Source organism: Hemicordylus capensis, chromosome 3, assembly GCF_027244095.1.
Source record: "Hemicordylus capensis ecotype Gifberg chromosome 3, rHemCap1.1.pri, whole genome shotgun sequence".
Taxonomy (NCBI): domain Eukaryota; kingdom Metazoa; phylum Chordata; class Lepidosauria; order Squamata; family Cordylidae; genus Hemicordylus; species Hemicordylus capensis.
In genome coordinates, this window is record NC_069659.1 from 62,882,317 (window position 1) to 62,954,405 (window position 72,089).

The window sequence follows — 72,089 nt, forward strand, 5'->3', positions numbered from 1 at the left end:
TTGCTGGGAGCCCCAGGGGAACAGAGATGGATGTCTAGAGCACCCATCTCCTGGGGACCCTCCCCCATGCATCGCAGGGTGCATTGTGAGATCTACGGTGGCCAGGATGTGTCATTCTGGCCTCCAGAGCAACATGCAGCAGCATGCAACCCAGATTGTCTTGGAGTGTCTTGGAGTGTGGTTGCATTCCCAGCATCAAAACAGTGCTTGTCTTGTGGGGTGGTGGGGATTATTTTAGCTAGTCTTCACACACACACACACACACACACACACACACACACACACACACACACACACACCTCTGCCTGGTGCCCCACCTGCTTGGTCATGTGAACAACCTCAGTGCTTGACTAAATGGACCTTGGTCTAATTTAGCAGGACTCTTCCTGTATTCTTAATTCTTCGTATCACACTGATGCTGATCGAGTACAATGTAGAGCACAGCCTACCTAGCAACAACGAAAATGGAAAGCGAGACACATGCTCATCCTTTGGATGTGAATATAAGTGGGATGTAAGCACCCCACCCACTTGGGCAGGCATTGTGGGATCTACTGGATTATTATTATAAATTCAATACATTCATTCAGTCAATCAATCACTCAATCAATCAATCAATCAAATGTAAGTAGAATGTAATGAAATTTGATTGGACATCTTCCAAGGTAGTGCTGGAAATTATCTTAGAATCGGGCTGTAGCTCAGAGTTAGAGTACATGCTTTGTATGCAGGTCGTCTCAGATTTAGCCGCTGGATTTCAAGGGAGGGCTGTGAAAGACCCCCTTCCTGAAAACCTGGAGGGCTGCTGCCAGAAAGTTTTGTTTTTGTTTTTTTAATGGGAATAAACCAGTCCTTGCAGTAGCAAGCATGAATTGTCCCCTTTGCTAATCGGGGTTCACCTTGGTTTGCATTTGAATGGGCGACTACACATAAGCACTGCCTGCTGTAAGATATTCCCCTTAGTAGATGGGGCCATAGTTCAGTTGTAAGAAGGTCCCAGGTTCAGTTCTTGACATCCCCATGTAGGGCTGGGAAAGGTTCAACCAAGGAAAAAAGGTTCCTGCCTGAAACCTTGGGAAACTGCTGCCAGTCAGTGCAGACAATACTGAGCTGCAAAGACCAATGATCTGACTCCGTAAAAGGCAGCTTCCTCTTTTCCTAAGACAATATTGAACTACATTAGTGGTCTGACTCAACAGACCACTTTGTCCCATTGCTAAACAGAGATAGCTTCCTCTTTGAAACTTGCATATATAGTTATCTTCATTATGTGTTGGGGGGAATAATCATCAGTGGGAAGAAAACCTGTACATGAAGTAATTTGTGCCAAATCAATGGTTTGTTGAATTAGTATGTGAATCACTCCTACAATCCAAAGATTGTAGGTCTCCAAGAATCCAATGATTCAAATCCAGTCAGCATGGATTTGTGAGGAATAAATCTTGCCAGACTAATTGCATCTCTCTTTTTTAATTAGGTTACTACCTTAGTGGATTGTGGGAATGCTGTGGATGAAAGTTACCTTGATTTCTGCAAAGCAGTTGATGAAGTTCTCTATAATATCTTTAGCAAATTGGTCTAAGGGCTAGATGATTATGTTGTTATCAGGAATCATATCATAACTGGTTGGAAAACTGTATTCAGTGAGCACTCATCAATAATTTCTCATCAAACTGTTGAGAGGTCCTGAGCAGGGTACCACAGGACTCTGTAGTGGGCTCAGCCAGTACTCTTCAACTTTTTTTTCAGTGATTTGCAGATGACACAAAACTGGGAAGGACAGCTAATACCGCAGAAGAGAAGGGAAATGTATATATAAAATGGCCTGGATAGAGGAAACCTGGAATAACTAAATGATATTATACAAATATGAATACAACAAATATTTATATACTGCTTGTCAACAAGAGTTCCCAAAGCAGTTTACATAGATATAAATAAATAAATAAAATGGTTGCCTGTCCCCAAAGGGCTCACAATCTAAAAAAGAAATATAAGAGACAGCAGCAACAGACACTGGGGGGATGCTTTGCTGGGGATCGATAAGGCCCGTTGCTCTCCCCCTGCTCAGTGAAGAGAATCACCACTTTGAAAAGGTGCCTCTTTGCTCAGTTTGCAGGAGAGACAATTCAGAAGACAATATTCAACAGAAAGAAATGCAAAACTCTGCACATAGGCGAAAAAGAGAGCGAAAAAAGAGTCCTCCTAGGACTGCTTCAGATTGATGTTGCAAAGCAATTAATTGATGCTACACGTTGGCTTGACTATAAGGGCTGACATGCCAGGGTGGTTTCCAGATAGCGAGCCTTACAATGCAAAAAGTGATGTAAACTGCAACGTTTTTGTGTGCTGAATTCAAACCGCAGTTGAAATCCGTTGTAAGCTACAATGGGGAAACAGAGCTATTTTTCTGTGATGCATAGGCAACGTTCTAGGTCTACAACGCAGCAACAAAATCCAAAAGAAGGCATCGGAAACGGGAACAGCATCTTGCTTACAGTGCAGGGACAGCACAGGTAGTGTGGAAGCACGCCTAAGGGATACGTTGTGACACTGTGGTAGCCTGCAATCTGGAAAGCACCCAGGCAAAAGAATGCAAGCGGCTAGAGCACCACCAGCACCCTTGTGCCTCTGTAAGCATCACCAGTAGGGCTGTGCGGCAAAGTTACAAAGCTCTTATGGGAGTAGCACAACTGAGTTCACAAAGCTTTAGGACAGAGTGCTGCTACTCTGCAGCGTCACCCAATCAGCAGGGCTTATGTGAACACAGGTGTGCAGAGTACATCAGTCAAGGATATGTAAATGTAATATATTTACAGATGTATAAATGCAAACAAATTGTGTTTTCGCCTTCTGGAGACCATAGTGGATGATAAAATGATCCTTATGGTACATGAACATTTGGGCTGAGATGTAATATCAAATTGGTGCACCAGAAGCTGTGCTGATCCTACATTAGTTGTCTCAGGAACTGGGATGCTGAAGACTTCTTTATCTTTACTCCCTCACCTGCAGACTGGTTGAGAGTGCTTCCATGTGGTACCAGCTTCATGAAGTAATCCATATTGTCTGTACTGACTGGATTTTTATATCAGCCTGTACTGCATAGTTTTTTTCTCCACCAGATATTCCCACCAGACACAACTCAGTAGGGCAGTTCACATGACCATAAACTGCGTAGAAGATGAGCTCTACCCGGTTTTGGGAGCTGTGTGCACTCCTGTTTTGCAATTGTGTATAAGATAGAAACAAGATAGGAGCTAGGGAGCTTGATTGCTTGTCAGTGGGAGAAGAGCTGGTCTTGTGGTAAAGGCAAAGGAAAGGTTCTGCCGTCAAGTCAGTGTTGACTCCTGGAGACCACAGAGCCATGTGGTTTTCTTGGGTAGAATACAGGAGGGGTTTACCATTGCCAGCTCCTGCGCAGTATGAGATGATGAGGTCATTCACATAATCAAAAACAGTGTTCTACCTGGGTTTGGGAGCTGTGTGTTCTCCCAGTTTTGAGGTGTGTGGAAGCAAGGTGGAAGGAAAACCTGGGTAGAAGTGATTGTGTGGAAGCAAGGTAGGAGGAAAACCTGGATAGCTTTTCCTCCTACCTTGCTTCCACACAATCGCTTCTACCCAGGTTTTCCTTCTACCTTGCTTCCACACAACCAAAAATTGGGAGAACACACAGCTCCCAAGCCCAGGTAGAATGCAGTTTTTGATTGTGTGAATGACCTCAAAACCTTTCAGCATCCTCCCATATTGCTGCTGCCCATTATAGGTGTTTCCCATAGTCTGGGAAACATACCAGCGGGGATTCGAATCAGCAACCCCTTGCTGCCTAGACAAGTTACTTTCCCACTGCACTATTAGGCAAACATGAATTGTCTCCTTTGCTAAGCAGGGTCTGCCCTGGTTTGCATTTGAATGGGAGACTACATGTGTGAGCATAGCAAGATATTCCCCTTAGGGGATGAGGCTGCTCTGGGAAGAGCACCTGCATGTTCCAAGTTTCCTCCCTGGCATCTCAAAGACAGGGATGAGAGAGACTCCTGTCTCCATCCTTGAAGCCACTGCCAGTCTGTGTAGACAATACTGAGCTATATGGACCAATGGTCTGACAAGGCAGTTTTCTTTGTCCCTAAGCCCCACCTGGGGCTTGACAGATGATATCTGCTAGTGCAAAATGTGGCAGCTAGGGTTTTATCTGGAGCTGCCCATTGAGAACACATCACACCTATTTTGAAAGAGCTGCACTGGCTACCAGTTTGTTTCTGGGTCCAATTCAAGGTGCTGGTTTTGACCTTTAAAGCCCTTAAGGGTTTGGTCCCAGGATACCTGAGGGGACACCTGCTCTCAAGGGTTGCTGCCCTCTTGACGACATCATCTGAGGGGGCTCTGCTCTGGGTGCAGACAGTGAGGGAGGCTCAGTTGTTGTGCACGCGGGACAAGGCCTTCTCTGTTGCTGCCCCCAGACTCTGGAATATTCTCCCAGTGGCTATTCGCTCCTCGGTCTCCATCACAGTTTTTAGAAAGTGTGTTAAATCTTGGCTTTTTACCCAGGCTTTTATATGTCTCAACTGCTGCTTCTTTTATTTTGTACAGTTTTTATGCTTGTATTTTAAATCGTTTTAGTCAGATATGTTTTAAATTTTAGCTTAATATTTTTAATTGTGTCATTTTTATAGTCTTGTTTTTAATTTTAGTGTAAACTGCCTTGGGATTGTTTTAATGAAAGATGGTATATAAATTTAACAATAAAATAAAATAAAATAAAATAAAATATCCTACCCAGTTTGTGGTCACGTTAATTGCCCTACTGTGTTGGATAGCCCATTTGGAGATATTTTAAGCAGCTCCCATGTTGCAACCATATTGTGTGAAACAGCCCCCAACTTCCAGTGGCACAGTCAGTGAAATGTAGGAAGGCAGTAGCCCATTTTAGGAGAGTGTTCAGTGGAGTAGAAATACCAAGCATAGAAGATCATGAAGCTTCATTCACACAGGGGAAGAACAGGAACAATCATAATTAACCTCCTTTTACGCAGAGCTTTTGAATGTAGGACACGGTAGGACAAAAGTTTCAAATGAGCAGCCTGATCCACAACCCAGTTATTTCAAAGAACTTGGATTTAAACCAAATTAGTTCCAGTTAGTTGCATGGGAATTAGCTTAAATCCGAGTTCTTCAGCCTACCTGGATAGCAGGTTAGGCTGTATGTGAGCAGGAATAATTTGTCTTCAGCTATGTTTGGATGGGAGCCACTATACAGGAATTTAGATGTATAATTTCAAAGGCCAAATTGTCACTTGAGTGCCTCATTTCCACGGAAAGATAATATGAGACAGGGGACTAACAATAAGGGCTACAAAATGTAATTGAGACTAGAGGCAAAACTTAATTACCTAGCTTGGAATTGGACCAAGGCATCAGTGATTAATACTCCATTCATACAGAAACCACTGTTGAGATTTTCAGTACCTACATCACACCAACAGAACCATAGGCAAAGTGCTGTGATATTAGTTTAATACTTCCTCACAGGGGAATTAAAATACCAGTTGCTAAACAACTACTACAACCCCCTCTCAGAGCCCACTAGCTTTCTATATGAGTCTCGTAGCAAACTGAAATTTTGCTTTCCTAGTGAGATTACTAATGGCGATATGGTGGCTGGCATCTTTGTATGATAACTGTGTGCTATGCTAGCCAGTAATATTGTCCAATCAGTTCTAGTTCAACTCAATTTATTGCTGAGATAATGAACATCCCAGTTTATATTATTCAGATATCTATTGTGCCTTTTTCTAAATTTTCAACATGTGTTGATGCTTAAAGGATTATCGGGTGCATAAGCAAAGAAAGAAGCATAGCTGATATTACTCTCCAAAGAAGCATAGCTGATATTACTTTCTAAAGTTATATTTAAAAAATGTCTCCTCACCTGTAATAGCTAAAATAAGTAGTCTCTTCATGTTTGCAGTTCAAAGTTGAATGTTTATTTTGAGAAAGATTTGAATTCACACATATATAATATTTTTAAAGATTGAAAGTTGCTGCTGATATTTGATTTCACTGCTGTTTCCGTAGGCTGAGAACCTATCAAGAGTTCAAGGCAATCAAGCCTTTTCAAGACTGGTATAGCAAACAGGGTTAGTGCTGAGATAATTACAAAGAAGATAGAAAGATGAAAAATAGTAGGCCGAAAAGACAATGTACTCTGCTTACTAGGAAAGCCTGAAAACTGGACAATTTTATTTCTCTTACCTCAAATATGGAACTTGGTCTACATGGTAAGAGCAGATAAAACAGTGGTATGAGACCAATTTATGGCACCTATAAGATGGAATTTTGAGATAGGGATTTCCCCTCTCTACACCAGAGTTGCCAGAACCTAAGGGGTATACTCGTGGGTCAAATGGGCCGTAAGCCAGAATTTGGCTTTTTAAAAGCCAAATCTGGCCACCTAGCTACATACTTATAAGCAGCCTCAGAGTGCAAGAGGGAAATTTGCAGTGACAGCCAGAAAAATACATATAGAAATGCATGACTTACTTCTTTATACTCTTTTACTAACTCTCAGAATTGCATGTGGATAGACGATTTTCAGTCTCCCCAAGCACTGTAACTATGCTTGTAGAATGCAGCTGAGCATATTAGCATAAGTATTGTCCTGATGGATCAAAAATGGACCAAAGGTCCATGCTGAGTCAAAAGACTTGTCACCAAGTTGAGATAGACAACATGGCTGAGCTTGACTGACTGCAGTTTCCTCTTCTGATGGTGAAGGTTGCACTGGTCCTTGTTTGCTCAGTAAGTCAAGGGCCTATGAGAGCAGGGCTCCCTGAATTCCTCTCAGGAGACCAGTCTGTGAGAACCAGCAAAAAAGAATTATAAAATATCTTGTCAGTTGAGTAGAAACTTGACAGTCATGAAGCACAGGGATCTTGTATGTAGATTTTTCAGATAGAAATATGTTTTTATATGGATTCTATAATTATTTATTTGATTGATTGATGATTGCTGTCTTTTGATTGCACAACCTCCAGAAACATTATGTTGTATTATCTACGGGTTTCTAAGGTACTTAGAAGGTGAGCAAATTTTGATCAGAGAGACAACCTTATACTGTCTGAATCCAAGACTAGGTTTCTTCCGAGTTTTTTTTGATATTAGAAATTGGGAGGTCAGTTTAAATTCAGAGTCCTGTTCCTTTTGAGTAAAATGCAAGCATAACCTGTATTTAATCTGTACTTTGTAAGGAGGTCATCTTAAATGCAGAGTCATCTTCAATTTGGGTAAATACAGCACTTCTTTTTTATTCTATACTACGGCTGTTGGCAAAGTTTTCAATCTCCCCAAATTTGTTGACTTTGGGGAGGGAAGGCTGTGTTCAGCAGAAGTTAGAAACTGCTTTCACTTTCATGGGGATACCCATACTTGTTTTTTCTTTGAAGTTCAAGGGGGCGTGGTGGGCTTCCCTAGGTGGCTGGGGTTCATGACAATGTATATCTCTTTCTTTAATGCAACATGTTACAATGCAATGCCATTCCTTGATGCAGTCTAGGAAGCAACAGTCCTAGTCAGGAAGCAGGCAGTAATTTTAACAGGCTGCACCTGCTGCTGCCTGCAGAGATAGAAAGCTGTGTGTGGTCCTCCCCCACAAATTTAAATAGCAGCCATAGGGGCTCCCAGCCTGGAGGTCATCCTCCTTCCATCAGCTGGGCCCCCGTCTGATGGAAGGAGGATGGGTGGAGCTGAGTGAGTGAGGGTGCATGTGCGTATTCACATGCACACCACCATGAGTGTACATGCTCCTGATGGGCCACGTGCACACCCATCAGCTGGGAGCCCAGCCAATGGAAGGAGGATGGGTAGAAATGGGTGAGTGAGGGTGCATGTGCGCACTCCCATGCACACCACCATGAGTGGAGAGGTCGCCCTATGTGAACATGCCCCCCCTCCCCTCACTACGCTGCTGGGACATTAGCCCTTTGTCACCGTGCCATTGGCCCACCATACTTCACCCCTTGAACAGACTCTTGAGCCCTGAAGGTGCTCTTCATTGCAATGGCACATTCAGGGCCCAAAGATCTGCTTAGAGGATGCTTTTTGGCAGGAAAACAGCACAGGGGCAAAGACTGAAGCCCTGAGCTGCAGTCCGGAGGCAGAGTGTCATTTCTTCATGGCTACTGTTTTAAGTGGGAAAACACAATGCAGGAGGCGACTTGTTTATAAATCTTGTTTAGTCTGGTCCTTGGAGCAACATTTTGCAAATGAGTCTTATTGATACAAAGCAACAATCCCAGAAACTCCTTTGCTCTCTTATCAAGAAATGCTCCCTATATTCACCAAACACAAGGATCGGGGCGTGGGACAATCGCAAAGTTCCATTTTGAAAAGCAGTAAGCACAGTCCATGCAATTGCTGGGACAAACAGACCAAGAAGACACAACTCAGGAACAATGAACAATACATTTGACAGTGTGTGCCAACTAAGACCAGCCAAATAATTGTAGTGCCACTTTGTATTTCCTAACTTTTTTCTTACCCAACACAAACTGTTCAGATTTTTAAAATAGCTCTCCTATAGGCAAATATTCCACTTTCCCTGGGCTGTCCCTCAGAAAGATCCCTAGCAGCTTTAGCAGCAGAATGTTCAAAAATGAAACTAGCAAGCTATCAAACAAAGCGGACTCCACTAAGCATGAGCCGTCTGGGGTTCTCCGCCCACTCTTCTAAACTTCAAGGGCTAAGCACCACAATCACAAATGCACCATCTTATATATATTTGTTAGGTTTCTTGCATATCCTGCATAATCTGAACTGAAGAATTTGATTAAAGCATAGTTAATTGCTCACTGAAGGAAACACTCTAAATGTTTATGTGCAGAATTGGTAACATTCCCCACCCCCTTCCCATAGCACATTTTAGTGCAGATGTAGTTATGCATTTTTTAGTCCGTGCACAATTATAATACAGCACCAATGTGCTGAGTAATAGCAAGTTGTCATCTACCTTGTGCTTGCTGCAGTTCAGGAAACCCTGTGGCAAATTATTGCAAGATGAAAAAGAGAGAATGAGAGATACATTCTCTATTGTCTTTGACATTATAAAACAATTTCAGGAAAGCATTTAGGACAGAGAGCTACATCACTTACCATACAGAAGGAAAAGAATAATAAACAATCATCTCAAAATGGAATTGTAAGAATAATGAGAGAACTGGATAACACAATCCACCGCCCTGGCACCAGATAAATGCAGATGTGATATGTCATATGTTACAGAGCCATTTCGCTATGAAATGACTGATTACTTGCATGATTCATCCGAAGCCAATCCCCAATCTGATGGTAGGGTGGAAAGCATAAAACCTTACTCCTTTGGAGCAAACAGTTCAACAGTTATTGAGGATAAACAAATGGCTTTGCTACAGAGTATTGTTCTGGCTGTTGTATATTTGCTTTTTAAGTATAATGGCATAAAAAACAACAACATTTCAACTGAAATGTTACATCCCTCCCATTTCATTTTTACAGCATTACCCTTTTGTGCACTAAAGAATCAGATGTTAGGGCCAATGTACAATCATCTGGGTGCATGGGAAAGATGGACCACATTAAGAAGAGTCTATGGTGCAGTGGTAGTGAACATGCTTTTCATACAGAAGGCCCCAGGTTCAATTCCTAGCATCTCCAGTGAACAGTACAAAAAGCAATGAGAAAGACCTTTGACTGGGACCCTTTGAGCTAATTTTGGGGGCGGGGGGGAAGAGAATGTTTCTTTAAGGGAAACAGAGCCATCAAGCCCCTATTCCATCTTGGAAGGCATGCTGGGAAGTGTAGCCCTTCCCAGTGCTTTCCTCCTTGAGCTCTTACGAGAGGGTGATTTCTCTCTTAAAGGGCCCTCCGAGAAGAGCACAAGTACTATGTGGAGGTCAGCACAGTGGGAAAGGGCTCTAAAATTGAAGGTGTTTTTTGTGTGTTTTTTTTTTTTTACCAGAGAGGCCCCACACTTGAAAAATAGTGAAGATCACTGATATATATGTTCATGGATCACACGCTCCTACCACCATGTATGGCTTCCACAACATGTTGAGAAGCACTGTTTTTCCAGAGCTTTACAAAATGTTTCAGAAACTGAATTTTGCACAGGGTGGTTGCGCAGAAGTAGCTTGCTCTTGATTGTGGGCTTTTCAAGTGCTTCTCCTATGACCACCGTGTTTCCAAAGGTGTGATTCTGTCATTACTTTAAAGAAATAATAGTACAGTACCATGTAGTTAAATATAATGGTAGTGCTGCACTATTTCAGCAAGATCTTTATCCCACAAGCAGTACAAACCCAGGGATCTTAAAACCAAGAGCAACCATTTTTAAGCATGCTCACACAGGAGCATCTCACCACACCAATTTAGTTCTGTAGCTTTAGCCAGAAGTATGGGAAACCGTAATCTGTAAAAAGAGAGTACATGTTTTGCAGAGCTTTGTACAATATATCTCAGGGTGAACTGGGCCACCTATACCTATCCTGCAATTTCCCATTGGCTCAGCAGGGATCAATGCAGAGATCATCACATTTGCAGCATACGTGGGAGAAACTGGTTGCATGGTATCCAAGTCCAGAAAAAAAACCCTTGTGCCATGATTTTCACTGCTAGCATTGCTTTTAAAAAGGTTCCTGGGCCATGCTGGAAATAAGTCATTCTTGTTTCATTTACTGTATTTTTTCCTCCTATTGTCACTTTTAATTGCAAATGATGGTTTCAGATAGGAGACAATGGTTCATATATATGTTTTTAATCTTATAATAGATGCATATCATCTTTGCTTCTGACTGCAAGGCTGCCTTCCTTCCTTTCAATAGGAGCAACTGTTGCCTCAAAGCAAGTGGCTTTTGTGAAGAATGACATGTACTTGACAGATTTTCCTCATCCATTTTTATCGAGAGCTTTAAGAAGACCTTTTATCCTTCTATAGTCCCTCAAAATGCCTTCAAGCTTAGCTCAGATGCCTGTTCATTGATGCGCTTGCCATTCTATGCTTGAAACATATTTTTTTTTTTACTGGGGGAGTCAACAGAAGCTGTTGAAGTAAAGAGTCTATCTCGCTCTCCCATAGGCCTTATCCAGACAATCTATCAAAAGAGGCTTCAGCTGCACACATAAAGAAGAGGGGAGTCTTGCTGTAGGGGGTAGGAGTATAGACTTATGAATTTGGAGGGGGTTATGTTTGCAATTTTTAAAACAATTATAGGCAGTAGGTTTCCGTGCTACAGATGGGAAATGCCAAGTTTTTATGCAACGCAGGGTAAATGAAGTGTTCCCAAAATGGCAGTCACTGAGGTTTTCTGTCACTATGTAATAATAATGCCTAGCATTTCTGTAGCACTTTCAAGTGTTCAAAGCACTGTACATCGGGATAGGAGAGCTGTGTGTGCTCCTGGTCAGTGTTTGTGTGTTTGCAAAGATCAAAGTAGGAGGAAGGGAGAGAGTGTGATTGTGTGGGAGCTGACAGCTAGGTAAGATGGGCATGCCCAATCCACATTCTGCCTCCAGCATTTTATCATGGGTGGATGAAAAGCCATCCTACCCAGCTGCCGGCTCCCACGCGATCATCTCCCTTCCTCCTACTTTGATCTTTGTAAACACACAAACACTGTATTTACAAAGATCAAACACACAGCTCTCCTACCCTGGTTGGGCACTCCTCCAACCCTGGTTAGCATCATGAGAACAGCCCTACGTACTGGGCAGTCGAGTAAATTCAACACATCTGGAATTTAATAAAGCAAGTCTTTCAGTACACACAACAAACCAGTCAGTTTTTCTTTTCTCCTGCTTGGTTGCTTGCTGACTGGCTCCAACCCCCAATCTAGAACTAGAATGTAAGCAAGCTAAAGCATTATTTATAACCTGGAAGCTATTCACAAGTTCAGGCAACACCAGGCTAAGGAAGCCCAGCACGGTTTTGCCTGTGTATATACCGCCAGTATCGTGCCCAATCCCGGCCGCACCTTAGCAGCAAACTCGCCGCCAGAGCCACCCTCTTAAATTGGGTTAGGAGAGTGAGCGCTCTCCTAATCCTGCTTTATTGATCATCTGCCAGCCATAGCTGACATTGGGGGGGGGTGGGTTTCGCATAATGCACCACATACCCACGCAGTGCATTGTGGGAGTTCCAGGGGGTAGGGTGACATGTCCAAGCATCTCAGCCCTCCAAGCTACCAGCAGAAACCAGCAATTGTCTGGCCGCCCAGCAACAAGAAGAGGATAGTCTGCAGGGGAAGTTTCAAGGCTTGCTTCCCTCGCCCCTTTGAGCCCTTCTCATGGATCATGAGAAAGGGCTCCTGGTTTCGGTCCATGAATTGATATCTAACCATGGATTTCTAACCACTGGGGATTTATCATTCTGTTTCTGCACTTCACATATTCAAAGGCCATGAGATCTCCTGGGAAGATTATTCTGGCTCAAGGTCACTATAAGATGATAGGTTGCGGCACCAAATATTGTAGAACAAACCCTGCAGCAGGGGAAGTAAGGTTGCAAGCTGATGAGGGGAAAGCCTCTCTCTCTTCCCCCTCCCTCCCCACCTTCCAAAGCAACTTGATTTGCAGAAGTCAGCAGGTGAAGCTTTTCACAGCATGGTGATAAACATTACCAACTGAAGTGATGCAGCAGGGAAATGCTTGACTAATAAGCAGAAGGTTGCAGGTTCAGATCCCCACTGGTATGTTTCCCAGACTACAGGTCATGGCACCAAGCCCGCTCTCCCTGCAGACGAGCAGTGGGGGAGCCCTGGGTGGCTGGATTGGCTGGCCACATGACTGCCGGCTTCGTGATGGAGCCAGTGGGGGCTGGGGAGTTCGGGGGCCGCGCAGCCCCTGGAAGCTCCAATATGCCTTGAGTGAGCACGCAGGGCATACTGGGGAGACCCCCGGAGCCGGGAGGCTGCTTTTCAGCCTCCCGCTGGGGGTCTACCTCTGAGTAGCCATGGCACAGAGCCATGCCATGGCTACTCACAATAAAAAAAATGGGTTTGTGGAGCGCTCGCTCCGCAAACCCTGTTTAAGGGGCAGGCTACTTGAGCAGGTTACCTGCTCAAGAACCACCAGGCTCTCAGCCGAGCCCAGTAGTTCACACGGTTGTAGGAAATCGGGTTAGCAGAGGCTAGCCTGATCTTCTACAACTGTGTGAATAACCTCAATCTTTTACATGAATCAATACTAAAATAACAGAGGCCCTGGAAGTTGTGAAAACAGCAGAAAAAGTAGGGACTTGCATTTGCATTTTATGCAGCAGTGGCCAGTAGAGGAAAGGCTGAGGTGCAAAGAATAAGCTTCACGTGTTCTTTTCTTGCCCCATCCCCTGCTCTCAAACTTTGCCCCACTGCATCGCTAACCCCAGGAAAGTGGGCTGATCATCTGTCAGGAACCCTGGGGTTAATTCTGCAGTGCAGTAAGGTGAGAGAGAGGCACCTGAGAGAGACAGGGTAAGAACAGTGGGAATGAGCCACACTGGTGGCTCATTCTCCACACACACCTAGCTCCGCCTCCACTGGCCACCACTGTTCTTATGCTACTTTTTCATGAGATACAGTCACTTGTAGGTGACAATAGTCACATTTTTGCAGCAGGAATATATCTGTTAAATTTCAGTTAAAACAGGCAACTAATGTCATCTGGAGCTCTGGGAGCCTTCCGCTCCTGGCTGCTCAGACCTGTGGAGCCCAACATATGTGCCCAGTATTTTACCATGGTAGAATGAACCATGGGTTCATTGTACCTCAACAGGTGAGCATCTGTGCAATTGCTGCTAGGTAGATGGCTTCACCCCAGCCTGCTGTCATTTTGGGCAGTGAGGGAGGGGGAAGGAGTGGCCACGCCTAGCACAGTGGCTACTCTGCTGAGAGCAGCTGCTGCACTCCTGGTGTTCCAACTACCCCCAACCCATAAGCCACTGGGTAGTCAGTTTATATTTTAGGAATTTTTGAGGTGTTTAGACTCTTTGGTGTGTAATGAATCCTCATAGGGATTCATTATGAGGAAAGGTTATTAGACACCAAAGAGCCTAAACACTTGAAAAAAATCCTAGAACATAAACTGAGTAGTACCCCACTGCCTTGCGGGTGGGAGTGGGGTGTAGTTGGCACATGGCAGTTCACAGTTGGCACTGTCTAAAAGACAGTCAAAATGAATAGAAGAAATGAAGGTGTGTAATGAATCCTCATAGGGATTCATTGAGGGGAAGTTATTATACACCAAAGAATCCAAACACTTGAAAAATAGTGACCACACATTTTGCTCCATAACTCCACTTCTTCAAGGGCTAGATCTTAGCTTTCTTTTTTAAATGAAAGCAGGGAGTCTGTGGGAATTAATACGTGGAATGCAAATCTTGAATCGATCTGAATCGAATGAGATGCGATTTGATTTGGACCCAAATCTAGCTAATGGACCACAGGGGTTATTTGTTCTGTCTCCAAATCACCCGAATCAGCTAGATTCGGGTACTAATCCATTTGTTCTCAAATCAATTTGTACATCCCTAAGATCTGTTCAGCATCTTAGGTTATTGTCTGTCTTTGTGTTGGAGATGGTTGCACTACAATTGTAGATTGTACCAATTGTCCGTACCAATTCTAAACTGGTCTTGTAGTCAGTAAAACTACTGTATCCTGTGTTTTTAATGTGTAACTCTGATCACAGACAACCACATGTTTATATGCTGAACAACCGGGCTCTGTCATCATTTCAAAAAGTTATGATTTCTTTACCTATTAAAGAAATTGCTTATTCATAACCAGGAATAGAACTGTTTCACTCCAAAAGCAATTTTAGTCAGCATCACATTGAACTGTAATTAAAGATTTATGATCCTATTAAAGGGTAATGTTGTAGTTAATCCTTAATAATGAAACACCTCATAAAAGTTCATTGTTACATCCAAAGCTGAGTGCAATTGACAAGTTCTGCAAAAATATTTATTGTATATTCCAAGTGTCAGCAAAGATTGTACAGTTGCAGTTCCCCTTTGAATAATATTCAATGGAATTGCAGATTTAATTGAGCAAACTTGAGATATCATATATATTATACATGATGCAGATAAATTTCTATCAAGATGTCTATAGGGCAGATTCATTTATTGCTAAAGTGAAGAATAGTATTGTATTCAAATCTAACAGCCCTATACGTTCAGTGTAAAGGTCGAAAATCTAGTGCATTATTTCTTTGGCTGCCTTCCAACGTCACATGATACCTGAGTTGACCCCGTGTGACATTTGAATTATTGGTATCATGGTTCCAGGACACAACTGACGTTCCAGTTGCTCCCCCCAAACTCTGGATGAACCCTCAGTTTGAAGTAAGAGGCATTGAAACCTCTATACCCTCCCAAACTGAGGGTACAGAGGCTTCATTGTATCATCTGGCTGGGCAACTTGCTCCTCCTACCACTTTAATTCAGTTGGCTGGCATGGCTTTCCATCATGGGATGGAGGGCGTCCATGCAGCCAGATCCACCCCCTTTGCAGTCTCCCAGACTGTGGATAGTTATCATCTGGGAGCATGCTGGGGGTCTCAGAGGGAAACTGTGAGTCTGTTGAATCTGCAGTTACAAGATATGTAAGAAGGCGCCCTTTGTGTTGCTACCTCACCCTATCTACAAAGGCCCAGGAACTGGAGCAATAGTAATTGTGTTTTTGGAGGGCAGTGTCTGTAATTACGAGAGCAACATGGTAGAAACTGCAGCTAAGTAACACAATGAGGGTATATCCTAGCATTCAGACAAATGGAGTCTGTTTTTTTGTTTACTGACACACCCATGCTTGTTCTGGTGTCAGGAGCCTTAATTCATTTAGTTTTCATGGTACCTGACATCCATATATGGATGTCACGTGTTTGCACATGTGTGTATAGATCTATCTATCTATCTATCTATCTATCTATCTATCTATCTATCTACTTAATCCCCGTAGACGTGCCTCTGTGGGGATGCATCCTGGCAACCCAGCAGATTGGCTGGGCAGTGGAGGCGCTGGATTGGTTGGGCGGTGGGAGCCATTGGGATTGGCTGAGCGAACAGCAGAAGGACATTGAGTTGAGCTGCAGCTGTGGGGGGAAATGGCGGTGGCAGCGAGGAGGTGGCGGTGGCCGCCCCAGCTGTGGTGAGGTGGTGGCGGCCACCGCGGTCTGCTGTGAGGAGGCGGCAGCCGCAGCCCTAGCTCAGCCATCACAGCTACAGCCTGGGCTGGGAGGAGGCGGGAGGCAGCGGGACAGACTGGCCCTGGTGGCACCTGCAGGGGTGAGTGGAGAATGGGTGGTGGGGTGCAGCCCCCTCACCTGTTGCAGCCTTGGGCGGGAAGGAATTGGGTGGCGGGGCTTCCCTGTTCATCGTCGGAGAGGAGGAACCATGGAGGTGGGGCCCTTTTTGGCCTCCTGCAGCCCGGTGAGGCTTTGTGTGGGGGGAGGGGGGAGAAATGGAAGGGAGGGAGGGCAAGAGAGCCCGGGCCTGGAGGGAGGGGGGGAGAGAGGAGAGACCGGGGCAGGAGGGAGAGGGAGTGGAAAACAGCCGGCCCCAAAGTGCACAGATGTTCTGTGCGGGTCGGCTAGTCTATCTTTATCACAGTCACAAACCAGGAAAAAACCACTACAGTGGTCCCTCGACTTACAAACTACTCGACATAAGTATTTTTCGAGTTACAAACGGCAGTTTTAGATCCGGTTTTAGATGCGGTTTTTTTGACTTACAAATTTTTAGATGGGGTTTCCTCGACTTACAAATTTTTAGATGGGGTTTCGTCGACTTACAAATTTTACATGCGGTTTCCTTGACTTGCCTGCCTGTTTACTGCCTGTTTATTCTTGAAAAGAAATGTTCCTGTGCAGTTTGCAAGCCTTACTGGGGGTCTGGGTCTTTTTTCTAGGCTCCGGAATGCATTAATCCGTTCCCAATGCATTCCTATGGGAAACCGCTTTTCGACTTACGAATTTTTCGACTTACAAATGTGCATTCGGAACGGATTAATTTCGTAAGTAGAGGGACCACTGTATACCTATATATCTCTATCTCTATCTTTTGATAATCTGTTATCTATATATAAACTATATAAATATATAGAGAAAATATATAGACAAATTATATATATATGTGTGTGTATATAAATATAAATATAAATATAAATATAAATATAAATATAAATATAAATATAAATATATATATATATATATATATATATAGAGAGAGAGAGAGAGAGAGAGAGAGAATATAAAATATTTTAGCCGACCACTTACAATTAGCTGTGGTACAATTACAAGTGGTAGCTATTGCTACCACTTACAAGACATATATACATATATACATAGTGTGTGTGTGTGTTTGTGTGTGTGTGTATTATACACTATGTATTTATTTATTATTAACAGTACTAATATCAAACATCGGAACTTTTCAAGGCCTGAATTAATATATTGTAAACATTGGCAGACATCCTGACTAATGAAGCACTGATGCAATGGGAGAAGAGCTCCAGATTAACACTGTGTGTATATATGTGTTTGTGGTGGGGGGGATTTTAATTACTTCCCCCAGAAGCCCTCTTTATCACCTGATAAAATGTAGCTGAGTGCTACACAGCCATCAAAGACATATTTTCAGGCGGCATAAAGTGCTTCCAAATTTGCCTCCAGCACTGAGCCATCTGTGGAACTGAGTTAGTTGAACTTTTCCGGTACTTCTTCCATTGTACCAGCACTTTTTTAGTTAAGATGTCCGCCAATTTTTTTTAGAATGATGACAATTCTTTCAAATACAGGTGAAACTCGGAAAATTAGAATATCGTGCCGAAGTCCATTAATTTCAGTAATGCAAATTAAAAGGTGAAACTGATATATGAGACAGACGCATTACATGCAAAGCAAGATAAGTCAAGCCTTAATTTGTTATAATTGTGATGATCATGGCGTACAGCTCATGAAAACCCCAAATCCACAATCTCAGAAAATTAGAATATTACATGGAACCAAGAAGACAAGGATTGAAGAATAGAACAATATCGGACCTCTGAAAAGTATAAGGATGCATATGTATTCAGTACTTGGTTTGGGCCCCTTTTGCAGCAATTACTGCCTCAATGCAGTGTGGCATGGATGCTATCAGCCTGTGGCACTGATGAGGTATTATGGAAGACCAGGATGCTTCATTAGCGGCCTTCAGCACTTCTGCATTGTTTGGTCTCATGTCTCTCATCCTTCTCTTGGCAATGCCCCATAGATTCTCTATGGGGGTCAGGTCAGGCGAGTTTGCTGGCCAATCAAGCACAGTACACTGTATACTTTTCAGAGGTCCGATATTGTTCTATTCTTCAATCCTTGTCTTCTTGGTTCCATGTAATATTCTAATTTTCTGAGATTGTGGATTTGGGGTTTTCATGAGCTGTACGCCATGATCATCACAATTATAACAAATTAAGGCTTGACTTATCTCGCTTTGCATGTAATGCGTCTGTCTCATATATCAGTTTCACCTTTTAATTTGCATTACTGAAATTAATGGACTTTTGCACGATATTCTAATTTTCCGAGTTTCACCTGTATCTCTGAAATTTGAGTAAGGGAAAAGTCTTGATTTTGGCTTCTGCGTTGGTCCAAAGGACACATTTGTGAATTGAAAAATATATATATTATTATTGTATTGATGGTATCGGTATGTATATTAAAAAGATTAGCTGTTGTTAGCTGTTCATAAAAAGGTACTGGAGATGGCTGCTGACAAATGTAGTTTAATTTAAACAATTCTTCTTCCTAGGGATTCAAAGGCTCTTTCATCTTCCAGTTATTGTTTGTTATCCCTTCAGAGGCCAAAATGGTGTCTTAACAGTTCTTCAAAAGATTCCACTGAATAGTGGAAGATGTTGCTGACAATCTCAGCATGATAGCTTCTTTGCTTTCTCTATAATGTGATGCTTGAAAGTGATAAAATGTTACTCTGAGGCAGGGAGAGAGAGAAAGAAAGAGAGAGGCTTAAAAAATACAAGAAATGTGCTACACAGGCGTGTAGGTCTGTACCACCTGAGAAAAGTTGTTTGCTTACTTAAGACCACATCAGAATTACATCAAATTCCTAACCATTGTTAACTGCACCAGGCTTCACATTGCTGCATATATGAAATACCTTAGCAGGGAAGGGAGAGGATGGAATGGAACAGAAACAAATTAAATTTTATGCAACTGTGTGATGTGCTTAAAAAGAAATAGCATAATCAAATGGTATTTTTAAAAATCTTCCAGGAGGTGGAAAACATGCACATCAGTAGAAGGTGTTGAAAATCACTGCCTTATATTTATGTATATTCATTAATATCTCTAGTTTGCTTTTTGCCAACAGACTTTTAGATGGCTTACAAAACAGCTTACAATTAAAATCAAATAGCACAAAAACAAACATTACATAACTAAAAGTATGAATAGCAATGCTTTGCCATGTTGAAAAAAGTCCACTTCTTAAAAACTCCATGTAGTTTTTAAAACACTGTTTTAAAAAACATAGTATGGGAAGAAAGTAAATTCATGTTGCTCTAATGATATTCCATATAAATGCAAGTGAGGCAAGTGCTTTGGCTATGTATGTTGCCTATCAGCTGCAATCCAATTATAAATAGTAGCTTCCAAATATTATTTGTTTATGGTGGCAACAATATAGCTCTGCAGTGCTTTTTTTGTATTTAAGATACTATACAGTAGGTATGTGCATGAACTGGATGTTACAATTCAATTTGAGCTTGAATTGAATTGCAAAATCCTCAAATCTGGCTGTTTCTGCAAATCTACCTCAAATCATTCAAATCAAGTCAAGTGATTTGAGTGCTATTTTTTCAGGGGAGAGCTAGTCTACCAATTTGGGTTGGTGGATAGACCAGCCCTTTGCTCCAGACTTAGTGTATTAGCCCGCCTCGAGGGACTGGTCTTCCTGCAGCTTGAGATGGGTAGGCAAGTCTTCTGAGGCAGGCTGATGTGCCAAGTCCAGAGTGGAGGACTGTCTACTAGCTTACCCCAGTTAGTAGACCAGCTCTCCCTCCCCCAAAGCCTCAAAATGGCACTGTTTTTCTGGGGAGAGCTGGTCTACTGAATGGGGTCGGTGGGTAGACCAGCCCCCAATCTGGACTTAGTGTGTCAGCCCATCTCAGATGACTGGTCTAACCACTTAACGTGACAGATAGACAAGTCCTCCAAGATGCACTAAATCCGGGTTGAGGTCTGGTCTACCCACTGACCCCAGTTGGTAGACCAGTTCAAAATTGGACTGTTTTTCCAGGGAGAGCAGGTCTACTGATTGGGGTTGGCAGGTAGACCAGCCCTCTGTTCCAGATTTAGCACGCTGGCCTGCCTCAACCTGACTCATGTGTTGGGTAGACCGGTCCTCCAAGGTGGGTTGATACGCTAAGTCTGGGGTGGAGGGCTCATCTACCTGCTGACCCTAATTGGCAGACCAGCTCTCCCATGAAAAAATGACACTCAAATCACTCAAATCTATTTGATTCGAAACAGGAGTGATTCGATTCAGACTCAAATCAGCCCCTAGGGATGTGCACAGAACCGGCTGACCCAGTTCGGTCTGGCACAGCACCCCCCCTCAACCCCCCCGTCCGGTCCAGTCTGGGGTGGGGGGTTCGTGCGCTTAAATTTGTAAATAAATAAATTTTTCAGCCTTCACCCAGTGGCCATTATGGAGGCTGTGCACTGCGCACCTGCAAGAAATGGCCGAAGAGTGCCCGAACGGGCAAGTGGGGCCATGAAGAAGGCCGGTGGGGGGAAGGGACCTCCATGGACCCCACTCCCCCGCCGCCTCCAGGAACTCCCTGGAGGGGATTAAACGATTTTTAAAAAAAACATAAACAAATTTAAGCTCGCGAATCCCCCAAACGTTGGGGGGTGTTCAGTCCAGGGTCGGACCGAACAGGGGGTGGTTCAGTTTGACCCCAAACGGTTGAACCGAACCGGTTTGACATCAAACACATTTGACATCGAACCTCAGCCCCCCATTTTAGGGGTGATCCAATTCAAGTTTGAATCACTCAAACCACCCCAATTCAAGTCAAATTGATATGCACATCTCATGCAGTTGCCATGCACTTTGATCAAGCCAGGCCACCACATTTCCCTGTTCTGTGTTGGGCGACATGCTATGCTGTATCTGTTGGCACTAGACAACTGCTGGACAATGTTGCTGCACTGCTGCAATGTTCAAAACTGGCCCATGATGACATCACAATACTAATTGAATAACATAAAGTTATACATAAATTACATAAACATAAAGAATTCTGTATGAATAACATAAAGTTTGCAAAACATTTGCCAGTCAACAAAGGATTTACTATTTAAATCCCTTCATACTTTCTTCTAATCTCAAGTTTAAGGGGTCCCTGAAGAGTCTGATTATGTGAGCTGTTGTTTCCATGAGTACAGGCCAATGTGGAAGGTAAGGCACAACAAAAGTTGTGCCAGTGCAATGCAATTACATTTCTTGTGGGGTTCCACAGGGCTTGGTCCTTGCTCCCATTCTCTTTAACATCTACAGGAAGCCGCTGGGCATGGTCATCTGTCGGTTGGGGGTACGTTTTCATCAATATGCTGATGATACTCACCTTTATATCTCTACCCCTGGCCCAACAGGTGATGCCATCCATGTGCTGGCTTAGTGCCTAGAGACTGTCAGGACCTGGATGGGCCAAAACAAGCTCAGGCTTAATCCCTCCAAGACCAGGTTGCTCTTCTTCAGTCTGAGATCTGGTCAATTGCTGTGTGTGAGTTTATCTCTTGACAGGGTTGTGCTTCCCTTGAGAGAGGCGGTTTGTGATCTGGTGGTCCTTCTGGACTTGCGGCTCCTGCTTGAACAGCGGTTGGAGGCTATGGCCAGGGGTGCCTTGGCCCATCTTCGGCTGGTTCACTGGTTATGGTCTTTTCTCGACCGGCAGGCCCTGGCAACAATAGCTCATGCCTTTGTTACCTCTCGTTTGGATTACTGTAATGCGCTTTACCTAGGGTTGCCTTTGAAAATGGTTGAGAAGCTTCAACTAATCCAGAATGCAGCAGCCCGCCTCCTCATGGGTAGCTGTAGATTTGATAGTGTCACACCTCTCTTACAGTCACTGCACTGGTTGCCTGTTTGCTTCTGGGTCCAAGTCAAAGTGCTGGTTTTCACCTATAAAACCCTTGTGGGCTTAGCCCCTGTATATCTCCAGACCGGAATCGCCTCTCTCAGCCAGTTGTATCCTGATCTGTGAGGTCTTCTCAGATGGCTTTCCTTAGTGTACAAGGCCCTGGTGTAGTGCATGGTGCCTGGGCCCAGAGGAGGGCCTTCTCTGTGGCCACCCCTCTTCTTTGGAACACTCTCCCCCGAGGAGGAGGAAACATCACACATTCTTCTGACATAGAGGCTATTCCCATGATCACCCAAAAGAGGGCTAAGGGAGCCCAGCCCGCTTTGGGGCAATCATGTGCTGCAAAAGGAGCAGTGCAGGTTCCAGCAGTTAGCCTCATTAAGTCTCCCTCCCCTTTAACGAGGTTAACAGAGTGATCGCTCCATTAACCTTGGTTTTTTGCTTGTGTAGTGCTGAGGAACACGGCGACACATGAGTAGACCCCTGACCAGGCGGCTGCAAGCAGCCTCTGGGGTTTGAGGGTCTCTCCTGGATGCCCCACATACTTGCACGAGGCATCCTGGAACTTCCAGGGGCCGCATGGCCCCCGATCCCTGCAGCCCCCGCTGGCTCCATGATGGAGCCGGCAGCCATGGGCAGCCGATCTTTAGATGTGTGGGCAGCCAATCCAACTGCCCAGATACGAATGGCTGCTCATCTGCGGGGAGAGCAGGCTAATCCCGCTTTCCCCACAGAACCCCGTCAGGCACTTCACATGTGTTGTGTGAAGTGCTTCATATACTGGCTTATTTCTGATAATGATGGGGAGGAATAGATGGGTAGAGAGTTCAACTCAACCTTTAAGACTCTTATCAAACTAAAAGGAAGAGAGTTTGCATCCCATTCTCCTTTGTTCCTTTCGCAACGCTAAGATAGGTCTGTTCTGTGTTTCTCCTGCTGGAAGCTTTTCACAAGGGGCTTTTGAAGCCCTTTAATTTGCATCTCGTCCAAAATGGAGGGTATGTTTTCACATATTGGCTAGATTTACCCCGAAGTCCCTGCAAGTTATCAGAGAGCAGTTCACACACAATTTGGGTTTTTCACTGCACATTAGAGTGTAGCCCGATTGGTATCTGAGGTTAAAAAAATCCACTATTTGCGGTGTTTTTTGGGGACAACATCAAGTTCAAAGTAAAGCTTCCCTGTAAACCCATGGTAAAACCTGCTATGTGTACAAGTCCCTGGTGCTCTAATGCAATCAGCAAGGGGCATTTCCTCTGGCTTGCTGCAGGTCTTTGCAAATGAACCTGAGAAGTGCTTTTTAGGAAAGTTCCTTGCGAGAACGACCCTTTACCTGGAATGCAGCCAGCGTTTCTCCTCCAAGCAAAATATATAGGGAGAAAATGGCTGAGGCTTGGGTTTAGGAGTGTGATGATCAGGAGCTGAGAATGGTGTGTCTGCCCTCCACCACCACCACCTTAGATTTTTCTTAGGTTTATATACACTCTTTATCTCTGCTGCTACCAATGATATTATGAAGACTCTGTGATTCTTATAGTCTCTTTAGCTTGATAACATGGCTTTGCAGATGTGGGAGGGTTTAACAGAAATCACTAAGTCAAGCTATTTCCATAATAAAACAAGTGTATCATTGATTGAAGTTAATGGACCAGGTCTCACGATCAGTGAGACCCGGTTTTTACCGGTGAATGGGAAGAGCAGGCTAAGCCCGCTGTCTCTGCTCACGAGCGAGCAGGGAGCTCTGGGTGGCCAGATTGGCCACCCATATGATGGCCAGCTCTGTGATGGAGCTGGCAGGGGTGGGGGGAGTGGGGGCCGTATGGCCCCGCAAGCCCCAGTATGCCCTTCGCGAGCACGCAGGGCATACTGGGGAGACCCCTGAGCCGGGAGGCTGCTTTTAAGCCTCCCGGTCAGAGGTCTACTCATGAGTAGGCGCGGCACGAAGCCACACCGCGGCTACTCACAAGCCTAAAAAGCAGGTTTGCTGGAGCGCTCGCTCCGCAAACCTGCTTTTTAGCAGGGGTTCTCTAGCGGGTTATCCACTCAAGAACCACGGGGCTTGGCTGCGAGCCCAGTGGTTCTTACGACCAACAAAAATTGGGCTAGGCTCTCCTAGCCCGATTTTTGTTGGTCATGAGAATTGCCCCAATGTCTGCTGTTTGTTTTCTTGTTCTTTCTCTACTGTTCAGTGGAGCTGAAATGTTGCTTGGTTTGGTTATAAAGTTATTGTTCCCCCCCTCAGTTGCTTAACACATCACTCACATAAACCTGAACCCAGTTCCTTCCCAGAACTGTATTTCTCTATAGATTTCCTTGAGCAAAGGAAACTTAGAATGAACCAAAGGTCACAAAACACAGTTTGGGGAGGGAAACCGCGGGTCGTTACACACACAAAGCTGCAATTACCTGGTTCACCTGTTCAGGTTTTTGTCTCACCTGCAGTTTCCCATTGTGTGTGAACCGGGCCCAAGTGTCTCAGTGACTGACTCCAATTACACATAAACTCCCAACTAACTGCCACTGCCTTCTCTGACAGGTTTTCTTCTTTTTAAATGACAGTTGGCCATCAGGATTCTAACCACACACCTGCTGAGACTTGTAAAACATTAACCCTTGAACTGCCAAATGTTCTGCAGTTATGTGCTATAGCAATTCATCACAAGAAGGTACACTGCAACACCCGTTACCAGAGTGGGTCTGTTAACACATGCCAGTATCATAATATGGGAGGGGGGCTCACTGGCAGAAGTGAAATGTTCTCTCCTGTCATCTAGTTCCAGTTCCAACTGGCTATGTAGGAGAACATGAGGCGAGTTTCACGATCAGTGAGACACACCTTAAGGGGGTTTACGGGGAGAGCGGGCTTAGCCTGCTCTCCCCGCAGACAATCACAATTCCAGCCCTAGGCAGCCAAATCGGCTGCCCACATGACTGCCGACTCCGTCACGGATCCAGCAGAGGCTGCAGGGTTTGGGGGCTGCGTGGCCCCCGGAAGTTCTAGGATGCCCCACGCGAGTGAGTGGGGCATTCTGGAGAGACCCTTGAGCCCGGGAGGTTGCTTTCAGCCTCCCAGGCGGGGGTCTCCTCATGTGTTGGTGCAGCGTGGAGCCCTGCCGCAGCAATACACTATAAAAAAGATGAGGTTAACGGAGTGCTCACTCTGTTAACCTTGGCTAAGGGGAGGGGTACTTTGGGAGGTTTGCTGCCAGAAGCTGCGTTGCTCCTGTTGCAGCACACGATCGGCCAAAATCGGGCTAGGCTCCCTTAGCCCGATTTCGGCTGATCGTGAGAATAGCCTCCATGATTTTTTTTAAAAGCCTGTCTTCCAGAAATCAGGTAGACATTTAAAACAGGGAACATTTCCTTGTTAGAATTCTGTTTCCCACAAGAAAATAAAGATTGGATTTCTCTACAAGACAAGTTTGATCAAAGGTTTTATTTATTATGTTTAACCTACTTTTCAGTGTTGATATATTCTGCCAATTAAAGCCTGCTGTAGAAAGGCCTTCTTCAAGCTTGTGAACAGTTTGTCACTAAGTCTCATGCAAACAGATGTACTCAAGCAAAGTGCCCCATGGGGCAAGAAAAGGCTCAGCGATAAATAACTCTCATTTTATTTATTCAATTTTAATTCATCTGTGTGCCCCCACCATTCTCTTGCTGCATGCTATTGATAGGTTGTGTGCATTCCATGGCAAAACAAAGACCTCATGACGGATGGGGCATTCTGATTGCCCAGAGGCTAAGATGAAGAGGAAAAATGAATATAAATGTTTAAGTGCTGATTTTCACAGTGGGCTATAGACAACACCTGTCAATAGTAATCAGCAATCAAAGGCCAACAATAGTGTTGCTGCATCAAAACACATGCAAAAATAGAGCTGATTGGCACTCACAGAGACCAACTGCTGTTTGAAAGCACAATGCTCAAAAGGGATGGACTCTCTTCTTCATTTGTAGGTTACAGCTTGAGATACCGTAAGATCCAAAGGTTCTGGCTTATTTCTACTCAAATGTTTCACTCCACACCACCATTATGGAATGTGTAATTATTAGTTGTTTTAAAACATGTTTGGACTTTTAGTTTGCCCTATCCTAAAGGCTTAGAATCCATAGTCAAAATCAAAATACCAAACATTTCTTAAACATATATATATCAAATTCTTTAAGTACAGTTAAAGTACAATGGAATGTCTTCCTCAATACACTAGCTTAGTGATACTAGGGCTGTTCACACAACCCTAAACAGAATTGGAGGAGTGCATGGTCAGGGTAGGAGACCCATGCATGCTCCAGATTGGTGGTTGTGTGAATCCAACCATCAAAGTAGGATTTGGGAACAGTGTTTGTGTGGGAGCCAGGAGCTGGGTAAGATGTCCGATCCACCCTCCATAAAATGCTGGGAGAAGAATGTGGTAGGTGTATCTTCCTACCCAGTTCCTGGCTCCCACAAGGTCACTCTCCCCTCCTCCTACCTTGATGTTTGGATTCACAAAACCACTGAGTGGAAGTGCGCACAGCTCTCCTACCCTGGCTAGGTGCTCCTCCACCCCTATTTAGAATTGTATGAATGAGTCCATTATCTTTCTTGGGTGGTATTGGAAGCAGGGTTTGGAACTCACTGCTGCTGATCAGCTATGGGAGTCTATTAAAACCAAATTAGTGTAAATTTTCAGTGGCTCATTGGAGCATGGGAAGGAGGGTTGAAATTTAACCAATGGATAGGAGATACAAACAATTACAAAACTACAATTTGGGCAGGTTTAAACCGAATCAGGCAGTCTAAGCATAATCAATGTAAACCTCAGCCTACACCTACAGGATACAAATGTCCGTAGTATCTTGTCTGATCACCTTGCTTTTCCTAGCCTTGTTCAGATTTGTGTTTACTCTTGGACGGATCAAATAGCTGAGCATGTAAAAGAATTTCTTGTCCTTTGAGAATGCCATGATTCAGTGACAAAATGAAACCTGCCAAAGTGCTGGATCAGTTCTTATCCTAATGATGTTCATGAAACTAGCACTGATGAAATATAAAGAGTACATCCTCTGCTTTTGTGAAGAAAAGTTTCTTTCCAAGTCCATTGTGGAATATTCATTCACATCTCACCACAGTGTAAGATGTGAGAGTTCCACTTTTGACATTACGGAAAACTACAAAAACAGGAAATACGAGTCACCTTCTGCTGCTTCTTCCCCCTGCTTTGCAATCATATTCAAAACCACCCTAAGTTAACCAAGGTGTGAACAGAAAGATCGTTCCCACATTTCTAGAAAAGACTAGGCCATATTCTGTAATAGAAACATTAAATGTCAGTACATTATGCTTCTAGGGCTGTGCCTTCCAGGAGAAACCACACAGATGAATAAAATCTCTGTCCTTTGGGAATCATGCAGCTACAGACATCTATGGCTAGGTAACCAGGCTTCATCTTTCTCTTAAATATACTTGTAGAGGGAGTCAAACTGTGCCCTCCTGTAGAGCTACTGTGCCTGTGGGAGAGAGCCAGAAGGGCAAGGAAACAAAATTAATCTCTTGGTGTTTCCTTCTAATCTTCTCTCCAGAGAGCAACAATTTACTGGCTATAAAGAAAGTCAGTGTTGCTGTGAATAAGACAGGAGGAATATCCACCCCACCCCCAGAACACCATGTATTCCTATCCAAAAGGGAGACCTTTTTATGCAGGGGGAAAGAAACGAAATTCACACTCTAGGACTTGGCCCCATTCTTGCACCTGCCAGTACCACAATGGTCATGTCATTTTCTAGGTGCTTTATGCTTTGATAAATGGTGTAGCTGGTGGTGACAATAGAAAAAGATAAATCCATCAGGAGTGGCACTTCCTGTATCAAATTCAACTGAGGGACATTTTCTTTTCTCTCATGGTTTCTATTGTAGACATTTGAGAGAGCATTTGTGCTAATTCAGTCTCCCCACTTAACCCCCACTGAACAGATGAATGGTGGACAGTAGGGCTGTGCATCAAATTGCTAAACAATAATAATCTAGAATTTGATACAGCCTTTATCAGCAGCATTGTGCATAATATCATTTTCGATGCAAAATTGTTGATATTGGCACTGCCCAATGTGGCCTTTTCTATATCGTATCAGACTGTATCGAACGCCATCTGATGATCAAATGGCTGTTCACATGCTTTTCTCCGTTGCTGCTGATGTCACAAAACTTGCATGTTATTGATACTGGTGATGTGCCATATATGGAAAGTGCTGGCTTACATATTGCACAGATACCCTTCCATGTAAAAGAGGCATGTGTACCTTGCAAGCCACTATAAAGCGCTTCCAAAGGTGGGACTGCTGTGTAGTTCAAATATACAGTTCTTCCAACATGACTCTCATCATTCCCAGCATCAGAGCTGTATTTTCACAATGCCTGCTAGGTGCACAGTAGTCACTTCAGAAGCAGTGCAGGTGTGCTTTATAGGAGCTCAGAAGCTGCTTGTGGGGCTCTCTCTTATGTGGACAGGTATCTGCGTAGTATGTAAGCTACTGTTGCTAGTACTGCTTTTCTGCAGGCTCCTAGAAGTCCCCCGCCCTTCACTTGGGTTTGAGTCTCCAGACTTGGAGATCTCACTCTTGACATGCTCAGGAGTCTCACAGGATCGTGAGCCTTGAGCTTGTGGCACATAGGGACAGGTTACTTAGCTGACAGTGGGCCAGTCATGCCTAGATTTGGCTGCTAACAAGCAAATTGGTAAGGGGATCAAATGCATGTCTTACCTATTTTGGGATGCCCTAAGTAGACCCCAGAAGTTAACTAAAGCTGGTTAACTTCCAGTCAAGGCCACTCTGCACTCGGAGTGAACTGCCTCAGACTCCCCTCCTCCTTTCATAAAGGATAGCGGCAAGCTGGTGTACCCATTAACTCAGCAGCCGGAAGGATGCAGATAAGGCTCATGGAGATAACTCTCCCCCCTCACAAAAGAGGTTGAGTCAGCAATAAGGATCTCAAGGTGCACCCATTAAAAGAACCGATTGGATTACTGGACCCTCCATCCATGCAGATTTCCCCTTCTCACATCTATGCACTCTATTTTCATGACAATCAGCCTTGGCTTGCCTCAGCCATTTACACATTGTTACACTCAGGAAGAGAGATCAGGAACAATGGAATCCTTGCAGGTTCCACTCAGCACACCTATTCAGCAAAGAAGAGCAAAAGGAATATTCTTGGGTATATCAAGGACATTCTTGGGTAAATCAAGCCCCAATTCCATGATCCAGTGCTCCTTTGCAACCCCCACATGCCTTGGAATTACCAGCAGCTTGGGCGATCTGCTGCTCACACATCATCATACCAGGCTGTGTCCAGCTTTTTGTGCCAATTTCCAGATCGGCTCTGTGGCCTACCTTGATCTGCCTAGTCTTCCTCACCAACATATGAAGCAGATTACATGAAGAAGGCACCCCTGTGGATTCACCTCTATCACCTAACCCCTCCAATCTTCTACTGCCTGTCTCTGACTGAGCTATCCCTGAGGAATGGGGTCCCTTGGTTGTTCAGGCAGACTCGAGGTTTCTGCACCAGTAGAAGCTCAGGTAATATGAACGTTTGCCCCTCGCTGGGCCCATCTCTATCCCTGCTCCTTTTTCTTAAATCCAGCCACTTCCTACTCTAAAGCCTTTTTCTCTAGCCTGCCTGGGAATTTATGCAATGAGGACTTTAAAATAAAATGCCTCTTTGCAGTTGAACATACCTTTAATAGGATTGCTTTAACCACATATTTCTTTGCACGTACCCCTCCCTTCAATAAACCCATCTTTTGATTTTTGAAACTTCAATCTTGCCTCAGGCCAGTTATTTCCTGGGTCCACAAGTTTGCGGAAATTTAAAATGATATGGAACCGTTTCCTTCTGAGCTAATTTCCCCATGCAAGCCGAAACACAAATTCAGGGATGTTCACCAATCACCCTGGGGCAGTTCCATTAACACTACTGAGAGGGGAAAGAGAGCTGTAATGTGATTGACATCTCTGCTTCATTGTCTCAGACTTGCAGCTGCTCCAAACATGCTTCAGTTGGTTCACCTGTGTCTCTGTTCTGTACTTCAACATCTCCCCTCCCCCACAACCTCCCCCCCCCATGTAATAGGAATATCACAGTGCTTTGAGGGAGGGAAGTGGTATTATTATTAGGAGACTTTGGAGCTATTCCCACAATTGGGAAAACTTGGGCTAGGAAAGCCTAGCCCAATTTTTCCCAATCGTCGGAACCACCGGGCTTGGCTGCGAGCCCGGTAGTTCCTAGGCGGGTAACCCGCCTAAGTGCCCCTGCCTTTAGCCCGGGTTTGCGAAGCGAGCACTCCGCAAAACTGGGCTCCCTGATCATGAGTAGCCACGGTGTGGCTCCGTGCCGTAGCTACTCATGAGTAGACCCCCAGAGGGGAGGCGAAAAGCTGCCTCCCGGCTCCGGGAGTCTCCCCAGTATGAATTGAAAAGTATACAGTATACTTGATTGGCCAGCAAACTCGCTGGCTTGATTGGCCAGCAAACTCGCATGACCTGACCCCATAGAGAATCTATGGGGCATTGCCAAGAGAAGGATGAGAGACGTGAGACCAAACAATGCAGAATTGCTGAAGGCCGCTAATGAAGCATCCTGGTCTTCCATAATACCTCATCAGTGCCACAGGCTGATAGCATCCATGCCACGCCGCATTGAGGCAGTAATTGCTGCAAAAGGGGCCCAAACCAAATACTGAATATATATGCATGCTTATACTTTTCAGAGGTCCGATATTGTTCTATTCTACAATCCTTGTCTTCTTGGTTCCATGTAATATTCTAATTTTCTGAGATTGTGGATTTGGGGTTTTCATGAGCTGTACGCCATGATCATCACAATTATAACAAATTAAGGCTTGACTTATCTCGCTTTGCATGTAATGCGTCTGTCTCATATATCAGTTTCACCTTTTAATTTGCATTACTGAAATTAATGGACTTTTGCACGATATTCTAATTTTCCGAGTCTATGCCTTTCTTTTCACTTGAAAGGTCTATGCCTTTCTTTTCACTTGATTTCTCACTGCATAGCAGAGGTCACAGACAGTCCCTTCTCCCTAGAAATAGTTCCTGCTTTAGCCCTGTGGCTGGAGCAGCGAACCCTAGGATCGTTCTTGAGCAAAATCTGCTGGTTAGGCAAAGCTTGCTAGCTCTCTGTTCAGTATGCTCCATCCTTATAGTTGTTTCTATCTTTGATCTCCATGGAGTCTATTCAAAATATCCTCCCTGGATCCCCAAAATGTGACAAATTTGCTGTTACCCCCTGGACATTGTCTTTTAATTATTAATATTAGTTCAGGATATTAACTCAGTCCAGGGTGAGCTCCATCTCCTGTTAGCTGCTGTTTGGGGGAGGAGCTGTTCTATTGAGATTTGCCCAAAGCAATCTCTGAGCTTGTAAATGGGCATCTTTTCTTGTTCCCAGATTTCTGGCTTGTGATCCCAAAAAGTTTTAAAAGGTGTGAACAAAAGAAAATTCAAAGCCATAGGTGTGAGACTGTGAGGCTATTCTCACGACCAGCAAAAATTGGGCTAGGCTCTCCTAGCCCAATTTATACTGGTCGTGTAAACCACTGGGCTTGCAGGTGGGTCTGGTAGCTTACAAGCAGGTAACCCGCTTAATTGCCTCTGCCCTTAGCCAAGGTTAGTGGAGCGAGTGCTCTGCTAACCCTGTCTTTCTGTTCATGTGTTGCCACAGTGTGACTCTGTGCTGCAGCTACTCACGAATAGACCCCCGACCAGGCGGCTAAAAAGCAGCCCCCCCCCCGCAACCCACTCCAGGCTCTTCTCACTGATTGTGAGATCAGTGATTGTGAGAAGAGCTTCTCTTCTCACTGATCGTGAGAAGAGCCTCAGTGATTAGATCATTTTCTTTTGTGTACATCTACCTAGGGTGGAATTCCTAAAGACAGCATTCGGGTGTAGCAATAGTTCTAATTTTACATAGTGAATGTCTCTCAGAGAGAGACAGGATTATCCCCTTTGGGCAAAGCAGAGCAATCGCCAATGATTAACATAGACTTTTTTGCAGGAGGAAATGCGAGCCCAGCTTATAGCTTCCCCCAAAGACATTGCCTGAAAGCTAGCTTTGACAATTTTTATTAGTTTAATCATTTTACTCCATTTGAATTCCAGTTGCAAAGAGTTCAGGGGTGCTGGCAAAGATCAGAACTCAATCTGGCCCACTGGGCTATGAGTTCTGATTCAACACGAATGCCAGTCTGTGAAGACAATACTGAGCTAGATAGACCAATGGTCTGACTCAGTATATGGCAGCTTCCTATGTTCCTATGTTTTTATGTTCCTAACCCCATTTTACTGATTGTGTGCTGCTGTGGCGCGGCTCTGCGGCATGGCGACACATGAGTAGACCCCCAACCGGGAAGCTACAAGCAGCCTCCTGGTCCCAGGGGTCTCACCAGAATGCCCTGCAGGGCATCCTGGGACTTCCGGGGGTCAGGTGCCCCCCGATCCCTGCTGCCCCTACCACCTCTGTGACGGAGCGGGTATTTGTGTGGGCGGCCGGTCCAGCCAACCAGGGACGGCTCCCTGCTCATAAGGCTCTCCACACTGCTTGTGTGGAGAGCCTCATTATATCCTATGGGCTGATGAATCAACTCAGTGATGCATCAAACAATTCTATCTGGGACTCTTATCGGATCCACAATTCAATAATCACTTGCATTGGAATTGGATCAGATCTGATTGTTTCAGCTGTGCACAACCCTATTGTACAGGGACAACCCTATTGTACATTTCTGCCCCCTTTAATATTTTGGAGAAAGGGGAGCTCTACCAATAGATGTATAAAGGGCTTGTCACTGCAAACAAAAACCACATGTCAGGATATATGTGCCAACAGTAAATCAACTTTTTCTATTCCCTGCGGACCTATTACTGAAGTTTCCAAAAATTAGAGGCAGGAGTACCTTCTTGCCATTTATTATAAAGCACTCCAGAGATTTGTGACTATAGTCATTTAAAACACAGAAAATAGATTAACATTTCCCAGTATCTTCACTACCCATTAACTACATTATTGTTCCAGACTTTAATCCTGGCTAAGTCAGCAGAGTTTGGGGTTTTTAACCATCTTTTAAATTAAACCTTTATTCCTTTTTGGTGAGGATTCTGTGTGTTTGTTACTTGTCCTGAGCTTTCGGTTCAAGGTGGACTGTACAGCTAAATGAAGGAGCAACGTGCCCATCAAATTTATGGATAGTAACAAATGATAGGCAGTGCAGACATTTTTAGAACATAATTAGGATTGAAAATGGGGTAGAGAAATGGGAGACAAACTGTAAACAGTCAAGATATATTCATCAAACATGACAAAGGAAATACATGGTTAAGGACAAATGAAGGAAAACTGTCTTGACAAAAGAGCTGCCAAGAAAGACCTTGGGATTACATGGTATGACTAATAGAACTTGAGCCCAGCAGGGTGATGCAATAATAATATGATAAAATAAGGACGTCTTTCACAACAATTCAAGCCACATGAAATATTAGAATGAAACACAGCTGCTCCTTATCCCAGTGCTCTGGAGTGCTGAGATGAGCAGAGGCGATGTCCTGCCTCGTGTGAGAAAAGAGATGAGCAGCAAGCACAGCATCCCCGTCATGTCAGTTTGCATGGGGCAACTGCATTATGGGGAGTCATATTGTTATCTGACTCCAGCCCAAGCTGCTTCAATTCAGCATTAGATGAACGGAAGCAGGTAGATTCATTAGATTAGCCCGCCCACCTACTCAGTTCTCAATGGGGGATTAGCTCATTACCTATTCATTGGCACGAAGGAATTTGTTTTTGTCTATTGTGTTTTGTATGTTCTTTTCTTCTTCTTTGTCTGTTATGATTTAATGTGTTATGTGTTTTTATTGTATGAGGCTCCCCACACAAACAGTGTGGAGCCATAAGGTGTTTCGCAGGGAGAGCGGGCTTGACCCGCTCTCCCTGCAGATGATCAGGCGGCTAGCCCTGGGCGGCCGGATTGGCCAGCCACATGATTACCAGCTCCCCTGAGAGCCCCCCAACATGGAGAGGCTTGTTGTTGTTGTTGTTGCCGCCCCATTGGGGTCTCCTTATGAGTCATTACAGTGCAGAGGTGCGCTGTGGTGACACACAATCAGGTAAATGAGGTTAGCAGAGCACACACTCTGCAAACCTCATTTAAGGGGGGGGCAATTATGTGAGCTTGCTGCCAGGAGCCACGCAGCTCCCATTGCAGCCCACAACTCACAGAAACCAGGCTGGGCTCGGCCTGGTTTCTGCGGGTCTTGACAATAGCCTCTTTGTTTTAATCCCCTGTTGTGACTTGCCCAGATAACAATTTGTTATGGGGCAGCAAACAAAGTTTGTTATTATTTTATTGTTATCATCACATGATAATTAGGGATTTTGTTGCCCACTTCTTACTTAGCACTTTATTCATTTGATTTCATTCATTTGATTTTTGGGGTTTTTGTCACCTTAGGGGTGATAGCCCACATGTAGTCTAGCCCCTGATCACACAGGCAAGTGAGTGCAGTTATGGGGGAGTAGCTTTAGTCTATTGATATGGAACCAGAAGCAATATCATAGTGAAGGGGGGTTTCCATGAACATCCCATCAGAGTTTTGTGGCCTGGGGGTGTATGGTGTAATCACACATTACCCCACATTGAAAGACTGGTCTACCCAGGTAGACCAGTGTTCCAAGGTGGGCTAACACTTTAAGTCTGGTGTGAAGAGCTGGTCCACCCACCATGATCCCAATTGGTAGAATTCCATGAGCATCCCATAAATATCCCAATTCCATGAACATCCCTTCAGAATGTTGTGGCCTATGGGTGTATTTTTTATTAGCACATCAGCCCACTATGGAGGACTGGTCTACTGGTCTACTTGGTAGACCAGTCTTTTGAGGTGGGCTGATGTGCTAAGTCTGGAACAGAGGGCTGGTCGGCCCACTGATCCCAATTGATAGTCACACACACACACACACACACACACACACACACACACACACACACGGAAAAGGTGCTATTTTGAGGCCTGTTTTCCCAGCAAAATGGGACTCAAAATGGCAGTCAAATCACCCAAATCAAACTGGGTTGAATCGGGGGTGATTCTCCTTGACCTTGAATAAGGCCCTCGATTTTGAGGGTGATTCAATTCAGGATCAAATTTGAAAATCACCCCTGATTCAACCCAAATCGATTTAAGGGTGAATCAAATTGCACACCCCTAATTTGTACTAGAACACACTTGCTTAGCCTACTTCTGTCAGGGTAATCAATCTTCAGGAACATTCAGGGGCTATTCGCATGATCGGCAAAAATCGGGCTAGGAGAGCCTATCCCAATTTTTGCTGATTGTGTAAACCACCGGGCTCTCAGGCAAGCCTGGTGGTTTACAAATGGATCACCCGCTTCTGTAGCCTCCCCTGTAGCCTCTGCAAACCCGGGCTATCTGATCGTGAGTAGCCATGGCACGGCTCCGTGGCATGGCTACTCATGAGTAGACCCCTAGAGGGGAGGCGAAAAGCTGCCTCCCTGCTCCGGGGGTCTCCTCAGTATGTTCTGCACACTCACGCAGGGCATACTGGAGCTTCCAGGGGCCACACGGCCCCCGAGCTCCCCAGCCCCCACCGGCTCAGTCACGGAGCCAGAAATCATGTGGGCGGCTGATCTGGCCACCCAGGGCTCCCGTTGTGATCGTCTGTGGGGTAGCCCGCTCTCCCCCCAATAGCAGCAAAAGCGGGTCTCACTGATCATGAGACCCGCCTCTCAGTCTACGTACTGCCTTTAACTTTGTGTCTTGATACCTATTACCAATACTAGTATTTTATTTCAGCATATCCAGTTCTATGATTTTTGCTAAAGAATGTCTGGACTTTTTCTCTCCTTAAACTGTGCAGCAATTCATATCATTATTTTGCGTGCAGATTCTTTTAACACAAAGGGCTGCACATCAGAGTGATGGCATTTCAAGCTCTAAGCCCTAGTCCACTTGCTTCTTCATCCAGATTCATGAGCATTTTGTTTAGTCAGCAACATAAGCACAGAGATTCTGTCACTATCCGGAGCCAGCCTCTCTGTAAATGTCTTTAAATGATGATGGAAAGGCAGGGGCTGTAATTTGCTTTTACTCCTTTCAGAGAGTTGTCACTTTAATGTATATACTGCTTCCAAGAAACTATAATAAAAACATGCTTGGGAGAAGAATTAAGTATGTTCTTTGTCAGAAATGTTGGAATTAAGGCAGTGAATTTCAAGAATAGGCAGAATTGTATGGAAGGAAGGGTTGGTTTTCCTGCTCTAGATGTAGGCGGCCACTAAAGCTTCCTGTCCAAAGGAAAGTGCAGAGGGTCTGATTCAGGCTAACAAAACTCAGAGGACCCTAAGGTTCATGGAGCAAGGTAAGAGATAGTGAGGCGAGTCTCACAATCAGTGGAAAGTGGGCTAAGGGAGCTTCACCCTCTTTCCACGGACTGTGGGAACAGTCTGTAGCTAAGCCCGCTCTCCCCGCAGAACCCCCTCCGGCACATCTCACTGATCATGAGATTCGCCTCATTGTGATATTTCCAAGTTTCAGAACTGAGGTAAATAGGTCAGAAAATTATGGCCCCATTGAAGCAGCTCATCAATAACCTCATGCCATTCTGAGCTCCATCACCCTTTTTCTTCTCTGCAAACTTTGCCTTCCAGCTGCAGTGATAGGGTTGGTGTGTGAAGCAGAGTTACTTCCCTCAGGATTTCATTAGATCTGAAAGCCTTATTAAGAAAATGACAGCACAAGCACCAGTCCTCAGTGAGCACTGCTGTGACTTCATTGTGTCTTGTAAGGAGCTTGGGGGTGTATGAGAAGGGAACATAGGGGACAGGGCATGGAATGAAACCTGGGACAAAAAGTGAAGGTGGACCCCTGCCTGCCCACAGCTTCTTCTTTTTCAGACATATAGGGGGGCCCTTCTTTTTCAGACATATGAGAGGAGGAGAGTGAAAGGCAAATAGTATCCTTTAGCTGGGGAGGCCTTGTCCCTCAGGGGCCCAGGGACATTTGTTCCCTCAAGCCCTTACACAGCATACAGTGTTGTTCTGTCTCCTCAACATTGCAGTTAGGAGTGGGACATTAGGCAACAGGTACTTATAGACTTCAGGGAAATTTAAGCACTCACCTGGAAAAATGTATCCTTTAGCAGATCCTACCCTGATCCTCACAGACAAGCAGAGCCACTGTTTGGCTCTGCAAATCCAGTGCACACCTGAGTAAAGCATCTGGGATCTCCATTTTAGAATCCAGGATCTGGATCCTCCAAGGATCGAAGGAGGTATCCCAGAATGCATTGCACTCTCTGTAGAGAGGCAGCTCTCCTCTGCTTGGCCCCTCTTGCTACAGCACTCTTTGACAAACATGGCTTCTGGCTGCCAGGGACTGTTTAAAATGGTGATTTCACCACAAGATCAAAGACTGAGGTAGAACAGTTGCTATTTTTGTCCTACTTTGGTAGAAAGCAAGGTTAAAAAATGTTGGGCTACCCAAGTTAGGCAGGGGTCCCATGGGTTCTCATGAGCACCAATAGCTGGCTTTACTGCGTCCCATCCCTCTAATTCTTGGTCGTGAGAACAGGCTTTATGACTTGCAAACCACTTCAAACCATGGTTTCCCATCCAGTTTGTTCATGGTTATCCGTTAACCATGATTTAATTATTCATACATGATACTTAATAAAGTGTTAAGGAAAACAAACTAGTTAAATATTCTGTCTGCATAGGGCTGTAGCCCAAACCCTCGTGCATTAAAATGATGCCACTGTTTAAGATGAGTAACAGAATTCCCAAGTTTTCCAGTGGGGCCATGAAGTGGAATTTGACAAATTCTTACTTTATGAGAAATGTCCTCTATGAGAGTGCCCTTAAATGCCCTCACTGTCAGCTGCATCCTTACAAGTCCCAATCATTTACAGATGACCTGAAAAAGATTAAACAAAACCAAAAGCTAGCTAGTGTGCTGGTGGCAGAGGTGCCTTGCTGAGCCTGACAGACTGGAAGGAAAAGGGTTGGAACCTGGCTGCAGTGGAGATGGCCTTGAAGTTCCTCATTCATGAGGGAGGGAGAAAACGCAGGGCTAGCCTGAAGCCTCTCCCTGTTGTCACTAGCACATATTTTGAGAAGGTCTTTTCCCCTCTAGCAGAGTGCTACCTCCAATGTTTTTTTAATCAGCTTGCTTACACCCGGAACATTAGTAGAGATATGTTTCTTACATTTTCAATACAGGACATTTCCAGACAGGATTAATAGCTATACAATACATTTATCATCACGTAAATAAAACAGTATTTTGCATCTGTTCTGCAGGTGGCATGGCAGATATAAAATATCACTGCAAGCTGCTGAATATGATCTAGTATGATTTAAACTCTGGGAGAAATGTTTCTTAGCTGAGGAATTTTGTATTCAAATGACTCCCATGAGATAGACTCTAATATAACAAGTCAGTCTTGAAATTGTAATCGGCCCCTTTTCCCTTTTAGTAAAAAGGACAAATTGTTCTCGTTGTAAGAGTAGGGTGTGCTTTAATTGAACAATTTTTGTAGTCAAAATCCATGCTGATCATACCCCGAGTGTATACATAGAGAAAAATGAACTTCATATAGAGTATTAACCACTCCAAAAGGAATGGGCATAGATATTAGAAGAGTGCACACATGCTCATGCACATGTAAAGAGACAGTGAATGTGATACACTGATTGACCACAATAGGACTATCCATACGTTATGTTCAACACTTGTAAAATGAGTGTACAGTGTACACAGGTACAGATTTGTACACAGGCACAGTCATTCATATATTATGTTGAATACAGGTGCAGAAGTACACTTCCTATCTGCACCATGCATTTGAAAGGCCTGTATCCAGGTTCACTTTTAAAATGAGCACAGGTACAGTCATTTACACAAACATGCATACGAGTATACATACATTTGTATACCCATTCAGCATAATGAATCAGGCTATAGTGGTCACTGTTGACCATCAGAACAGAAGAGAATGTTGACAATTTCACACACCTGGTGAATTCAAAATTAAGGAGGCAACACCCAGTGTTGATTATTAGATTACTATTCACATTCGCTGCTCTTTCTCTGTAATTTTTGTTTATCAGCAAATGCATGAAATATTAACATTCTCTTATCATCAACAACATCCTTGCATTGAAAATTTTAATATCAATAATAGGTAGTGATTAGATTACTTATCAGACAGCAATATCAAAGATGGATAGTTATCTACTTACCTACCTAAGTCACAAAGGGAGATCTCTTTAGTGTAATATTATAATAAAATAATATAGCAATTTAGAATAAGCAAAGTGCACTACAATCTTCGTATAACATTCCTGTGAGATAGCTCATTATACTTTTCATTTTTGACTGCAAACTAATGCAGGGAATAGTATCTTGTACAACGCCAATCAGTTAGGTTCAAAGGTCTTAGTCCCTATATCCTGCTACAACTAAGCCTGGAGATTTACGAATAGGGATGTGCAAATTGATTCAAACTCAAATAGATTTGACTCAAAATCTGGGTGATTCGAGTGATTCAAATTCAAATCTAATCACCCCTTAAAAGGGCAATTCAATTCAAATTCAAAATGAATTTTCAGAATTCGATTCAAATTTGATTTGAGAGCTGTTTGGCACCTTTTCTAAAAACCAGTTAAAAAAAGACACCAAAACAGGTTCAAACCAATTCAAATTTGATTTGAATTCTAATTGAATTTTCAGACTGAATTCAAATCTGATTTGAATATATTTCAAATTAATTTCAATGAATTCAATAAATTTTTGGAATTCGATTCAAATGCAAAACAAATCAAAACATTCATTCATGCACATCTCTACTTAGGAACATAGTTGCTTCTTTACACTGAGTCAGACTCTTGGTCCATGTTGTTCAGTATTGCCTACATTTACTGGCGGTGCCTCTCCAAGATTTCAGGTAGGAGTCTTTTCTAGCCCTATCTGGAAATGCCAGGAATTGAACCTGAGACCTTCTGCATACAAAGCAGGTGCCTTACCACTGATCTATGGCCCCATCCACTACATACAGTACATGTATATGAAATGATCCCATATTCTTCTCCTGTTTGCTCTGCTTCCCTTCCTCTCTCTTCCCACTTCTTTTCCTCTGTTGTCTCCCTTGTGCCTGTCTCTAGATTGTGAACCTCCTGGGGCAGGGACCTGTAATCATTCACAACCATTGTAAATCACCCTCTACATGGATGGCACTTTATACATAATAAACAATAATTTATTTATTTATTAGAAACATTTAATATACCGCCCACTCCGAAGACTCCGGGCAGTGTACAAAAACATGCAAAACAAGACAACATTAAAAATTACATTCTAAATTAAAAACTAAACTAACTAACAAAAAGAGAAAAAAATAGGTAAGCTATAGGGAAAAAGCCTGGTGAAAAAGAAAAGTCTTCAATAGAGATTTAAAAATCAGTAAGGAAGGGGCTGAATGAATCTGAAGGGGAAGAGAGTTCCAAAGAAGTGGAATAGCAACCAAAAAGGCCCTTTCACGGGTCCTAGCACCCTGAACCTCTCGGAAATCGGGGACCGACAAAAGGGCCATTGAGATGATCTAACCAGATGGGATGTAACTGGATGGGAGAGGCGGGTCTGTAGGTAGGCAGGTGCCAAGCCCTGCAAGGCTTTGAAGGTCAAAACCAGGACCTTAAATTGAACTCGGAAGCGAATAGGGAACCAGTGCAATGACTGCAGGAGAGGTGTTACCCTGTCATATTTTCTGGCACCTATGAACCTGCCAAGTTGTTTGAAAACATGTTCCTTCACTTGATTCAGTATTCTAACTCTGTATTCAGTTAGAATATCCAGTATTCGAACTCTGATCTTCTTGATTATCTAGAAGAGAGACATGGAGGTGATTCTCACGATTGCCAATATATGAGCTAAGGGAGCCCAGCCTGATTTTTGGTGACCGTGTGCTGCAACGTGAGCCTCCCGACAGCAAACCTCGCTAATTTCCCCTCCCCTTAGCTGAGGTTAACAGAGTGAGTGCTCCGTTAACCTTGGCATTTTGCTTGTGTGTTGCTGCGGCAGGGGCTCATGGGTCTCTCCAGGATACCCTGAGTGCTCACATGAGGCATCCTGGAACTTCTGGAGGCTGAATGGACCCCGATCCCCACAGCCCCCACCGGCTCCGTGATGGAGCTGGCAGTCGTGTAGGCAGCCAATCCAGCCACCCAGGGCTGCCTGGCGATCATCTGCTGGGAGAGCATACTAAGCCCTCTCTCCCCGCTAACCCCCTTTCGGCGAGTCTCACTGATCGTGAGGCTCGCCTCTTGCTCTAGCAGTGGCTCTCTAGTTCCTCCAGAATTACTGATTAACTATCAGAAGGATAGCATACTTCTGCTTGCCATTGGTTGATTGCCTTGCCAGTTGTGCTCACTCTAAGCCCTGAAGACAGCTCATGATTGTGTTTTGATGTTTCTACCGACCTATTACTGTATTGACTTCATGGCAGCCAAAACATACATTTGTGATCTCATTTCCCCCCGTGCACGTCTTCCACTCAATCAAACATGCACACAAACTTCCACAAAACAGAGGAATGCTTTTAAGCCTTGGTGCTGCTCTGGGGAACTGTGTCACAGGAAATTCCTAACCCTTTTAAAGCTAACTGCATTATTTTTTTCTTCTGCAGTGTAACATAACACCCAAATACACATTGGCTTGGAAACTAATTTTTGCTAGGGGGGGGGGGACACACTATTTTCAGCAACTACTTTAGAACATGAAATATTTAGTGGGAGTAGTGCCTTTGGTGATGCCAAAAAACTGGATTTTTAATTTGGATTTGATTGCTAGCAATGATTTTTTTATAAGGTGCAACTGTCACTCTGAATTAGCATCAGATGACATTTCTTGCTGCAGACACGGAAGAGATAAATATGTCCCTCCAATGTTTCTCCTCCTGAGGGGCATACCCCAAATTAGACATGTGTTTGTCTAGATTTACCTAAGATCTATAAATAGTCTTCTAATTTCACCTCTGCTTACATTGTTAGCACAGTTTGGATAATGGAAATGTAATTCTAGAAACAGAACAGAACAATTACTCTTGCTGTTTAGTATAATGATTTCTGTGCCCGATTTATTTATTTATTTATTTACTTACTTATTTATTTAATTTTTATACTGCCCTTCCAAAATTGGCTCAGGGAGGTAAACATTAAAACACTAAAACCAATCAACTGTTAAAATAAAAAATATAGAAACATAAAATTATTATTAAAACAAATAAAACAGTTTTTAAAACCCTGGAAAACCAGGCCAAAACTTTACAATTTAAAAACAGTTAAAAAACCCTAGAAGGCCTGGCCAGACAGATACGTCTGCTCTCCTGAAGGCCAATAATGAATTCAGATTGTGGATTTCTGCCGGAAGTGCATTCCGCAGTCTAGGAGCAGCTACAGAGAATGCCCGCCTTCGAGTCGCCACCAGACATGTTGGTGGCTACTGAAGACAGACCTCCTCAGATGACCTTAATGTGCAGTGGGGATCATACCAAAGAAGGCGCTCTTTAAGGTAACTCGGACCTAAACCATTCAGGGCTTTAAAGGCAATAACCATCACTCTGTATTTTGCCTGGAAACATATCAGCAGCAAGTGCAACTGTTTCAAAATGGGCATAATATGACTCTTCAGGTTGCTCCAGAGACCAATCTGGCTGCCGCATTTTGAACTAACTGAAGTTTCTCTGAACTATGTACAAAAGCAACCTCACGTAGAGTGCATTACAGTAGTCAAGCCTGGAGTATACTAGCTGATGCACCACTGTTTTGAGGTCGTCCTCTTCAAGGAATGGACGCAGCTGTCGAATCAGCCAAAGCTGATAAAAGTATACCTGGCCATAGCCTCCACCTGAGATACCAGGATGAGGCCTGGGTCCAGGAGTACTCTCAAGCTGCATACTTGCTCCTTCTGGGAGAGTGCATCCCCACCCAGTGCAGGAAGGTCTATCTCATTCCTCAAATTCTGAGCCCCTACAATGAGCACCTCTGTCTTTAGTCATCATATTCATTGAGCCAGGTCTCATGATCAGTGAGACCCGGTTTGTAAAGGGAAGTCGGGAGAGTGGACTAGGCCCACTCTCCTCGCAGACAAGCAGGGCAGTAGCCCTGTGCAGCCGGATTGGCTGCCCACACGACTGCCTGCTCCGTGATGGAGCAGCATGCAGGGCATACTGGAGAGACCCCCGAGCTGGGAAGCTGCTTTTAAGCCTCCATCCGGGGTCTACTCATGAGTAGCTGCGGTGCAGAGCCATGCCATGGCTATGCATGATTTTTAAAAATGGGTTTGCGGAGCGCTCGCTCCACAAACCCGATTTAAGGGGAGGGCTAGTTTGGTGGGTTAACCGCCAGGAAGCGACCGGGCTCACCTGCGAGCCTGGTGGCTCCCATGATCAGGCAAAATTGGGCTAGGCTCCCCTAGCTTGATTTCACCTGATCGTGGGAATAGCCCCATTGTCTTCTTGCTAAACATTCATAGAGACTTATTTCTTTTATATTTCCTTTTAGAACATTGTCCACAGATAATTAAACTGTGCACAGCAGAAAAGAAAAATATCAAAAGAATTGCTCAAGAAGTACATCGATATAAATATAAGAGTAACTTCCAGATTACTTAGTCATGACTACGCCCCATTGAAATCAATTAGACAAGTTATTCAGGACTAACTGAAGTCCCATTAATTCCAATAGGATAGTCATGACTAACTTTGTCTGGGTGCTGCCCATGATTTTGAATGGCAACATTAGAACACGTGAATATACTTGGAATTATACACTGAGTTTCACGTGAGGAAATACATATCTCTAGTTCATGACAAATTCATCAATTTTTCCATTCTTTTCTCACTCATCCATTGTCTTAGTTTAGCCATGAGTGCTAGGTTCGACACTTTCATAACCACTGAATAGGAGTAAGTATTACTGGAATTATTAATTATTATTTTGCAGAGAATCCTAATGTCATATTACATGCTAAATGCAGCCAGAATTCTCTGTTGTAAGATGTTATCTTACATACTATGGTAGGAAGAGACTGAACATCAGGTGGTCAGTGGATAGATGGACAGATGGGTGGGAGTGAGGTAGGCTTAAATTCCTCTCCAGTTCGGATTAAAATCTGAACAGAAAAATAAGTTTTGAACAGTAGCTTGTATCTGATGTACACAAAATACAGCTATAATATGTGCTACAAAATAATGTGAAAAAGAACTTCATGAATAGAAAAATAGCTTTAAAACAATGAACAGAAAAATAATAGTTTCTATTTTATCTCTTCATTGTATTAAAACATATTTTTTAACATTACAGTTGTATTTTGTTTTCATTTCTGTTAGGTGCTATCCTCATCCGTTAACATTGGCTTGCATTATGCCTCTATCAGATTCAACCTCCAAACCCTGTTTGGATGAAGTTCAGGGTTATTGCTGATCTTAACCTCTGCTGCTATGAAAATTTATATAGCACTTTTCAACAAGTTCTCAAAGCATTTACATATAAACATAAATATGAAATAAATGAGAAATAAATAAGATGGTTCCCTGTCCCCAAAGGGCTCACAATCTAAAAAGAAACATAAGGTAGACACAGCCACAGTCACTGGAGTGATGCTGTTCTGGGACTGGATAGGGTCAATTGATCTCCCCTTGCTAAATATAAAAGGATAATCAGTTTAAAAGTCAGCTCCGTTTCTTGTCCTTAGCAGGGTGGCAATAGTCTTATGCATTGTGGTTGCTTTGAATGGTTTGATTGTCATTTCAAAGGGATTTCAGAACTGTGGTAAGCTGCAATTTCACCACTTGCCTGTGATTATGCATAATCACCATCACATAAACATAAAAACAGAGCCAAAACAGCCTATCACCATTTAACTGAGTGGGTGAACAATGAGGAGAGAATCTTTTCGGAGGTTGTCCCTTGCTTATGCAACTCTCTTCCCAAGTAGGTTAGGAACATGGGAACATAGGAAGTTGCCTTATACTGAGTCAGACCATTGGTCCATCTAGCTGAGTATTGTTTACACAGACTGGCAGCAGCTTCTCCAAGGTTGCAGGCAGTAGTCTCTCAGCCCTATCTTGAAGATGCCAGGGAGGGAACTTGGAACTTCTGCATGCAAGCATGCAGATGCACTTCCCAGAGCAGCCGCGTCCCCTTAGGGGAATATCTCATAGTGCTCACACATGTCATCTCCATTCAAATGCAAAGCAGGGTGGACCCTGTTTAGCAAAGGGGACAATTCATGATTACTACCACAACACCAGCTCTCCTCCCATAAGCTATCATGAGGTTCATAAGGTATCCACACTGGAGCCCTTTAGTATTAGGTTAGGTTCCTTTATTTTCCAATATCTTTAGTTCGGTGGTTTGCATTTTTTCTGCTTGTATATGCTTTTTCATTCATTGCCTTTGATATTATTCTTTTAATTGTTTATATCATTGTAGTAGTATTCTTAGTTGCAAGCTTTGAATATTTTAAAATAGAAAAGTGGGATAGGAATGTTTAAAATAGATATTAAAACCATTTCTGAGAATCCTCCTTAAGGTTGTCTTCTTATGCACACTTTAAAGGAAGCTCCATTGAACTTGCTTTTGAATATGCATGCATCAAATTGGAGTGCCTGACTGCTGTCAACTATGAAACCCATGAGCATTTTAAAGGATTATTTCATGGAAAACAAATCAGATTCCATGGTCTGATCATCAGTGATCATTTGTCCACGGTTCATTACCACAGACATGTCTGCATGCATAAAACTTCCTGTAGGCATTTACTCAACATTTCCTAATGGAACTTTATTAACAGAGATACATCTGACTGTATACTTTCATATGTCAGACATAGCTAGGGGCACAAAGTTGTGCAGTTAAGCACTGTTAAACAAATTTATGCTCTTTTAAAATGTCTCAATCAAGTCACACAAGGTAGGAGACTGCACCACTGAAATGTGAAAAGTTTTGTGTTAAACATGCAAGTAGATTCCTTGATATGTTTCCTGTGACTTATTACTCCCCCCCTTCATTTATTCTCTGCCTCCTTCTGTTTCCTTGCCTCACTCACTTTGCCATTCTTTCATGAAACATTTATGATAGCAATTATTCAATAATGTCAGTTATAATAATGAAGTATTCTGGATAGTTTTTTAAAATGATTATTTTAAAACATTCATACTCTGCCTTTCTTACCAAGACAAACCATGTAGCTTACAACCACACACACACACACACACACACACACACTCAAACAAAGAGCAATAAATTATAATATTAAATAAACATAGTACAGAAATGGCAAATGGCAAATAATACACAAAAGATAGGGAAGACAGTTCTTCAGTCTTTACAGTTGCATCACATTTATCCAAAACAAAAAGACCAGAACTGTGCACTGTACAAACACCTCTGAGAGGGCTCCAATATAATCTTCCTATCCTCTCTGAAACAGGCATCATGATGGGCATGCCACAGTTCTGCAAGGGATGCTTTCACTTGTACAAGCAGATCATGACACCACCAGAAGCTTTCCTACATATTGCCCAGATTCATCCAGCAGATTGTTCTAGAGAACAATGCTTCTGCAGACATGAAACTTTGGGTACTATGATCCTGTGGATATCCGACTGCTGTCATCATGCATCTCATTGGCACAGAAAGAAGAATAAGGAGTCATTTCCACAACTGTCAAGCACAGGGACATGTGAGAGGGGTCCATATGGTAAACCCAGGGGTCACCCAGCTCCACATGGCAGACAGCTAAAGGCACTATCAGTGAGCAGAGAGCAGTCTGTGGGAGTCAAAGTCTAGGAGCAGGAGCAGTGGCTGATATGCGTGAAGGTGGTCACAAGAGCTGGTGTACAGGCATAGGAAGTCAAGAGATGACAAGTTGTTGGATTGAGGCTGGTTTGTAGAACAACAGTTCAAGAGCAGGTAGGGGCATAACTATAATAGGGCAAGGGGAGACAGTTGTCTGGGGGCCCACTGCCATGGGGGCCCCCCAGAGGCAAGTCACATGACTGACTCCCTCAGCCGCGCAGCCGCCCAGGCTTCCTTCAATTGTATTCATCCTCTGAAATTGATGTGAGTGTTAAGACCTGGAGCTACCAGAACAGCATGTCTTTCTCTAGTACCATTAAATGACTTGTAGAGTCCACACAAAATAATTTAGGATGATGTTCTATTGTGGCACATAGGAGATAGATAGATAGATAGATAGATAGATAGATAGATAGATAGATAGATAGATAGATAGATAGATAGATAGATTTTGCTATGGTTTTTGTTACCACTATTCAGCCTCATTTAAGATTTCTATACTTCATGAGCTGAGCTTCAGTGAGGGGGACCCATGTTAAAATCTTGTCTCTGGGCCCACTCCAACCTTGCTACGCCCCTGAAGTTTCCACCAAGGCCTCAGAGGTATGAAAGGGCTTAAATAAGGGTGGAAAGGGCCATGCCCTCTCTTTCATGAAACATTTATGATAGTAATACAAATCCTCATCATGAATAGGCCTTTGGAACTGATAATCCTCCTCTTGAGAACTCCCATTGGCAGGCTGGTGTCTTGCTGCAAGATGGGCAGTTCTGCACCTGGCCTGAATGGACTTTCTGATCCGATGGCGTCTGCAGGTCAGCAAAGGTCTCCCTGGGAGTTTGCGGTATTGGAGTTCGTGTTTTAGGGATTACAGTATCTGAGGGTATCTGAGGACTCATGACAGCTATTTCCTCCTCTGGGACCTTAGGGATACTAGAGGGACCTGTGATCTCCATTGGTGGGTCATAAGAACATAAGAACAGCCCTGCTGGATCAGGCCCAAGGCCTACCTAGTCCAGCATCCTTTTTCACACAGTAGCCTACAGGCACGAGCCTGCTCATTTTCCTGCACTGGTCCAGTGCAGGGACCAATTCCTCCCCTTGGGAGTCCCCAGAACTGGAGTCATCTGGGGCGTTCCTGGTGTGGTATGATGAGAGGGATTTTCTCTGAGCCTTTAGGCTTTGTGGGGATGCTTTTCTCAGGTCCCTGGGCTGAGATTACTCATGTGATTACATCCCTTCATCCTCCGATGGAGAACTGGAGGATCCAGTTCCTTCACCAGGGTAGGTCTTGACACTGTTGTATCATACAAAGCTTGATTAGACTGCAAAAGGGCACACTTGCTAAAGGGTTCACAGGAATGGAGGCACACAAGGGTGCCACCACAACAAGCCTACACCCAAACAGACATTCACAACTACCTTCAACTTCATTTCCCCAGCACCTGTTCAAAATGTGTCACTGCTGTACAAAGTTCCACTCAGCACTTGCCTTGGACCATTTGTCTTGATCAACTGATTATTTCATCTATTTCATATGGATATATATATAGAGAGAGAGAGAGTAAATGACCATGAAGATTTAGTTTACAAGTCTGAAAAATCAGAAAGATTCAAATCTGGACTTGAATCAGTAGGATGTGTAATGACACCACTCTTGAGTGTGATCTTGTATAGGAAAAATGTTTCCCTCCAAAGAAATAATAATGAGAAAGGAGATACATTATTGGGTACTGGGTGCAGATATGCACTGGGTATTGGATGCCATCATGATTTATCCACTGCCTTCACAGGTATATGCAGAAGTGAACCCAGAGAAACGTCCCATTTTACCTACACCCAATCTTGTGAAAGCTGCATGTAGAATCCAGAGGATAGTGTTATGGCACGCAAGGACAAGGAGTAGAATCAGGAACATTAACAGTTTAATGAAACAGATATTATTTACAGAGAGACAAGTGCAGACTGCTTTCAATGCTCTCGCTGCTGGTTGTTGGTTAGCCCCGCCTCTATGAGGGGGTTATGAATGATTAGCCATTCATTTTCCTTATCTTAGCATTTCATTTCAAATGCATCTTTATCAATCAAATGTGATAGCTCTGCAGGTTCTGCTTTCCATCCGGAAGCCTCAGGGAAGATTTCATCTTGCCTCACAGCTCACTAGCTTGTAACATTCTTCTTTGCTCTGATTTCTGAAACCATAAAACTCTCATTGACTAAAATAGCAAGTTTATATAGACTAGCTATCATGGGAGAACTGAAGAGCCTCTTTCATGGAATATAAATCAGATGTGACTATAAAGGTGTCTTTATGGCCATTGTGAATGGATAGTCATGTTAATATGATTTCACCTGTGACAGATAAGGCAATGCTGGCCTATCTTCTAACAAATGTTTTGAATTAAAGGAGTGACTAGATCATAATGCTATAGCGTCCAGAAAGACACAGTGTTTTCCAAAGATCCTGTGTCAGTAGTCATGCCAGCAAATCATACACCAGTACCTTCATTCTTGTCAATCCATTAGCCCATTTGCAGCTTAATGGAGCTACGTATGAGAGAACTGATATAGGCATGATACACACTGCAAGCACAGGCAACCTAACCAGGACTCATTTTGGATTGGCTTGATAATGGATATTTACCCAATGGCTTACATACAGCACAGTATACCCAGGAATGGGATGCGCAGGAATGGGATGCACTCACGCTGGCTCCATCTGAGTCCGAACTGCATTGTTGCTTCGAGTGAGCTTGCAGACTCTCCATGACTCCTAAGAATTGCATCCAAGTTGCAGTGCCCATGCTTCCATTTGCAACATTGAAGCCCTTATAAGGAGCCATGGAGGCTCTATGAGCTCACTAGAAGCAAAAAGGCAGTTTGGACTCAGACAGAGGCAGCATGAATGCACTCGCACTGTCCCTGCCATGGGTGGCACACTGCACTGTATGTTAGCCAATATTATTTTCGACATTTATGGCAAAATTCATCATATTTATATACTGAAAGGGAGAGTTCTTCTCAAGTACTGAAAAAATAATAGAGGCTTTAATCTGATGCTAAATTGACCATAATTGCCAGGAAATCTGTGGCTAAAACACTGGGGGCCTCAAAGCTGTTGGAGAGACTGCTAGGCACTGTCAGCTCTTGCCCCCCTTAAAGGGTTGAGTGGGCTGGAATTTTTATATTGAATCAAAGGAAGAGCAATTTCTGCTGTAATAAAAGGTTTTTGCATACAAACAGGACTCTGAAATTTACCTGAGAGAAAACACCAGTAGACCTGAAGAATGTAAAATACTACATGTATTTACAATCCTCACATATATTTAATCATATTTATGTGGGATTAAAAAAAAATTCCACAGTTTTACACGAATTCCGAAGCAGGCATATTTTACTATTTTCCTTCCACCTCCAGGAGCAGAGCAAGAATATATTAACTCACAGTAATTTATTCCAGTTGGAAATTCTCAAGAGGAGGAGTGAATGCTACTGAAAAAGCACCACACTGGCCTCCGTCTAGCGAAAGTTGCTTGCACTTAAGCCCTTGACTTAAAATCAATGACTGACACAATGCACAGACTAAGGGAGCGATAAGACTCCACTGAGGGGCTGCAGTCAGTGCTGGATTTAGGCACAAACTAAGCTACACCTTAGGTCCTCACATTATGAGGGGCTTCTGAATAGAAAACAATGACTAAATTTCATGTTTCATATAATAACGTATTTCAAATACAAATAGGCTTATTGCAAGATAACTTTGTTAAACAATTAGTTTTCCTTTGCATCTTTGCCAAGTATATAAATACAAATAAAGCTTTATTATTTCTATTCTTATTGTCCTTTTTGTTAGAATAATCAGGGGCGTAGCAAGGTTGGAGTGGGCCCAGAGACAAGATTTTAAAATGGTCCCCCCCTCACTGAAGCTCAGCTCATGAAGTAAAGAAATCTTAAATGAGGCTGAATAGTGGTAACAAAAAGCATAATAAGATCTATCTATCTATCTATCTATCTATCTATCTATCTATCTATCTATCTATCTATCTATCTATCTATCTATCTAGAAATACACACACACACCCCTATGTGCCACAATAGAACATTATCCTAAATTATTTTTTAAAATGTTTTGTGAACTGTGGACGATGCAAGTCATTACTAGAGAAAGACATGCTGTTCTGGTAGCTCCAGGTCTTAACACTCACATCAGTTTCGGAGGATGAATACAACTGAAGGAAGCCCGGGCAGGTGCGTGGCTGGGGGAGTCAGTCATGTGACTTGCCTCTGGGGGCCCCCCAAGGCAGTGGGCCCCCAGACAACTGTCTCCCCTTGCCCTATTATAGTTATGCCCCTGAGAATAAACATTTGTTTTTTGATACTATGAAGCCTTTCAAACTTGCCATGTCTTAAGGCGTCTCCATGTTATAATCTGGCAACACTGGAAGATAGCCCTGATGCTTTTAAAGACGGGTCCCTGAGCAAGCAGCCTTACCACATTGATCACCATTTTTGACAGTGGGGATAATTATGGTAATGCTGCTTGTGCAGCTGCCAGTTTTTAAAAGCGTTGGGGACTATCTTTATAACAGAAGATAGTCCCGACGCTTTTAATAACTGGTGGCTGCACAAGCAGCATTACCATCATGGTAATGAGATTTGGAGGGGAGATCATGTATACACCCCACCCGCAGTGGAAGTGCACAAATAAGGAGAGCACTGCTAATTATTATTGTCTGGAGAGATGGAGTTAAAGTTCTAAGTAAAGTAGTTTGTTTAAGCACTAAACTGCTCTTCTCTACACCCATGCATAGTCAGGGACATTCAAGTTGGGTGAGGGCCAATAATGCCACAGGATTTTTATAGCTGACATCCTATAGCTGACAGGCACAGGGAAATCTGGAGTTATTTGTTTGTTTGTTTTTTGTCAGATTTGTACACCACCCCAAACTTTCATCTCTGTGCGGTTAACAATAACAAACAATAACAAACAGATATTGTGTCCATTTGGGGAGGCAACTCCCATACTTAGTTCCCAGGTGAAGGCCAGGGGTGGGACCTGCAAAGGAAAGTAAGTAAAGTGTGCTGTTGAGTCGGTGTTGACTCCTGGCAACCAAGAGCCCTGTGGTTGTCTTTGGTAGAATACAGGAGAGGTTTACCATTGGCATATCCCATGCAGTATGACATCATGCCTTTCAGCATCTTTTCTATATTGCTGCTGTCCAATATAGGTATTTCCCATTGTCTGGAAAACATACCAGCAGGGATTCAAACCAGCAACCTATGGCTTGCTAATCAAGTCCTTTTCCCACTGTGCCGTTAGGTGGCTGTGAAAAGGAAAGTAGCTTTCTAAACTCTGTGCAGTATTGGGAGGAAAGACAGTCCAGAACAGCAGTTCAAGCAAAATGCAAAAATTCTTAGGAACAGGGAAGTCAAATATTTGGAACATGATTTGTGTTTAATTTCAGGGGATAGCAAATGCAATTCTGGAGAGTGGATAGGAAATGACATTTAGAGAAAGGCAGTGCTGGACTCGATTAACAAAAGGTGTATAATAAAAAGCTGTATTCATTTGAATAGTGCAGACAGCAGAGTATTAATGCAGTGCAGGGATTTCTTTAAGCAAGCCACTGCATACAGTGACTCACAGACACAGTATTATTTGTCACAGGTGACTGCATTTTTAGGAATGCAGTCTTGCTCTTGGATCAGCAGGATGCTGCACTGTATATTCCAGCTTCAAAATATTGCATGGGGATTATTTATTTATTTATTTATTTATTTATTTATTTAAAATATTTCTATACTGCCCAAAACTTGTGTCTCTGGGTGATTTACAATTAAAGTAATCTAAAACATTAAATCAATTAACAATTAAAATCATTTAAAAGATTAAAAACATTTAAAATCCAGTATTAGAATTATTTAAAACTAGAAAACTAATTAAAAGCCTAGGTGAATAAATGTGTCTTCAGTGCTTTTTTAAAAGTTGCCAGAGATGGGGAGGCTCTTATTTCAACAGGGAGCACATTCCAAAATCTAGGGCTGCAACGGAGAGGGCCCATTCCCGAGTAGCCGCCAAATGAGTTGGTGGCAGCCATAGGCGAACCTCTCCAGATGATCTTAGCAGGCAGTGGGGCTCATTGTGAAGAAGATGTTCTCTTAAATACCCAGGGCCTATGATGTTTAGGGATTTATAGGTAATGACCAGCACCTTGTATCTTGCCTGGAAACGTATCAGTAGCCAGTGCAATTCCTTCAAAACAGGAGTAATATGGTCTCTCCTAGATGACCCAGAGACCAACCTGGCTGCTGCGTTCTGAACCAACTGCAGTTTCCGGACTACATACAAAGGCAGCCCCACATAGAGCACCTTGCAGTAATCCAACCTAGAGATTACTAGCAGATGTACCACTGTTTGAGGTAGTTCATCTCAAGAAATGGATGCAGCTGGTGTATCAGCCAAAGCTGATAAAAGGCACCTCCGGCCACTACCTCAACCTAGGACACCAGAGAGAGGTTCAGATCCAGAAGCACCCCCAGACTGCATACCTGTTCCTTCTGGGGGAGCATGACTCCATCTAGAAACAGCAGATCAAAATTTTCTCCCGAGTTTTGACCCCGCACAATAAGTACCTCTGTCTTATCTGGATTCAACCTTAGTTTGTTATCTTCCATCTAGCCCATTACTGCCTCCAGGCAGGCATTTAGGGAGGTTATGCCTTCTCCTGATGATGCAGACATGGAGAAATAGATTTGAGTGTCATCAGCATATTGATAACACCATGAACCAAATCTCCTGATGATCTCTCCCAGTGGTTTCATGTTAAACAACATTGGAGACAATACAGAGCCCTGAGGGACACCATATGATAGTTCAGATTTTGAAGAACAACAGTCTCCAAGAGACACCATCTGGAATCTGCCCGTAAGGTAGGAGTGGAACCACTGCAAAGCAGTGCCTCCCACCCCCAATCACCTCAGACACTCCAGAGGATACTATGATCAATAGTATCAAGAGCCGCTGAAATATCCAAAAGGATTATGGAGCTGATCTCTCTTTAGAGTCTGTATTTGATTACTGTATAATATTGGAAGTATCTAACCTACTTAAATCAGATGCACAGATTAAAAAGGGTTGTTGCTTGTCTTGGTCTGCATTGACATAGGGCTAGAATGGATATGCTCATTTAATATAGTTTATGATGTATTTTGAATAATTTCAGTTCTGTCACTATGGCCCACTGTCAACATTTAGGTGTCATATTTAGATGTTCTTTGATTTAGTAAACAATCAAGCCTTGGCAACAGAAGGTGACAATGGTATAGCTATAAATTAAACATTGAGGGAAAGAACACTGTCTAGGGATGTGCAGAATGGTTCGATTATGAACTGGTCCGCCAAAAACAAAGCTAGTTCAAGCAGTTCCATTGCGAACATGACCACCCTTTAGGAAAGGGGGCCGGTCCAAAAATGAACTGAATCTAGTTAGGTTCAAAGTGAACCGGTTCAATCGTTCAAGCGGCTCTTGGTGGGCAGACTTGGGTGCCATTTTGGAGGGCTATTCTCTTAATGTTTTGTTGTTTCCCCCTGTTTTCCACTTGCTGTTTGGCTTGCAAACCACTTTGAACCAGTTCGAGTAGGTTCATCAAATATACTGGCCCAGGCGATTGGTTTGACCAAACTGCTTCACGAACTTGCAGTCCAGTACAAATTTGGTTTGAACACTGAACTCTCATTAATTAATAAAATAATATTTCCCTTGAGAAAAAAGCCCCGCCCCCCCTTCCAATCAGTCTATTATCTTAAGCCAGGGATCCTCAACGTTGGGCCCCCAGATGTTCTTGGACTTCAACTCCCATAATCCCCAGGCCCAGTGGCCTTTGGCTGGGGGTTATGGGAGCTGAAGTCCAAGAACATCTGGGGGTCCAACGTTGAGGATCCCTGTTTAAGCACTGAAGTTGTTTCAAAAAGAATCCTCAATATGAGCAAAGGTCTTTTGTGAAGGGTTAGGTCTAGAGTATCAATTACTAGTCAATTTAGGCCCGTTTAATAACGGGCACTAGTAGGTGCTTCGGGCCTCCTGGCCGCCATTCCCCCTCCCGCTGCCGCTAGCCTCTATGCCGCGGCTGGTCTCCCCGGCCGGGCATGGGCCCCAACGTCTCCCAGCCACCCGGCTTCGGCGGAGCAGCCAGGCCTTGGCGGCGGCCCCGCCACCACCTCAGCCGGCTTCCCCCACCGCCTCCTCCCCCCGCCCGGCTTCGGCGGTGCAGCCAGGCCTCGGCCATGGCTCTGCCGCCACCTCAGCCGCGCCTCGGCCAGTGTCCCCCACCGCCGCTTACCCAGCTTCTTCGGGGCGGCCGCTTCTGGCCACCCAAGATGGCCATCGGGTGCTGGCGGTCGTGTCTCCCTTGCTCTGTTCTGGGCATGTGCTCCGCGCATGCCCAGAACAGGCCAGGGAGGCACGGACACACGCTTGGTGTCCGTCCACGGACGGACACCAAGCGTTTTATTAGAGAGGATAAAGCTGTAATTCAGTATTATCCTGAACCATATATTTGTTTTTCAGGAGATGCCCACAGCCCTAGCAATTACCAGAATCCAAAATGAATCCAGATTCTTCAGGTTGGTCTGCAGATGAGATTCCTATGTTTCTGAGAGAGCTGGGAGTTGCTTTACAATTTATGTCTATCATGTTTGCTTTCATGCCATAATGCCATTTATGTATATGCTTGTGTGATTTTTTTTGTTACTGAGCTAACCAGTCATATTAAACTGGTTTATCCTGGACAAGAGCATTGGTCCATTAGTGTAGCATTATCTGTGCTGACTAGTGACAGCTCAGCAAGTTTCAGAAAGGGGTTGTTCCCAACCCCGCCTTGAGAAACTAGAAAGAATTTGGAACTGCGGTATGGAAAACATGTGTTCTACCACTGAGCTACAGCCCCTCCCTAGGATACAACTGATGGGACGGAATCTTTGGTAGCTAGATCAGAGGATCTAGTTGCGGGGGTGGAGTCAATTGTTGTGTCTCACTGTAGAGGTGATGTTTACAAGAAGTTGACAGCAGAGGTCAGGGGACAAACTCAGCACACATTTATTTATTTAAAATATCTTTCCATGGGACCAAAGGAAACAAACAATAATCAACTTTAAACAATAATAAAACCCTGCTAATCATCAAACCCTGCCAATTCCCATGCTAACTGGCAGACACACCATTAAAGTCATGGCTCTTTTATATTTAGTGATGGGGAGGATAGCAACTGTCCTTACTCAACCCCGTAAGCATCTCCCATTGACTGCCTTCTTGTGTTTCTTTTTAGATTGTTAGCCCCTTTGGAACAGGGAGCCATCTTCTCATTCCTACATAAACTGCTTTGAGCTGTTTTTGTTGAAAAGTAGTATATACAAATTTGAAACAGTAATCACTCACATGTTGCACAGCATCATGAAGGCCTTGCTGATCCACCCACACTGCTGCATGTGGCTCTGAGATGAGGCATGTTTTCCATATGTTGGCAAGGGGGTGAGTCCCATGATTGCCCAAATGTAATGTTGAAATTTGAACCTGAGTCTCCAGTGCTGTGTCTAGTTTATGAGCTGCATTTTGTGTGTGAAGTCCCCTATGGGAGGATAGGTAATGATGATTAATTACTCAGTCAATCTGTTCACTCGAGCATTTGCATGAGATGCACATTGCTTCTTCTCTATACTTCTGGCACACCATAGTCTGGATTATGTAGGTACTGAACTTCATGATCTCCAATCCCTTTCAACTTGGTGGCCATGAGAAGAGCTCCTGAACGTGAACCCAAAGTTGGGGAAACCATTTAGTGCCTCAAGCAATGCAGCATATAGAACAGCAGTCTCAAGAGCAAATTGGTTCTGAAGGTAGTCCTACTGTATGTACGCATATATTTAAGCACAACCTTGTGGTGCAGTTCTACATATTTACAATCATACACAATTTCGTGTCAAGGTTTTTGAAAAGCTTTGATTTTATTTTGGATTAAAAGAAGCCTTCCTAATAAACCTTAGATTTACAAATGTCGTCTTACTGCTGGGACCTGCATTTGCACTCTCGATATGAGAAGCATGAACTAAAGTGTCTAATAAAATTATAGTAATTTAATGCAGCATACAGTCATGTTAATAAAGTGCACATCAGCCAATTATGGCGATTAACTTAAATTCCAGAAAAGTTGTATCATTAAAGAGAGAGCATAATACCTTGTGTAATTGGTTCTCACTCTCTTATAAAAATTATCTTTTAAAATACACAGACTTATATTAAAATGAAAGGCTCAGTTAAATGAATGCAAAAAGCAAAGAAGAGATTTCACTTTCAAGTACATCCCTTGAAGAACTAATTTCCTAAGAATATCCCCAAAATAAATCCTTGCGACTGTTAACTGCAATTAATGAATATGTACAATGTGAGTTTCATTCTTTTTTGCCTCTTGATCTATTTATTTTTGGTGGGCTCTTTTTTCCTTCACTTGAGCAATGTCAGTTGGCACCAGATTATTTAAGAAAGATGATTATGCAAACCTATTGCCCTTGTGACGAACCCCTTTTTTTTAGGCTATAGAGTGATGACTCAGTATTTTCATCCTGAACATAGTGGAAAATAGACACCCTAGGTGTCATGTCAAAAGTCTTTCAGTGTAAACATGGAAAACAACTAGGTCCTTGCTGCCAGGGCATGGGCTCAGTGTCTCCTAGCCACACAAGCCTATGGTTTTTTTCAAGTTCACTGGAGCCAGAGACTCTAGAGAAATAGCAAAGTTGTGGACTTCACATGTAACAAGTTGCTTGAAGAACAGTTTCCATGACAGCAAGCAGAACTGAAACAACAGAATGGATTCTTACATCACAGCTCCAACCCTTGGCTGCAAAGTGTGGTTCTGCCAACAACTCAGAAGGACAGTTGCAGAAAGGCTTATAGCTATTCATTCATTCATTCATTCATTCATTTAACGTATTTAATGTATTTATATACCGCCCTAAACCAAGGTCTCAGGGTGGTTCACAACAAAACAATAAATAAAACATTTAAATCAAATAAAATTTTAAAAACAGTTAAAACAAATCAAGAACAGTCTAAAATTTAAAAGTTTAAAAGCCTGGGTAAAAAAGATGAGTCTTCAGACACATTTTGAAAGCCACTAGAGACGAGGAGACTCTTATTCCCATAGGAAGCACGTTCCAAAGTCTCAGGGCGACAACAGAGAAGGCCTGTCCCTGGGTGGCCACCAGACGACATGAAGGTAGCCACAGACGAGCCTCCCCTGACATACGTAGTGGACGATGGGGATCATGCAGAAGAAGACGCTCTCTTAAGTACCGTGGGCCTAAGCTGTTTAAAGCTTTATAGGTTATAATCAGCACTTTGTATTTTGCATGATAACTTATTGGCAGCCAGTGCAACTCCTGTAATATAGGAGTAATATGGTCTCTTTGAGATGACCCGGAGACCAACCTGGCTGCCGCATTTTGCACTGATTGTAGTTTCCAGACTATGTACAAAGGCAGCCCCACATAGAGCACATTGCAGTAATCAAGTCTGGAGGAAAGTGTACTACTGTTCTGAGATCATGAACCTCAAGAAACGGACGCACCTGGCGTATCAAACGAAGTTGATAGAAAGTTCTTCTGGCCACTGCCTCAACCTGGGGAACCAGGGAAAGGTGTGAATCCAGAAGCACTCCCAGACTGCATACCTGTTCCTTCTGAGGAAGTGTGACCTCATCTAGAACAGGTAAATCAATATCGCTTCCTGAGTGATGACCCCGCATAATAAGTACCTCCATCTTGTCTGGATTCAGTCTCAGTTTGTTATCCCTCATCCAACCCATTACTGCTTCCAAGCAGGCATTCAGGGAGGACATGCCTTCTCCTGATAATATTGACACTGAGAAATAGATTTGCGTGTCATCAGCGTACTGATAGCACCCAGCACCAAATCTCTGGATGATCTCTCCCAATGGTTTAATGGAGATGTTAAAAAGCATTGGAGACAATATGGAACCCTAAGGGACCCCATATAAAAGCTGAGATTTTGAAGAGCAACAATCTCCAAACGACACCATCTGGAATCTGCCAGAAAGGTAGGAGTGGAACCACTCCTACCTAAAGCAGTGCCTCCCACCCACAACTCCCTCAGACTTTCCAGAGGATACTATGGTCGATAGTGAGCAAATGAGATTTTCAATACAAACCATGAATCCATTCTAATTTGCTATCAGAGAATCCACACTCAGAACACCTCAGAAACAACAGAACCCTGTACCCCATGGATTAGAAACCCATGGGGGTGGCTGGCACCCTCTGTTCACTACACCGCCACTCACTCTGGACCACTCCAGCACCCCTCAAGTGCAGTTATGGGGCTTCTGAAACCTACATGATTCCCTATAGAGAAAAACCTTAAAGATGTGTAAACTACAAAAAATCACCAAAAATCAGCGCTCTGCCCGAATCCTTTGAAAAAATTATGGTACCTTCCTTGCCACCCTTGGGCACTACCACCAACCCCACACCACTCTAGGCCATCCCTTTCCCCCCATCATGAAGCGATACACCTCAATTATACTTTATGGTGAAATACCTTAAAGATGCATAAACTTCAACAATTCACCAAAAATCAACCCTTTCCCCAATACCCCTGCAATTTGGGTGGTATCCTCCACCCATTAGGCACTACCATCCCACCCCACTCTTCTGCCCCAGATCCCACTTTATGCCCCAAATCTGCCCCAAAGACACTAAAACTTCAACATTTCACCAAAAATCATCCTTTTGTCCAATTCTTCTGCAATTTGGGTGGTAGCTTCTACCCATTAGGCACTTAACTTAAACTGAGTAGCACCCCACTGCCTTGCGGGTGGGAGTGGGGTGTAGTTGGCATATGGTGGGTGACAGTTCAAAAAGACAGTCAAAATGAATAGAAGAAATGAAGGTTTATTTTTCAATAAATGAAAGTTATTATACACCAAAGAATCCAAACACTTGAAAAATAGTGACCACACCTTTTGCTCCATAACTCCACTTCTATAAGGGCTAGAGCTTAGCTTTTTTTCTTTCTTTTTTTAAAAAAAAGAAAGCTGGGAGTCTTGGGGAATTAATAGGAGTGATCTGAAACTCGAATAGATTCAAATCAAATCAGGTGGAATTCGATTTGTACCTGAATCTAGCCAATGGATCACAGGGTGATTTGTTTTGTCTCCAAAAGACCCGAATTAGCTAGATTCTGGTGCAAATCAATTTGTACCCAAATCAGTTTTCACATCCCTAGAGTAGGGGGGCCTACTAGCCCCCTCACAACCCTGAATAGCTCAGCAGGATGAGAGCTTGTGGAAGCAATACAGGCAGAAAAGAAACACTTCTTTGCTGCACGGATAGCCAGAGCATAGATCTTTAAATGCGCTCTATGTTTTGATCTGTCGGATTCTAGTCGAGTCTTCCTCTACTTGCGCTCCAGTCATCTATCTTTCCGCTTCAGTTCCCACAGATCTTTTGTATACCAAGGAGCCATTTTTGAAGTGGGTCGGAGAGGACGCTTAGGAGCGATCATGTCTACTGCCCTGGTGAGTTGACTATTACTGTTCTCCACCAGGGCATCAACAGGATCACTGGAAAGGCCAACATTAAATCCTTCCAAGGCTTCTTGGAGTCCTATTGGATCCAATAACCTTTTTGGATGGGCCATTCTAATAGGACCCTCACCCCTGCAGAGATGGGACTCAACTGTGAGTTCAACTTTAACTAGATGGTGGTCTGTCCATGATAATGAGGAAATCACAGGAGTCCCCACCCCTAGAATACCACCCTGATCAGAATGAAAGATCAGATCAAGCATGTGACCAGCAACATGCATCAGTACAGAGGCCACTTGGGATAGGCCCAGAGTTGTCATGGCCACTATGAACTCCTGAGCTGCTCCAGACAACCTGGTCCTGAAGTGGATATTGAAGTCCCCCAGCACCATAGGCCTGGGGGATTCCAACACCAAACCCGAGACCAAGTCCACGAGCTCAGTTAGGGACTCTGTTGGGCAGCGAGGGGTGATCCGTACACCAAGAGAAGTCCCAGTCATGTCAGGTGAGTGAGGCCAAGAGAGTCCCAACAAAAAGCCACATTATCATGAGCTGAGGAGGTGGTCTCTAAGTAATTAATGGGTCTCCTGACAGAGGTATTATTTATTTATTTATTTATTTGATTTGATTTGTATACCGCACTTCCAAAATGGCTCAGGGCAGTTTACAATTAAAACAAACCACTAAAACAGTAAAGAGCTAAAACAAATTAAAAACAATATAACAATTAACAATTTAAAAGCATTTTAAAACAACAATTAAACAATTACAGTGATTAAAATCCCAAAATCGCCTTTTTAATTTTAAAATAAACCAGATATTAAAACCCCCAAAATTTAGGAAGCTGAGAAAGCTTGGGTGAAAAGATGGGTTTTCAGGTGTTCTTTGAAAATTGCCAGAGATGAGGAGGATTGTATCTCAGCAGGGAGCGCATTCCACAATCTCAGGCAGCAACCAAGAAGGCCCGTCTCTGTGTAGCCACCAAACGAGTTGGTGGTAACTGGAGATGGACCTCCTCAGATGACCTCAATGGGCGGTGGGGGTCATAATGAGGAAGATGTCCTCTTAGATACCCAGGGCCTTAGCGATTTAGGGCTTTGTAAGTTATAACTAGCAATTTGTATTTTGTCTGGAAACCTGGCAGCCAGTGTAACTCCATCAGTAAAGGAGTAACATGGTCTCTCCGAGATGACCCAGAGACCAACCTGGCTGCCACGTTCTGAACCAACTGAAGTTTCCGGACTATGTACAAAGGTAGCCCCATGTAGGGCACATTACAAAAGTCAAGTCTGGAGGTCACCAACAGAAGTACCACTGTTTTGAGGTCATTGATCTCGAGAAATGGGCACAGCTGGCGTATCAGCCAGAGCTGATAGAAAGCACCCCTGGCCACCGCCTCAACCTGAGAAATCAGGGAGAGGTGTGAATCCAGAAGTACTCCCAGACTGTGAACCTGTTCCTTTTGGGGAAGTGTGACCCCATCTAGAACAGGCAGATCAAAATCATCTCTAGAGTTCTAAACCCACACAATAAGTACCTCCGTACAGGTAGGATGTGCAACAGCCCTCCTGACAGGGATAGGATGGCTAGCCCCAGAGCTACCCCATTTTTACAACAGTGTACCCCAAACAGATAGGCTACGGGAAGTTTTAGGATTAGACATACTAAACACAGACCAGCAGTTATGAAACCAAAATGTAGTTTATTTTACCAAAGGAATAAGAGGAACAGGAGTGGGGAAGGGAGAAGTTACAACACCACACATTAAACCAAATATAATAAGATGTGTCTATACCTACAAAGATTTGAATCGTCCCGACAATGGTTTTTCCTGTGACACTCTATGGATGTGAAAGCTGGACTTGGAAGAAGCAAGACAGAAAAAGTATTGATGCTTTTGAACTTTGGTGCTGGAGAAGACTTTTGAGGATACCATGGACAATCAGGAAAACAAATGGCTGTAATGCGCAGGGGCATTTGTCTGCTCAAATACCAACTGTTAAGAGGTGTGAGACAAGGATGCATCTTGGCCCCAGTCTTTTTCAATATCTACATCAATTCAATAGTGGCCCACATGAATATCTTTTCCATCCACCCTCCTAAATTGGCATTGACAAACATATTTCAGTTCTACTGTATGCTGATGACACGGTTCTTTTGTCTCAGACCCCAATGGGGCTTAGGCAGGCACGCACCTTACTCAGTTTTTATTGTGTAGAAGAGGCCATTGAGGTAAATTACCAGAAAACGAAAGTACTGGTTTTTGCCAAGTGACCTAAGTCTTATATGTGGCAAATGAATGGCCACATGATAGAGCAGGTCAAAACCTTCAAATACCTTGGTGTGGTTTTTCATTCTTCTGGTGGTTGCCAAGCCAATTTAAAATTTATATCACAGATTGCCAAACAATTGGCTAATTCAATTATATCTTTTCATTTCACGGGGGATGCTTCTTATATTCCTGCTGCTATTAAACTTTTTGTGGCCAGAGTTTATCCAGAGCTTATGTATGGTGCCCAATTGGGCCCTTTTGGCAGCTTTTCACCTGTGGAGGCTATACAAATGAAATTCTTCAGATCTGTACTTCAGGTGCCTAGTTGTGTCTCAAATGTCACCATCAGGCGGGAAGTAGGAGTCTTTACTCTGGAATCAGGCTGCTGGCAATGTTATTTTGGTTAAAACTGAATTTTTCCCTAGTGGGCCTGGCCCCTCTCACACTGATTGATTTATTCAATTCAAAATGGAATCGGATGGTCAAAACAAAATTACAACTTTATGGGCTCCCACTGGACGAACTTATTAGATTGGGATTCGATCAAGCTACGAAGGTCATTAAACAGCATATCCTTGATACCGAATTACATGTTGAAGCTTCCAAAATACCAAGAGGTCTCTTTGTAGGTAATCAGCTTTTTAATTTGGAACCTGCTGATTACATAAGCAATATAACATTGCATGGGGGAAGGTAACAAGGGAGCAGGGCTATTCCATCTGCCTTGCTGGGTTCTACCATCTAGCCCCTTTGCCTCCTGTGGACATTCCAGCTCAGACGGAGTGCAGCTTGCTGCCGACTGCCAAGTTCCAGCTAGCTGGTTGCCAGCCTCCCAGATTGCTGAAGTTCCATCACCTGCTGCCTGTCCTGGGAGCTGCTTGTGTGAGGAGTGGCTTCTGGGGCTTGCAGGCTTAAAAGCAAGGAGGCTCGCCATAGGCGTGGCTGTCAGGCTGCCTCTAGGCGGCTGCCGAAGCCGGCCGCTAAAGGGGGCCTGCCTTTGGGGCCGGGCCTTTGGGGGTGGGACTGAGGGCTGAGGGGTTGGGTTGGGCCAGGCCTCTTGCAGACATGTGTTTGGGCTCTCTTGAGGGGGATGGTGCTGGGGGTGTGCCTAGCAGTTCAGGGGCAGCTATCACTGTAGTGGTGGGGAATAGAAGAATTGGCGCTGGCAGAGCAGCTGGCCGTTACAGGGGAAGGGAAGTCAGTAATTTAGTAACTGTTTCCACTTCCAACTGTTCTGTCAACTCTTCGGCCTTGGGGAGCAGCTCCAACAACCCACAGAATCTGGCCTTGCTCCTTTGCAATGCCAGGTCAGTTCAGAATAAGACTGAAATTGTCCACGATCTGATCGTGGATAAGGGAGCTGACCTGGCATGTATAACGGAGACCTGGTTGGGGGAGGCGAGTGGTCCAGTGTGGGCTCAGCTTCTCCCACCAGGTTACTCTGTTGTGGAACAGGCCAGGGGAAGTGGGCGGGGGGGTGGAGTGGCTGTGGTCCACAAGAATACCATTTCCCTTACCAGGGCCCCTGTGAGACAGCTGACTTATATTGAGTGCATATTTTTGAGGCTGGGAACTAGGGATAGACTGGGGATTCTGTTGGTGTACCGTCCACCCCACTGCCCAACTGACTCCCTAACTGAGCTGACGGAGCTGGTCGCAGAGTTGGTGTTGGAGTCTCCTAGACTTCTGGTGCTGGGGGACTTCAATATCCACTTTGGGGCTGGCTTGTCTGATGCGGCTCAGGAGTTCATAGCAGCCATGACAACTATGGGCCTATCTCAACTAGTTTCTGAACCGACTCACGTTTCTGGCTATGCACTCGATTTGGTCTTTTGTTCGGATCAGGGGGGTGTTCCATGGGTGGGGGATCCAGTGGTTTCCCCATTGTTATGGACGGACCACTACCTGGTTAAGGTTGGTCTCACAGCCGCAATCCACCCCTGCAGGGGTGGTGGACCTATTAGGATTTCAGGTGGACCCTGAAATCAGATATTAGGTGGACCCAGTGGGATTTCAAAAGGCCTTGGAGGATTTTGACGTTGGTGTGGCTGGTGATTCTGTTGATGCCCTGGTGGGAACCTGGAACAGGGAACTCAACAGGGCAGTAGACACGATTGCTCCTAAGTGTCCCTTCCGACCTGCTGCAAAAAGGGCCCCTTGGTATACTGAGGAGCTGCGGGGGCTGAAGCGGTTGGGTAGGCGACTAGAGCGCAAGTGGAGGAGAACTCGGTTCGAATCTGACAGGATTCAGCATGTGACCCATTTGAAGGCTTATGCGGTGGCAGTGTGCGCAGCGAAAAAGAGATTCTGGTCTGCGCACATTGCAGCTGCAGGTTCACGCTCAGCGGAGCTATCCCGGGTTGTGAGTAGTTTGGTTTCTGCTCCTTCTACTTCCAATCAGTCCCCGGGGTTGCTCTGCTGTGATGCCTTTAGTGGGTTCTTTGCGAATAAGATCTCCTGTATTTGGGCTGACTTGGACTCCACTATTTCTGCAAGGTCTATGGAGGAGGTGTCCAGCAATCCTTCTTGCAGTATTAGATTGGATCAGTTTCAATCTGTGACTCCTGAGGATGTGGACAAGCTGCTTGGGGCAGTGCAGCCTACCACCTGTTCTCTGGATCCTTGCCCGACTTGGCTGCTTCTATCTAGCAGGGAGATTGTCTAATTAATATCGTGAATGCATCGCTGAGGGAGGGTAGGGTGCCCCCCTGCCTGAAGGAGCCAATGATTAGACCACTATTAAAGAAGCCTTCCCTGGACCCCTTAGCGATGGACAGCTACAGGCCAATCTCCAATCTCCCTTGGTTGGGCAAGGTGATTGAGAGGGTGGTGGCTGACCAGCTCCAGGCAGTCTTGGAGGAAACTGATTATCTAGACCCATTTCAAACTGGCTTTAGAACGGGCTATGGAGTTGAGACAGCCTTGGTCAGCCTGATGGATGACCTTTACTGGGGAATCGACAGAGGGAGTGTGACTCTGCTGGTTCTTCTGGATCTCTCGGCGGCGTTCAATACCATCGACCATGGTATCCTTCTGGATCGCCTGGAGGAGTTGGGGATAGGGGGCACTGCTTTGCAGTGGTTCCGTTCCTATCTCTCGGGTAGATTCCAGATGGTGGAGCTTGGTGACAGTTGCTCCTCAAAACGGGAGCTGTTATATGGAGTCCCTCAGGGCTCCATTCTGTCACCAATGCTTTTTAACATTGACATGAAACCGCTGGGTGAGGTCATCAGGAGGTTTGGTGCTGGGTGTTATCACTATGCTGATGACACCCAAATCTACTTCTCCTTTTCATCCCCAGGAAATGGCATTCATTCTCTAAATGCCTGCCTACAGGAAGTAATGGGCTGGATGAGGGAGAACAAATTGAAGCTGAATCCAAGCAAGACGGAGGTGATCATTGTGGGGGCTCAGAATCTGAGGGGTGAGTTAGATCTTCCTGTGCTGGATGAGGTTACACTCCCCCAGAAGGAGCAGGTGTGCAGCTTTGGAGTATTCCTGGACCCAGGCCTCACCCTGGTTTCTCAGGTGGAGGCCATGGCCAGGAGTGCTTTCTATCAGCTCCGGCTGATTCGACAGCTGCGCCCATTCCTCGAAGAGGATGACCTCAAAACAGTGGTGCATCAGCTGGTAACCTCCCGGCTTGACTATTGCAGTGCGCTCTATGTGGGGCTGCCTTTGTACGTAGTCCAGAAACTTCAATTAGTTCAGGACGCGGCAGCCAGATTGGTCTCTGGGGCAACCCGGAGAGACCATATGATGCCTGTTTTGAAACAGTTACACTGGCTGCCAATATGTTTCCGGGCAAAATACAAAGTGGTGGTTATTACCTTTAAAGCCCTGAACGGCTTGGGTCCAAGATATCTTAGAGAGCGCCTTCTTTTACATAATCCCCACCGCACGTTAAGGTCATCTGGGGAGGTCCGTCTCCAGTTGTCACCGGTTCGTTTGGTGGTGACTCAGAGGCGGGCCTTCTCTGTAGCTGCTCCTGGACTGTGGAATGCACTCCCAGCAGAAATTCGTAATCTTGATTCTTTATTGACCTTCAGGAGAGCCCTTAAAACCCATCTGTTTGGCCTGGCCTTTCAGGGTTTTTAATCAGTTTTTGATTATTTTAATGTTAACCTGGTAATTGTTTTGATAGTTTAATTCAGGGATTCTCAAACTTGGGTCCTCAGGTGTTATTGGACTTCAACTCCCATAATCCCCAGCCTCAGTGGCCTTTGGTTGGGGATTATGGGAGTTGAAGTCCAATAACACCTGAGGACCCAAGTTTGAGAATCACTGGTTAAATTTTTTTAAAAGTTGTTTTAAATTGGTATTTATATTTGTATCTCTGTTTTAACTGTTTTTAATGTTTTCTGTTTTAATTGTAAACTGCCCTGAGCCATTTTGGAAGGGCGGTATAAAAATAAAATAAAATAAATAAATAAATAAATAAATAATAAATTCACCAAATTTAGACGTGCATTATCTCTTGCGCAGCTTAACACACTCCCCACTGCTGTACTTGAGGGAAAGTTTAAGGGGATTCCATATTCTTCCCGCCTATGCCCTTGCGGCTCAGGCACTATTGAGTCCACCGCCCATGTTATTTTATATTGTGACCTTTCCAGGGACATTTGATTAAATCTTATCTCACCTTTTTTGAAGTCTTTTCTAGGCCACTCAGATGAATTTTATCTTGATCTATTGCTGTCTAATTTTAATGCTATGAGTACTAATTCGGTGGCCAAGTGTTGCTATATTTTCTGTAAATCTCATACTGCTTTTTAATGGTGTTCTTTGTTCTGCCCAATGACTGAAATAAAGTTATCTATCTATCAAACAAGTGGATCATAGAACAAATCAATCCAGAATTTTCACTCGAGGTACAAATGACCAGGCTCAAACTATCATACGTTGGACACATTATGCAAAAACCCAGCTCCCTTGAAAAGTCCATAATGCGGGGAAAAGTTGAAGGAAAGAGAAGAGGACGACCAGCAGCAAGGGGGATGGACTTGATTACGACCGCTATGAATGCACCACTGGGAGACCTTAAAGGCCAAGTTGAAGACAGATCATCCTGGACAGAATCTATCTATTTGCTTACCCGGATAGAGACAATACAATCTAAGTTTCTAAGATCAATTATGCAAGCCCCCAAATGCGTCTCCAATACAGCATTAAGACTGGAATTAGAAGTCAAGTGAGTGGAGCTCCGAGAGTGGATTACTACCCTTAACTATTGGTTGAAGGTGGTATTCTTATCAATGGGCCTGGCCCATTGATGAGCTTGAAGACAGTTTTCAGATGCAGTGGAAGTCAGCTGTTTAAGAAAAGCTTGCCTCTTGTGGCTTTTCCCCTGAAGTGCTGCAATCTATGGGTCACGAGCAAGCAAGGCAACAGGACTTAAGCAAGGCCCCAAAATGACTTAAATTATGGAAACATGCCTTTAGCACGAAGCCAGCTGATTACTATCAAGCCCTAATAGTTTCCAAATATCACAGAGCATTTGCGTTGCCCCACGTTGATGTGTTTCCCTCAGCAGTGCTATATGGCAGACATGGTGGGACTCCCTACTCTGAACGCTACTACCCCTGTAGTAGACAGGCCATAGAGGATGTGGGTCATGTTGTATTATATTGTAACTTTTACAGGGATTTGCGTGAATCATTAATTTTAACCTTGATTAAGGCTTTCCAAGGCAGAGGAGATGAAGCATATGTTTTCTTTCTTTTATCAGATCATCAAGCCCACGTTACCCATAACGTGGCTAAATTTTGTTTAATAGCCATGAATATATGACAACTAATGACCACTGTAGTGGAATAATTTATCATGCCACTGTATATTCGTAAAGCTGTAATGTTGTTATAGTGTACGTGTTTTTTCTTTATGCTTCTGTACTGGTCAAAGACTGCAATAAAGTCTATCTATCTATCTATCTATCTATCTATCTAATCTATCTATGTGGTCACTAAGAGTTGACACCGACTTGACGGCACTTAATCAATCAATCAAACTAGCCTGAAGTAGCAGATCTTTGTGGCCTACTCCACGAGTAAAGGAAGATTGCATATTGAGTCTCCAGCTTCCACTAGGCCCAGCCAATCACTGCAAAGCTGTACAGGTCACTCAAGACTTTGCTTGCAACTTTTTGCCAAACACATACTGAGGAGAGCTAGAAACCATAGGAGCTAGAGCTTTACACTCAATAAATACAAAGATTTCATTACACTAAGTATTTCCCTGTGGTGTTTGTGTTTAGTCCTTTCCTTGATTCAGGCCACCTCTAGAATGGTGATTTAGTTACTCTTTAGTTCAGTTCTAGAATGGAGGCGGGGCAGACAAACAACACACAGGAAGAGAATAGAAAGCAGTCTGCACTTGCCTTTCTATCGATAATTCTTATTTCATCAAACTATTAACATTCTTAATTATACTCCACTGCCTGGTCCTTGTGTGCTACAGCTCTTTCCTCTAGAACAGGGATTCTCAATGTTGGCTCCTCAGACGTTATTGGACTTCAACTCCCATAATCCCCAGCTAAAGGCCACTGGGGGTGGGGATTATGGGAGTTGAAGTCCAATAACATCTGGGGACCCAACGTTGAGAATCTCTACTCTAAAATGCACATTCCCTTACTCTGCAACTTTTTTCTGCTGGAGCAACAACTACCTCCTCCCTATCTAGAAGGCACTGCAAAACTTGTTTATCATCTGCTGGGGCTGAGTAAGAATATGCTCTTGCCCCAACTTAGCCTGGAGACCAAAGGTTGGTTCTCCCCCCACTTTTGACTGCTCCTCACAGCCATATAAGGTGGTGGATACAGTGTGGATTGATAGTGAAAAAGGCAAGGCGCTAGGAGGTATTGCGACATGGTGGCTACAGAGCAGAAACTGATTGTCAGCACCAAGCTGAGGCTGACTTGTTGACTTAAGATATGATTGTCACCGTATCTTAAGGATGACATTGTAGAACTGGACAAGGTGCAGAAGAGGGCAAAAAAGATTATCTGGGCTGGGATAACCTTTCTTATGAGGCAAGGCTACAGCATCTGGGGCTTTTTAATTTGGAAAAGATGCAACTATGGGGAGACATGAATAGATGTTAAGGGAATGCAAACCAGCTCAATTCAAACCATGGTTCGAATTGAACTTGCCTGGTTCAGCTGGACCAAGTTCGAACTGGACTGGCCCCAATTCTAAGAACCAGTTTGCGGGCAGTTTGGGTATACTTGTAAAGGAGAATTCTTGAGGGTTCCCCTTTAAAAGTAAAGCCGGCATCTCTAATCCTCCTTAAAGTCTGCCAGTGGGGTGGTGAGAAAGGCCTTTAGTGGCCTTCGTGCCATGTCATAGGCGGTGAGGCATCACATTCAAAAGGGTAATGTAAAATATCTGCAAATGAGAAAAAAACACATGTGTAAAATGAAGAGAAATGCAGTGGAAAACTAAGAAACCATATTAAACGTATTAACCATACTCATTTTTTTTAATAGTCATTTTTTTTAATTTCTAAATCACAATTCATATATACAATTTAGAAAATCAAATGCAATCAATATAAATGTAAGAACCATAATTTACAAAATAGATAACCATAAACCAAAATATATGGGAATATAAGCAGTTATAATACAAAAACTATACTAAAGCTGTATATAAGTACTGTACTAATGAATATTCCAGTGTCCAAAGAGTGAGAGTCCATGATTAGGTGGAAAAATCTGTCCACTACTGGAAAAGAGTTGAAACAATGCAGCCTATTGCAAGAATGCGAAAAGCTGTCTAGATATCAGCTGTTTTTGCATACTGCTTCATCATGAAGGACTATAAAGATAAAACACATATAAATAACACCGTAATATCTATTTAACAATGTTGCAAGCCAGAACTCCATGCTAAGGCATCATGAAAATATATCTTACCTATAAGTAAATATGGGACTTCCTTAAAAGTCATGAATTTTATCTCTGTTGCATTTCCTACTGAATATGCTCCATATATATACCTTATTCAATTACCCATAAGGCTTGATAATGCATAGTCATGCTGACTCTGATATATTGCCAGATGGAGATTTAATTATGCATAGTCATCCTGGCTATAATGCATACCAGATGGGTACTAGTTTACTAACAAGAAAAATTACTCACAGGAAAAATTACTTACAAGAAAAATCTGATTGCTTTGTATAGTTCATACAAACTCTATCTTCCAAATACACTTGCTGAATAGAAATGCTGCTTCATGCCAAAATCTATGTCACTACTCCATGCTGGTGCCAAACAACATTCAAAACGTTAATCTGCTCACAAGAAGGAATATATCTCCTGTGAGAGAGAAATACTCAAATGCATACAACTTTATATAGACATTCATTTCCAAATATACTGTCCAAATAAATTTTTTATTTTATTTTATTTTATTATTTTAATTATTTTAAATATTTTAAATAGGGCTAACTCCCAATCATCCATATAGCAACAGGCATCACTCAAGACGTAAATTAACTCACAAAGATAAATATTTATCCTCCCAAAACTGCAGTTCCTGTAATAAAACAACAAACAAACCCAGATGATCTAAATGAAGATTAGGTTCACATTCATATCATCCATACCCAGAATGCCCGGCCTCACAGAGGGCATTTGCGTATGCACAACAGTGGCCAAAATGGCGGCCTCTCGCTTTTACGGAGGCCCGAAAGGGCCAAAAAGGCCACATTGACCTGGCCGCAGCAGTGATGAGGGAGGCCGGCAGGGGGAGAAGGAACCCTCGCGCACACACACACACCCAGCTACAACAAGCTCCCCAAAGGGGCTACAGGTACTTACTTTTAATTTAAATTTTTTTTTAAAAAAAGTTTGTGGACCTGCCGGACCGGACCTTCCGGACCAGACCTGCCAGATCGACAGAACCGGGCGGGGGTTCCGTTTCGATCACAAACCCACAAAACCCGGACTGAATTGTCAGACCGTGGACTGCCGGACTGGTTCTGCACATCCCTACTAGAGTGGGAAATTGGATGGCTAATACAGAATTTGGGCATTTTGAATTACATATTGAAGATGTGCACTGCATTTACCTGATATGTGAAAAACAATGCCCAAGTATTTTTAAAAAATAACTTATTATAGTTTGTGCTCATCCAATGAC

The 72,089-nt window shown here is 43.7% G+C and overlaps 1 long non-coding RNA gene across 1 annotated transcript; it reads right to left on the bottom strand.

Moving 5' to 3' along the window:
* Positions 1-18,751: 18,751 nt before the first annotated feature.
* On the bottom strand, positions 18,752-24,796 carry LOC128351952 (uncharacterized). The gene is made up of 2 exons (XR_008320136.1): positions 24,585-24,796; positions 18,752-18,973 (listed from the first exon to the last, which is right to left on the bottom strand). It is a non-coding gene; the product is annotated as an uncharacterized LOC128351952 (long non-coding RNA).
* Positions 24,797-72,089: the final 47,293 nt, after the last annotated feature.